Consider the following 68,598-nt stretch of genomic DNA (forward strand, 5'->3'; position numbering starts at 1 on the left):
TCTCCCTGCCCACCGGGGCAGGTTTTGGTTTTCTTCCTGGGAGACTTTCCCTTGCTTCTCCTTCCTTTCATGCCGGTGGAAGAGCTCAGCTCTGCACCACCTGCAGCAGCTGGGCCAGCCCGCTAGCAACATTCAGACCAGCCAAACAAGCTTTTGTTCACGATAAACAAACAGGAAACTGCCTGATTTCCTCTGTGTGTTCACCCTCTCTCTCTCGCGCGCGCGCCCGCGCTCTCTCCCTATTTAATAGATAACCAGCCTACCTGACTTGTGAAGAGGAGACCGACAGCAACCACATGGACAGGAGCTCCGGAGCAGCTGTAATTTGCAGCGGGGCTGTTGCACTGAAACGGGCATCTGCTCCCTGACGTTCGCTGATCCACCAGAGCCGAAGCCTCTCCAGGTAAGAGAGCTCCCCGAGTTTGTGATAATTTGTACCCTGCAGCAAGCTGGCAGCACGTCTGAAGTGGTTAGAGCAAGGGATAGGGAGGAGTTTCCTTATTGCTTCCTTTGTGCTGTTTATATCCAAGTGGATCTAGCAGAAAATGCCTCTGTCCTGAAACACAGAGGATGTGGCGGGGGCTGCGGGGGGGAGAAAGCACTTGTGAAAGTGGGTAGGAAATAACGTCCTAAGCCAGGCTGGAGCTCAGCTCGGCTGGGAGGTGAGGAGCAATTCTTAGGGCCAAATTTGGTTTAATTATTCCTTGCCTGGCACTAGCCAGTGCTGGGGGCTGAGACGTTCCTCGTATGCCTGTTTTCTATCAGTGGAACTGAGCTGACTTCAATCTAGCGAGTCCTGACTTACACCAGTGTAACTCTCAGGGGCAGGTCAGGTTTACTTAGGGATGACTCGACTTTTTGTGGTTTTCTACTTGGTGAAGCAGGAGAGGACTGTCACAGCTAGAAAGGTATCAGGGTGGGTGAGGGGGGACATAAAGTGTACTCTATCTAGGGGATGCAGAACAAACTTTCAGAGAGAGAAGCACCTGATGTCTTTAGAAAAATACGGCGGATACTTCTTTTAACCACATGCTCACCCATAGCCATGCTCGGTTTGCTTTGCCCACCCATAAAAAGCAAAAAAACCACCCCAAAAACAAATCTATGGGGAAAGGACCCGGTGGAGCAGGCATCCAGTTCTTGCTGAGCACATCCTCGGAAAGGAGAGGAACTAGAGAGGCTGGGAAGCTCCCATGGGAGGCTGAGCTCAACTGCTGCTGTAAAAACAGCATTTGGGGTTCCCCACACTGGATTGGCACACAACACTGATCTGGACCGAGTCAGAAACCTGCAGTGAGTTATCTTTGATCTCTGACAAACCAAAGCTGTGCATGAGCATGGGAGATTGTCCTAAACTGAGCTACAGGATGGCAGTGCAGAAGGTGGAGTCACTGGAAGATGCCAGTTGCAAGACACGTCCATGTCCCCTGTGCTGGTAGGGGCAGGAAGGGCAGGAGGAGGCTAGGGAAGAGCACGAGCAGGATGCCTCTGAAGTGGTAGGTTAAAAATATTCAAGAGAGGCAAGAACAGGAAGGAAGCAGGGGTTAAGTCTGAACAAGGTGAGTCTATCCCAGAGACATTAATTCAAACATGACTTTCACAGGGATAAGTCTTGCAGTGCCCCTTCTCCAAAGCTGGTAAATACATCTGTTTCCTCTGTCACTTACAGCATCTTCCTCCCAAGCACAGCCTTTCATGGGCGCTTTTCACACCCAGAGGGAAGTTTCTGCACAAAAAGCTAGGCTGGAAGATTGGGTGTGAATGGAAAGGACTCCAGTTAAACCAGTTTGTTCCTCACCAGCCAAGGTACACGGACCCTACTTGCACTGCTTTGGTAGGGGTTGATGCTGAGCTAAGCAGAGGTGCTCTTTAATGCAGGAACAGAAATGTCTCTTAACGGCCTGCTATGGTGACAGGAACAGAAATGTCTCTAAAGCCTGCTATGGTGACATTTCCATTTAACAATTACCCCAGCACAAACTTTAGAACTTCCCTTATGCAGGCAGTCTGCTGGGGAGACCGCCTGAGATTACAGCACAGCACCAAACCTGATCAAAGAGACCACAAAGAGTAAAAGCCCAGTTCTGTAAGTTGAGTTTCCCTCACTCCCACCCTGCTCTTGTCCAACTGCCGTATCTCAGAATCTGTTTTAATTTATTTAATTGGAAAAAAAAAAAAAAAAAAAGAAAGAAAAACAGCACAAAACCAAGGTTGCCCCCAAAGAGGTCTTTTTATTTTATTTTTTTAGCATGATTTTTACGCAGAGACTGATGGCTCTGATAATACAGTCATGTTACCACCCTGCCCCCCAGACCCCCAAAGAAACTTAATAACCCACACATGGATGTGCCAGGCTCTTCTGTATTATACAAGGCTGTTACTGCTGCCCTGCCCAGGCTGAGTTCAACCCCTTAAATGCACAAGGCCCTGCAAAACCATGCTGAAATCAGCTGGTTGTGCTGGGTCCCTGAAGAGCTGCCCCTCAGCACCCAGGTGCTTGCTGCATTAAAATCTTTGTCAGGGAGGACTGAGAGTGTCTTCTCAGAAGGGCAAAGTTAAAGCTACTGGTACCACCACTGCACGTACCAGTCTGGAGTTCCGCTTCTCAGGTGTTGATTGAATGTCAACTCTGCCTGTACCCTGCTGCTCCAAAGGTCTAATCTCAGGCACAAGGAGATGCTGGTGGGTGTTAGCTCTGCTATATCATTTGGAGGCAGTTAATCTTTAATTGTGGCCTTACACTGAACTAGTAAAGGAGAATGGGAACAGGAATTTCCTCTGCTTGAACTTCTACTTTGGTCTGATACAGTGTCAAACCCCAGAGCCTCTGCACTCAATGGTGGTGGTTCCCTCAGACAGTGCAGGGCTTCCTGTGACAAGAACCAGCAGGAAAAACCTTTTGTTTTCCTTTTGCTTCCTTTCCTATTGCTTGAGAGGATCCTGAATCTTGCAGGACATAGCAAGATACCTAAAAGATAAAGCACTAATCTGAGAGTCTGAGACCCATCTTGGGTCAGCAAGGCGTTAGCGCCCTGTCCATGCCTCAGTTTCTCTTCTCCCCGTTGGCTTGTTTTCCTAGTGTGGCAGGGCCTGTCCTTTGCAGGGTCCTTGAGGGGCATCTACCTCCAAGGGCCCTTCTCCCTGGGGAAGGACAAAGTCCCAATTGTAATTGCACTCTTACAAGTCTCAAGTAGTGCCCAGTTCATGCTGTTCTCAAAACAGAGCTGTTATGATGTGGAGGCCTCAGCAAAGCACGTGGAGAAGGGCTAGTGCTGTTGCACATGGCTGTGCTTAGTGCCAGCCCTGTCACTAGCACCAACAAGCCACCAAGAGTCACCTCTTGCCACAGAAGGAGACAGGTAGGACAGCAGGAAGGCAGCCCACCTCCCTGTTGGCTGTGGGAAGAAAGAGGGCTAGAAGGGGCTGGTTTGCTGGCTGCTGAGTTTCCCAAGAAAATCATCAAAGCAGGGATCCAGATGAAGCAGAGTGCCATGGCTACCTGGGTAAATCCAAGAACTCTTGTAAACTGGGCCCCATCCCACAGCAGCACAGCTTGTGTGGGTCCGTGGGCAGACATCTCCCTTACTAGAGGATTTCAGCCCTAGTTTGCTGCCTGAAAGCCATATAAAATAACCAGAGCAGATGGCTTGGGGCTTGTCCAGGAACACCCAACTTTGCAAACCCAAGAAGCCTACCCATGCCACAGGAAAATTAATCGCTTATGAAAGTAGGAGTTCACCTCTGTTTGATTTTTCTCCTTCCCACACTATTCTGCAGCTGGTGCTCGTGGTTATCCCCACCACAAAGCTCGCTGCATCTCAACAATACTCTTAACTCGTTAAGTTTGCTTTCTCAGCAAGTCTAAAACATCTAGTCCTCTAGAAAAAACACAGGTGGGTAACACTGTTCTGCTGTGTCCGAGGCCCCTGGCCCAGAAAATTCTCATACTTTTTTTTTGTACTTTTCACCCTAAAGGTCCAAATCTGGTTTCCAGAAAGGCACAATGTCACCTACTGCTGCATTGCTGCTGCTTCTGGAGAGAGCTGCAGACAGCTGCTTGCTGATACAGGGCAGCAGTTTAGGGAGGAAATGGAGATCTGTATCACCTGTCCCTGGCACCACATGCAATGAGGAGGACATGGGAGGGTTATACCATGTTATAACCCCACTGGTTATACTCTAGAAAGAAGGGAAATGCCAGGGAGAGCGGGCACAGGAGCCCCAGCATCTTACCACACAGCGAACAAGATGCAGAAAAGTTGCCTCTAGAAGTTATACAGGGGTGCGAAGGGAAAGCAGAGATGACAGCAAGGAAATCAGAGGGCTGATAAGGATCTGTGGCTGCGAGGCAGGTGTGTGCTAGGGAGCGGATCATGCGCAAGCAGAGATGTGGGGCTGTTGCTGCATTTTGTTTGTTTCCCTTTACCTGGCTGACATGTCTTTTCATGTCAAAAGCTAGATCAAAGAGAGAGATGTAAATAGCTGAAACAGGCTTCCTTGTGGGAACAGGGCTGAGTGCCACAGCCAGCCTCTCAGCTGGATCCCTCCCTGGGAGCAGCATGAGGAGCTGTCACAATACATTAGCCAAACACCCAGGGAAGAAAGTGTGCGACTGCAGGGTGCCCTGGGCATTCAGAAGCCAAACAGTGAGGCTAGGAAGAGGCACTCTCCTCTGCAACCATCTCTTCCCTAGGCCACTGCTGATGGGACACAGCAGGGCCATGAGGACAAGTGCTTTGGTTTCATCATGTCAGAAGCCCTTCAGAGTCCAAGGATATTTGCATTTGGTCCCTGATTTTTTTATATTTTTTTTTTTAAACTGTAGAGTCATGGTGTCCACTGAGAAAGTGGGATTTAACACTTCATTTTAATCTCTGCATAACTCTTATTTGGGAAGAGTGAAATCACCCTTGCTGACATCATTTGAAGCTGAGGATGCAGAGCATCTTTGTCAGGAAAGGCCCCTGCAACCCTCCAGTAACCGTCTCAACACGAGGGGACCTGATGCTGCAGGCTCAGGGTAAGGAAGCCAGGTTAGAAAACCACAGACTGCATCAGAGAAGAGGGCATAGCAACACAGCCTGGGAAACCAAATGCTCTCCTCACAGGCTGGAGAGAGATCGATCATCAAGGCCCTGGCCCACTCTTGTCCCACGGACAGACACCAGCAGTGGCTTTGCCTTTGTGGGCGTTGAAATAGTTGATGGCTTTACTCCTCGTGTGTGCTCCTTCGGACAGGAGCACCCACTGTTTTTTCCCATATCCCTCTGCTGAAATCATGTATAATATCACAGGCAGAGAGGCTCCGTCACTCATTGTCATCTTGTTCATTCACCTTCCAAGAAAGAGGTCCCCAGCATTTTATTTCCTGCCCTTTCCAAGGCAGGAAATTCTACTACACGGCATCTTTTCACATGCATACAGTTAACCAACAGCAGCACCACATCCCCTGACATCCTCTCTCTATTTTTCTCAAGAAGCTGCGTTGCATCAGGGCATTAGGCTAAGATGGAGGAATGACCATGCTCTCAAAGCCCGGGGTCTCCCCTGGCTACCCCTTCCTTCTCCAGCTATACACAGGTCCCAGCAGAGATCAGAACAGCCAGAGGCCTGCTTTGAACTGGGCCAGCTAGTTAACAGCTCCCATGGGAGCTGGTCAGAGCAAAGCACACCACCCTGCTCTGCTCCTTTCCCATGCCCCCGCAGCAGGGGTTGCTGGGGCAAGGAAGAAAACTGGCAACGCTGTTCCCATCCCACCATGGGGCTTCCCCAGCCTACCCTGCCCCTTTTATTTGACTGTGAACTGACTCTGAAAGCCCCAATCCCCGCTCTGCACAGGCAGCTCAAATCTGGGTTGTATGTTCAATAATCAAGAGCAGGTCAAATACACTGACACATACTACATTTCAGGGGAGTGAGGGTGTACAGATTTTTTGCAGAACCTCAAATCAAGTGGCCTGCACTGTTCAAGGGGGGGCATTTGCAGCAAGCAAAGCAGATGAAGAAACAAACCACAGGTAGAGAAGGGATTGCAGACTAAAGGATTTAAAAAAAGGGGACTACAGCAGGAACACAAGTCTGAGAGCGGGCAAGAGGGTTACAGGGCACAAGAGATTCCTAAGTCCCTGGGAAGCAGCTAACACTACCGAAAGGGCTGGTGCCCTTCCCCCTTTTCCTGCTACTCTCGCCAATTCTTTTACCGCCGCCAAACCTAAACCACAGCAGTGCTCTTCCCTCCTACACAGCACTCAGCAGTGGTTTTCAGGGCTACGGACTAGGCTTCGCAGCTTCCTGGGAGAGGTGGTACCACTGCGAAATGCTGTGCCAGCCTGGAATGCAGCAGCCCCGACCCTCCCCGCATCCTTTTGTGGGCCCCGTACCTGCCACCAACGGGGAGCTCTACCAGCAAAAAATATTTACTTCTTGTCACATCTCCCTCATACATCAGGCCTAGGCCTGGCAGGTGGGTGTAATCAAGAAACCACAGGCCAGAGTTAAGTAGTTATTAGTATTTTAAGGGGAGAGGAAAGTTTGAACAAGTGAGAGCTGGGGTTTGGCAAAATAACAGAAGCAACCGACTCCTCTGGCTACTGTAAATCAGATGGGGCCTCACTGATGAGGCCTTTTTAAGCTCTTACCTGACTCCTGAGGGGCAGCTCTGTCACCCTACACGACACAGGGCCCTTTCAAGGCGCCTCCCATCCCGAGGCCGCAGCTGCTGTGTGAAGTGTTATCCCCATTTATCTGTGAGAAGGGGGGCCCCGAGGCCTGACGCCGACCCGGCTCCTCGTTCACGGCCATCGTTCCCCCAGTGCCGGGCTGCGACCAGGGGCCTTCACCGGAGCGTCGGCGGTACCCGCGGAGCGAGGCGAGGCGTGGGCCGAGGTTAGCCGCAGCCCGGTGGAGCGCTCGCCGCAGCATGCCCAGCTCAGCTGACTGCAATTAGGGCGGCCTCTCTAATTACCTCAGCGGAGTAACGGTCGGCCCCGCCGAGGGGAGCCGGCGCCCTCCTCCTCCCCCCCCCGCCTTCCCGCCGCTCCGCGCGCGCCGCCTCACCTGAGCCCCGCGGGGCGCAGGCGCATGCGCGGTCCCGTCCCCCCCTCCGCGCGCCTCACCTGCGCTCCGCGCGCCCCTCCGCAGCCTGAGGTGAAGGGCGGGGGGGGGGGGAAAGGAGAGCCAGGCGATCGCCCGACTGCGCATGCGCCGCGCGCCGGGCTCCCCTCAGCCTATGGGTGTCCCCCCCTCTTCTTCCCCCCCCCCCCGCTCCCCGCGCGCGCGCTCCCTCCTCCCCCCCCCCACCTCAGCGCGGCAACCACCTCCTCGGCGCGCGCCCGCCGCACGCACGCGCGCCCGCGCGTGCGCGCGGCGGAGTCGCGAGACTGGCGGCGGCGGCCACGTAGCGCTGCGGCGGCGGCTGAGGGGGAGCGCGAGCCGCGTCCGCCGGTGGCGGCGGCGGGGCCTGGGCCTGAGCCTGAGCCCCGAGCCCGAGGCAGCGGCTACTCGAGCGCCGCGGCGGCGGCTGAGGGGGCCGAGCGGAGGGAGAGAGGGAGGGCCCCGGCCGCCCTGCCCTCCGCCCTCCCGCCTCGCCTCCTCCACCCGCCCTCCGCCGCCTCGCCTGGTGCCCCCCTCCCCTCGCCGACCGGCATGGAAGGCGGCGGGGGCGGCCCTGAGGGGATCGGCCTGGGTGAGTGCGGGCCGCCCGCTCGGCTGGGGGGATCCCCCCCCCCTTCCCTTCTCCTCGGGCCTGGCGGCAGCCGCCGAGCAGCGCTAGGCCCGGCCCGGGGGTGGGTGACGGAGGGAGCGGGGTAGAGCCGCCTCCCGGCCTGGAAGGGAGCGGGGCGGGGGGGGGTGGGGAGCGCCGTGCCAGGCCAGCAGCCCCCCGGGGGAACGGGGTGCTGGCCAGGCACCCCTCGGGGCGGAGGGGGTGCAGCCCGCGGAGCCCCTCGGCGGGAGGAGGGGAGCGGGCGGGGGAGGAATGCCGCCGGGGGCTCTGCTCGGCCGCTGCACCCCGCTGGGAGGGGGCTGTGCCACCTGCCTGGGGGAGGGGAGGGAAGGTGAGCCGCACGAAGCGAGTGGAGGGGGGGGGCGGGTGGGAAATAAATAAATTCTTGTTAGTTTGGTTGTGCTGGGCTGCATTTCCACAGCTCTCTCCGCTTTCTGCCTTTGCTTTCCGGCCCCCCTCCCGCGGAGTGGGGGCACGGAGGTGTGGGGGCCGCTGGCAGCCCCCTCCTTCCTCCTTGTCACTCGGTAATTGTGAAGCCACAACGGTGCGGGGTTCGCGATTGTTAGGAGGGAACGCGGTTCTTAAAACACACTCCCTTCTGGGACTGGAGTTGTCAGTGGGTAGGTGAGGAGATGGAAGTGTTACCTTCTCCAGTAGCTGGTTCTGGGTGTAGGTGTGCGAAGGGGAAAAAAAAAAAAAAAAAAAATCAGGTGTTTTCTCTCTTGCTTGGTCTTTTGCTTGGGTATGTTCCCCTTCCCTTTGCTCTCAGGACAGATGTTGCGGTATGTGTGCCCTAGGGTTTTTGGTTGTTTTGATTTTTAACTGCCTTCTGTGCAACTTTCAGTCGTGTGGATGTCTTGGTACAGGTATTGTTAGAATGAAAAGAGATGCTTCGAGATAGCGTATCTCTTTGGTCTTAACAGTATTATGTAAGGATCTTTAATCACAACTGAGTTTTGGCATCTTGTGCAGTAGAAGTGATTTAAGTCAAAGCAGAGGGGGAAGTACTGTAGACATAAAAGATGTGAGGAATGTGTATCTTTATCTTTTCAGGGGATGACCTGAGCTGTATTGTTCTGGGAATGGCAACTGGCACATGCTTTGTTGACAGTGGTGTATGCGCGGTGAATCAAGAGAGTGATGGTAGGGTATGTGTGTGTGTGTGTGTGTGTGCGCGCGCTGAATAAAGGCGGTGTGAGGCGTGAGCATTGATTTGTGATGGATGGTCTGGTGCACCTTGATTTGCCACCGTGCTGATTGACTGCGGCTTGATTGTTCGCCTCTGGAAGTTGGGTGCTCTTTCTCTTGAGGTGTCTGCTGTGTATTAACAAAATGTATATTATACATGCAGGACTGTGGACACTGGCGTGGGTAAAAAGGCTGTGGAGTAGGAAAACCTCATATAAAAAGGATGTAATACTTTATGGTGACAGAAAATTTACATCCTTTACATGGGTGTAGTGTTCTCCTTGGTACATATTTGAAACCCCTTTATCTCTCTTTCTACCCGCATGTAAAACGCGTTTTTTTTCTGGTTTATAGAGGTTAATCAAGTGCTTGCAATATGGTTCTTGTGCTGAGGGGATGAAGAGTCTCCATCCCTGCCCCAGGCAGCCAACATCTTAAATTCAGATGTTGATAATAAAGTTGAGAGATAGAGTAAACTCAGTGGGAATGTGTAGTTGAGGGCTAGACATTTTTGAAAGCTTTTTCAGAGAGAATATGTTTGAAAGAGAAGTGCAAAATCACGATGGCTTTTTTTTTTTCTAACTAAGCAACTGCATGTAATAGGATGTCAGAGACTTGAGATTTTATTTATAATTTTATCTAGTATTTGGTGACTAGTATTTATAGCTACTTCGGATTTAGTTGCAGTAATTGTGGTTTGGGAAGATCAGTACGTGTTTTGTAGCTTAGGATTTGTAATATTTGTCCAAAACTTTCCAAATGTTTACATGATCAAAAGAGACTTTGGCATTATAGGCTGTCGTTCACTTGTTTTAAAGGTCTTAATTGATAATATTAGTATTCTCATCTAATGCTGATACAGGAAGCCTTCAACTGATGTTTTGGAGGGTGAATTCCTCAGCAGTTTTATAAGAGCAGTTAGGTATCTATAGGGGTTAAATTAAAAAAGCAGTTTGTCAGGTTCTGTTGCAAGTGCAAGCTGCTGGGATGTTCTGGGATGGTTTTATTCTTATTGCCGGAATCACAGAATGTGGAAATTTCAGACTGAGAGGTGCAATTTCATCTAAAGATGGAAAGTCTTTATATATACAAGAAATTGCTTGTAACTGAACAGACTTCATCTGGTGACATACCACCTACAGCAGGAGATGTCCACGTAAGAACAACTTGGGAAGAGTCCTTTGAGTTCGCACAACTGCACTAAATAGGTATTTTCAGTAAACAAGATGCCATCTTCCAGTCTTGATATCCCGTACCGTATCGGTGCCTGATGGAAGAGTGGTGAACCAATAGCATATTTGAGGTAGGCACAGGTATGTTTAATGTGATTACAAAACTACATGTCATCAGTGACCTATTTCTCTGTGGCACACTATAATATGCCTTATCAAAGCATAAATTTCTTTCTGGCCCCGCAAAAAAGAGAGACGTAATTGGAAGGAAGTACCAGCCAATTGAGATACGTTCTCTAACAACCTGATTCTGTGGATTATTATTGTATTAAAATATTTTATAACCATTCTCTTGGTTAAATTCCTACAGCACAGAACAGCTGATCTCTTAATGTGTTCTGCTGTGAAACAGCTCTCTCCCTGCAAGATCCCCATCTTGGCTTCTAAATGGAAGATGAAGTAAATTTCAAAGAATGTAATCTTGTTTTTTAAAACAATATTAGTTTAAATTTTGCTAAATATGTGCTGTTTGTCTTTTCAGAATCTTAGGATACCAAAGTTTGGGTTTTTTCCCCCCACAATAGTTAGAAAAAAAAAAAAAAGTGGATTTTTACGTGGAGGTCATTTTATTATCACGAAGTTATACACTTTAAATATTAATGCAGTTGGTGAGCAGATCCTGTCTACAGTTGACATCACCCTATAATGTCTCGTGCTTCCTCAAGCTGAGGGAGCATGGTTGAATTATTTCAGAATGTGTAGTTTTTTAACCTGTTCTTTCTGTGGATCCTAAATATCTAACTTCCAACCGTTTCCACTCTAAATACTGGGCTTATATGCTTTAAAAACTTTGCAATAACTCCTTTATTGTATCAAAAGTCTAAATAAATAATCTCTGTTAACATAAAAGGTTGTTTCGTCTGGAAGTGACAAAATTGATGCCTTTAAGAGCATTTTAATAATAAGGTTTGTCCTTGAAGTTGCAAATTCTGTTTAAACACCCTTATAAGTGTAAGTCAAATTATACCAACTCTAACCATTCTATGATTCTATATACCACCTTGGGTCTTCGCAGGGTCTTAATTTTCAGTATTTTGGAAAGTGGGTGGGGTTTGCTCGTAACTCATCAGTAGAATTCATGTAGTGCTCATAACAGACTGACTTTTCCTAGTTTAGTTGAAACATTCCTTATAACTTAAACTTGTAGTATCTCATTTCCAAATCACCTTCGCAAATGCTGAATTTTCCGAGTGATCTTAAGTCGGTGATTTTTAGCTTGCTCCTTCCTCCTGAAAAACAATTGCATGGGGAGTGAAACTCCGGCGGTAGCTCCGGTGCCAGCAGCTTAAACTCATTAACACAAGCAGCTTGCATTAGTTTCCTTGACACTTTCAGACACCCTTCCCTGAGGAGGTTTCAGACTAGTAGTTTTCACTAAAGAGAAACATTTAGCTATGCTAAGCAATTACCTGCGCTTTATGCTGTGTTGCGCTCCCGTTTGTGTATTTTTAAGGTTGGAAACTTGATTCTTTCCGTGGCAAAGTGATTTTTAGGAATGTAATATGAAACACAAGTCTAATAGAGAGTGGGCCTGCTCAAAGATAAGTTATTGGAATTAGGATCCGTATGAACGTTTGAGATAAAACCTGTTAAGCCAATTTCATTCTGTCCCAGGTACTAAACACAAGTGGACAGAAAGTTTTTCAGCTGGAATTTTGGAGGAATATTTGTGGTACCGCTGTGAAGACAGATCGCCTGGTAGGATAAGGTAGTAGAGCCTTTCTTGGGTTTTTTTTTTACAAGCAGAAAGTTTTATAGTTGAAAATTTACAGACAAGCATCCATTGAGCCACATACCTTCTTTTATGGGAATGTCGTACACAAAAAGTTGCAAATATTTGAGTTGGAGCGTAGCTGAGTCTTGCAGGTGCAGAAAGCTTACTAGGGCTTCGCTTTTCCTATGGCTGACTAGTCTCCTGGAAGACAGTAAAAATCTGTTCTGAACTCCGCAGTTGCTTGCAGGTCATGCTTATTTAAGCCTTTTTAGCGCTTATGTGATGAAAAGGGAATTATGGAATGTGTCTTAATAGTGCTGTCTGAAGACAAATCACATACAGTGACAACTGTGAATTTTAATGGTAGAAGGCAGATTATTTCTAAGGAAAAGCCTGGTTGCTGTTAGTGTCCCATATCCTAACGTGTAGCAAGTTCTGTCAACTAGCTGTGTCACTGTAATATTTTCGGACATTTGCTGAACAGGCCTATTTATGTTTTCTGATTGATGCAGATATTTTTTGCTACATATGTTTTAAAGAAGAAGCTCTCCTTCCTGCTCGTACTTCTGTAGATTTTCTCGTTTTGTCCTTCCTAACAAATTGCTCAGTTTGGTACAATGGTGGGAGCTCCATCCTTAATTCCAGTAACTTGCCCTGTTTTTCAGGCTAGAAAATTTGAGGTGTTGCTCACATAAATGATGGGGTCAGATGCGTTGCCGTTCCTCAGTGTATTTTCTGTGCTTTCTCCAAGTCCCCTGTCAAGTGACGTGCACCGTGCTTAGATTTCCCATGTTTTAACTGCATGTCACTTTATGAGGGACTCATGTTGAGATAGGTGTTTAATGCACTGCCGACAGTAGGCTTGACATTATGAAAATACGAGTTGTGGTGTACAGATGTGACTTCAGAAGTCTTTTAGCAGGAACAGAAACATTTCCTAATAAATCCTCATCGCCCGTGTCACGTAATGGTAAAAATGGCTGCTGAGAATCTCGAGCTTGCTTTATTGTAAAGTGCATGTCTTGAATCATTCATTTCACACTTACTAGCTGCAGGACAAAATCTATTAGTCAGAGTGAAATGCCATGCTGACTGCAGTGTAAAGGTCTGAGAAAAATTATGTCCTGAATTTAATTGCAACTTTTTGCCAGGCAGTTCTGTTTTAACACATACCTTGTTGCGCTTTTCTTCTTCCATTTGGACCTTTCTAAACTCATTCCAATTCTTGTGTTTTCTTCTGTTCGCTGTCCCCTGACCTTGCTCTTTATTACACTGTTTTCTACTGCCTTTTTGAACTTGTTTCCTAAACCAGTCTCTTTTCACTCTTAGATTTTCATCGCTTTTTCTCTAACCTGCAGATTTCTTGATGAAGGTTCCCACCTTCTACTTATCTTTGATAAATTATCTAGCCCACTTACGGTGCTATAAAAATCATTTAACATAATCTCTCCTGTGCACAACTGACTTCTATTATCCCACACTCCAAGCACTTCAAATTCAGACAATAAGATGAAAGTTAATTATCCCTGCTGTCAGTGGACACTCTTCTTCCCTTCTCACCCCAATCTTACTGAGATGCTGTTCCCCGCCTTGCTTAGGGAGCTAAATAAGTGTTATTTCTTTTTGCCAAGGGGGAAAAGAAAAGTTTTTGGGTTTTTTTTCAAGTGTTCTCTCTCTCCCTGAAACTCTGCTGCTGTATAGACAGCATCTCATTGCTGCGATTTGGAATTCATGCGTCACTGAGTAGGTCCTGAGGTGGTTTCTTTGATAGTTCATTCAGACCTTTGCCAAGATGTGAATTTGACTTGAAGCCTCTAACTCCTACCGTTCTTAAAGATAAATCTGTGGGTTTAGATTATAACATGTCAGGAAGGAGAGAGAGCTCATACCTGAGAATATTTTCATAATCATTAGGAACTTGTTTTTTAAATGAAAGTATGAGCTACACAAAGGCTGAACTCACTTGAGAAAAATTCCTGTTTGCTACAGATTCTTAAAAATACATTTTTTTTTCAACCTCAATTCTTAAGCATAATCCTTAGATGTTTTCCAGAAATTTGTTATTGTGCTTTTATTTTCTTACCTTGCTACTTTATGGGTGGTGAAAGTCAGATTGCACCTGTAGAACAAATTGATTATTTCAGGAAGCAAAATCTTATAATGGATGGTAGTATTCGTGAAGTTGCACAGTGAGCTGATTCAGAGAACTGATCCAGCTGGATGTTTATCCCAAGGAATGGTTATTTTCCAGGCAGACTGATTTCCCAAGGCATCTCGCCTTGCAACCATAAGAATGCCAGCGTTGGCATATAAATAGGGAGAGCGTCCTGCCTCCTTTGGCAGCCACACAGACTTAGATCAGATTAAAATGAACAAGTAACTTTGGCCTTAGCTGATAATTGTCCTCACTTTGCCCAGAAGGAAATTTAAATACAAAGCAGAGATAAGATGTCCGTGGCTGCATAATGAATTAGAGGAAAAACTGGGAATAAAACCCACTGTGTGAATGGGAAGAGTATTTATGCTTGAGAACTGCACCTGTAAAACACGGGAAGGTTGAGGTGAACCGCTGCCGTGATAACAGGGGCTGTTTTGATCACGCATGGATTTACTGAACAGCTTTATATCTCCGTCTCTAACCCTGCAGGGAGAGCGCTGAAGGTACTTTCTACTTCCAGAGGTAAAATATGTGCAAACAGGAGTTCTGCTCAAGTATTGTTACTCGGTTAGCATTTCTTGGAAGCCGATAAATTTGTGTGTTGTTAAACGTGCTTTGTTAAATTATGTGAATATTATAAAAGCAAGAAGGTCTGCTTTTCCAAAAGTTTACATTGTGCATCTAAAACAAACTCTGTGTGTAATGGTTCAGAAGATTCAGTAGCTCAAAACAAGACAGTAATTGGTAGTGGAAGATAACCACACACCACATGGCTGTTCAGGGTTTACAGGAGCGTTGTGACATTGTGCAAGAAGAAACACTTACAATGGTATCGTTTTGGTATTGGCACATTTAGACTTTGTCAACACAAGATTTCTTCAACTTCTGCTGGCGATTTGTGCTTGTGTGAACGCACATTATCGTCTTTGTATTAACCTCACGGTGAGCTGGGCTTGATCTGAGCGCTCTTCGGCGATTCGGTAGTTAAAATGCTGCTTGAAGTTATAAAACTGAAACTCTACAGGTGAATGCAGGTGTGTTTTTGTGGGCAGGTTGAGGGGAGGAGGTACTGAGAGAAGACCAGGTGAGGAAAAGAAGGGGGAGAGCTCCTTGTGCTAATTCTCCAGCAGCACAGCATTTACCAGGACGAGAGCGTGGCGAGTCCTACCCCTGCCACCGCGCAGGGGACAGTTGTGCGGCTGCTGCAAGCTTTTTTTGTTGCTGGTTTCAAAGTCAAAATTATCTAGTGTGTAAATAGAGCTCTAAATGAGAAATGGAGAGGATTTTGAACCTATCCGTAAGCACATTCCAATGATGTGAGGAGAACAAACTTTATTTTAGAGAGATCAAATTCACACTTCCATGAAGCCAAAGAAGATTTTGCTATTGAAACCTGATTTTTTTTCCACTACATATCACTCTCAGCAAAGTTCAAAAATATTTAGCAGGTTTTTTTGAGATAAGCTGGTAGACTGAAAATGAATCAAAATGGTTTTTAAAAACTTCATTAAGCTGTGACTGAGGGACTCTGTAAAGTGTGTGTGTGTGTGTAACATCAGGCTCTCAGCGCAGATGAGATTATTTTAAATGTTCCATTATTACAGCGTAAATGATCCAGAAGCACGTTACAAGCTGTGATGTGTAGTACGGGCTGATCAGCGAAAAGCTGTAAGGAAGTAACTGAAGTAAGAAAAAGTGAGCTTTCTTAAACTCAACCCTTCTGTAAAATACGCAAAACTTTTACCTCCATTCTACATATTGCAAAAGTCTCCTTTACTGTATGTTAGCAGAGGAGGTAAGTCTATTCTGGGTATAAAAGTTTATTATTTCTTGCAAAAGAACCCAAAGCCACAATGAAAAACACCTTTCCTCCAGAATAAATGTCCAGGTGGAGGTTGTACCTCTCGGCTTCACCTTGTGAACAGACCATTTACATCTTTTTTGAGCTCTCTCAACTGATCTCCATCTGCATATTCAAAGACACAGATACACATCTAGTGCCTCTTTCTCCACTCCTCCTTTATGGGCGGAAAAATGCTAACTTTGGGCAACAGAAGTAGGGATCTTGATGATAGATTTCCTTTTTGTTTTCCTATGGCTTTGTGTGTAGCCCATCTTGTTAGTGCAATCATTTGCAGTCTCACAATAAGTTAGTGGTGTTTTATAAGAAGTGTCATCCCTGGCATCTGAATAGAGATGGATGCTTTAAAATCTTAGTGTTGTTTTTACTGGTCTTCAAGATATGTGAGCAGATAATGATGAAAGCAAGAGTTTTTAAAGCAAAAAGGAATCTTGCCACTGAACAAGAGGAAAACGAGGCAATAAGAAGTGATTTGGAACAAAGAACAAGCTGACGGGTGAAACAATTGCCCTTCAGTATCGCAGCAGTGGGTCGTTTTGAACTTCTGGCACATATTTTGATGAGCATACAAATTTTAAGGGATGGATAATCTGCTAATGTGGTCATACCAAACTTTTCTCCTTCATCTATGTGTCTTCAAGTTACCAAACAATTACAGAAAAGTAATAAATCTGAAAGATGGGTGTATACGTGTGATTGAGTACTGTTAAGTGGCAACTACCTGGTTTTGTTTTAATCTTGCTTTCTATTTTTTGCACTGAAAGATACAGATGAGACACAACGATGGATTTGAATACAAGGAGGTTCCTAATTCAGTCACAGGTGTTTAATTTTTACATATTTAAGGTAGTAGGAAAGGCTTAGACTGTTAATTTGAGGGTATATCGTGGTGTACGAGCACTTCTTTCAAGGTGGTTTTGCCTAGTAAAAGAAAAATGTTGAGGTTTATGGCTGTTGTATCTAAAACTAGTTCATAGCCAATAGAAACCCTTCATCTTATTGCAAAAGCTGAGGGATTATAATGCTGCTGAATTCTGAAATGGCAACCTCTTGAACTATTTTCTGTGGAGATAATGCTTGAAAAAATTCCAGCTTCACAGTTCTGGAAATCACTGGTTTTGAAAGCCTTTGTCCCTCAAACCAGATTTCTAGATACAGCCAAATAATTCATCTTAAGAAATGGAAAAAGCCTGAAGATTTTTCTTTTTTATCGTAGTTTTTATGTTTTAGCTGCAGGATATTATATAAGGCCTTTTTCTGGAATTGGAAATATGGTCTGCTTCATTTTCCATTAGACTGTTAAATACTTACAGGCGAATAGCCAGGTTCCATACAGTGAAAATATGTTGCCTGCTGAGTTAGCAAGATACCTCTCATAGATTATTTCAGGAATGGTCGGGAAAAAAAAAAAACAAAAACAAAAACCTAGCTGGAAGATGGGACAGTCTGGATGCTGTAGAGCATCTTCAGGCTTCCGTATACCACTCTGCCATATATCCTTCTGCCCGGACCTTTACTTGAAGAATTGGACAGTATTTGTTCACTCTCCAGTCTTTTGTTTCCCTGCCAAGGCTGCCTGCAATACTCTCCCTCGCTGCCAGCGTTGTTGGGTTTTTTTATGATGTGCGTGTCGGTTTGCTTAGTTGTACCAAGACTAATCCATTTGAGACAGAGATGCCCAAATATGTTGCATAGCTTTTAATTTCCCCAAAATGCAAGCCACAGTGCCACGAACCATTTAATGTCTGATCTTTTACATGAGTTGATGGGGAAATCTCTTTCAAGTGAATTTAGAGCTTGAAAAGAAGAGAGTTATGATTTTTTTTCTGGTTTTCACAGGAGAGTCCCAGGAATTGTGAGTGTTGTTTCCGAATATCCTCTTGCCGTGTTACACCATATTCCCAAAGTCAGTGTCAGCTGCAGAGAATTGTCCCTCTGATACACTCGATAGGATTATCCTTCCCTCCTGGCCTTTGTAGCTCTTGGAAGGGTGAACCTATTCCAGATACCATCTCTGAGGTGGGTGTTACAAGGTGGCAGATGACAGGATGGATCGTTAGTAGCAGTCACTCTTTTTATTTTGCATTTACATGGGCAAAGGCAGGCTTGAGTGCTTACCCATAGAAATGCAAAACCTCTGAGGATGTGCTGACTGTGGCTCTGTCTCGAGATAAAACTTCGCACTTAAGAACATATTTTCAGTGCTTTTGCATATAAAGCAGCTGAGATGCACAAGAAAGGAGTGATTGTACCATGATATAAATAATTCCCTCTTGTGTTATAGCCCTGATTGCTATCCGCTGACATGATGTAACTTGTACCAGATGTGTTTTCCCACTAACTGGGAATCGCTGTGCCCGTGCACTATTCTGTTTCATGCACCTGTTCTTCAAACTGTGTGAGGATATTGAAACTTCTTTTTTTTTTTTTTTGTTCCCCCATGTGCTCTGAAATATTGCTAATGTATTGAACTGGAGGTGACTGGACCGTTTTAATCAAACACTCTGTATTTTCACATTGCAATCTCTAGTTACTTCTTGCTAATACGGTTTTCAGAATTCACATTACCTAAAGTATTAATGCTTACAACTCTGCTCCTAGCTATTTTTAGGAAAAATGCAGCAGAATTTTGTGTTGGGCAGTATACTTAAAGCTAAGGTGTATCTGTGCAATGAAAATTATATTTTTCTGATTAATTTTCTTGTATTTCTGTCCTGTCTGCTGATTAAATTGACAACTGGAAAGTGATTAATGGATAACACTGATTAGTCCTTAGTGCCTTAGCCCTGTTCTGAGTGTAGTTTCTTCAACCACTACTTAACTAGTTTGAAATTGGCACGTTATCTTAAATAACGTACATTATTTATTTATGCACACGGTTGTTTCATCACCTGTAAACTCTGTGCAAATCTGGTCACCCCGGCTGTAGCTTCCAACCAAAAGACTTCAGGATCCTTAAAATCTTCAGATTGTTAATGCATATGCAAAATGGCATTGCCTTTAACACAGTTATTTTATTTTTCTAACTGTAGTCTGAGAGAAGTCTTGTTTTATGGAAAACTTCAAATTTCAAGATGCTCAGGCTTTCTCGTTGAGCTTGGGTTTGTGTATAGTGGTTTATATCCATAAATGGCAGAGTGGAAAACTTATTCATTCCCTGCAATGCCCCTTGGTTGGATCCATTAAAAAGCTGCTGAGATCTGGCTGCTCTTGAACTGAAGAGGGAAAGAAGTTTTGGGGGTTTTCTCGTGTGAAGTTATAGGTCTTGTGCTGTAAAGGAAGTGTGCAAATTACCTGTGCTGCTTGTGTAAGGTGTGTGGTATGTCGGTGCTGTGGCGCAGGTTCTCCCACGTGTTTGGTGCCATATGCTTTTGGAAAAATAATTTTGTCTTGGTGTCTCGTGAGCTGTATTAAGGTTGTGAGCGCTTCTTACTGTACCAAGTCGGAAGTGAAATCTAGTACAAGTGACTCATAAAACCAAAAAATTTATCTTCTGTGCCTGTCTTGAAAAAGGCTGTGTTATAACGAGGAGAGAAAAAACTGGATGGCTAAGAAGTTAATGCATTTTTCATGTTGTACATTGACTATTGCGATCTTTTTTTTGTAGTATTGGCTTTTCATGCAAGAAGTAGGTGAGCTGCAGGAAAGCCCCAAGCTCTTACCCTTCTTCCTCTTTTTCCTTCTGGTGTGTGTAAAACACAAGCAAACGCCACTGATTTGTGAAATGAGGCACGGGTATGTTTTTTAAAGGCATTTTCTGGTCCTTATGGCTATCTGGGAAGAGTGGGGGAACTTCCAGATGTTGACTAAGTAATAAATCGATACAGTGCCCTCTTTGTGTCTGTGGACAAATCACCCTTGTGCTTGCAATACCCCTGGACTTGCCAACCTCCAGCAAAGCAAATTAGACCAGCGTCTGTCAATTCTCAGAGCTAATATTGATAACTTTCAGTGGGCGGCAATTAAACTGGTTAAAAATAAATAAAAGGGGAAAAAAAATAAATTAGGCCACATCGATGAGGAGTGGCAGGATCATCGCTGGTTGAGTAGTGCCCCAAAGTGCCTCTAGTGTCTTTTTTTTTTTTTTTTTTCATGGGAACCACCAGAAACACAGGAGCAGAAAGAATGAGCGGTGAAGTGTGTCCATCTGCGGAGCTGGCAACCAGCTGTGGGCCAGGCAGGGTCAGCCGCTCGCAGGGAGCCTTGATAAGGCAGAAATGACTGTGCAAACCACTTCATTTATGACAAAAGCTGGAAGCAGCAGTGTGGTTTGTTGGTTTTTTTTTTGTTTTTTTTTTTTTTTTTTTTCTTGGGTTTTTTTTTTTTTTTTCTTTACATCAGTGTCTGCTGCTGGTGGCCGCTTGCCAGAAGTCAAATCGTATGTCCTTGGCACAGGTTAGACGAAAATACGAGATAGCCAGACTGTCAAGCTGGTCCTTCTCCGAGGGCAAGCTAAGGACACGTAATTTAAAGTCATTAACCTCTGAGTGTATTGCGCTCAGAATCCGGGCCGTGCCGATCTCGAGGCATCTCTTGAGCCCGAGCTGGGGCAGGTAATTGCGCTAGCGCTCTCTGCTATAAATTGTTCTATTTTTAGTACAGATAATGTGAAGAAATGTGGTTTTTCTTTAGAAGTAGCGAAAGCATTGTATGAAGTGTTGCTCCCACATACACATGCTTCCTCCACCTACACGTTTGTCTGCAAGTTGTTTGTGCTTTTTTTCTGGGTTTGAACCTTGGATATTCGTAGACTTGCAAACCTTTTTTGGATGATCTTTGATTACTAAGTGTTGGGTGCAGCTCGTGTTCATTCTGTGCTCCTAATACAGTTATTCCTCAGGTTTATGTCTGGATAAGCTGCTTCAAAAATTGCTTTGAGATTCTGTATCTTTTGTTACGTTTTAATCGGAACCCGTATTGCTCCCCTCTCTAATATGGCTGAAATTCATTCTGGTGAAATTCATTCTGGTGAACCCGAGCTGTTCGACAGCTTTGACAAAAGTGGATTCACCTTTTTTTTTTTTCTTTAAAAAAAAAAAGGCAAAAATAAAATCACCCAAAATGCCACTTTCTTACCTTCGGGATTAGAAACTTCAAGAAAAAAAAAAAAAAAATCTTCTATTTAAATATTTTGGGGCAGTATTTAAACTCCTGTCTCTCAGAACCGTCAGTGGTCTAGTGGTGTGTTGATGACATTAAACGTATAAGGAGGGCTGTTTGACTGTTAAATAATGTTGTTCGAAAGTTGTGGGTCCCTCGAGGGTAGCGGGCGGTGTATTCAAAGTGAAAGTAGGTTACTGAGTCTGCAGAGTGAAGTGGTTTTGAGACCAAATAGCTTTGATAACTCAGAAGAAGCCCCTTTGTTGTTTTTGGTTGGTTTTTTCTTTTTTTTTTTTTTTTTTTTTTATTTGAAGTGGTACTGTGTTCATACAAAGTGGTTTATTATACAGAATATTCCTTAAACGAGCAGAGGTGAAATGAAGGCAGGATATGGGAAAGAGAATATTTTGACATTCAGTATATAGCGGGGGGAGGGGAGGCGTGGAGGTAAAGCTTCCTTTTCATGACAAGTTTTTTTTTTTTTGCTTTTTCTGGCTCTCTAGCAGCAGCATTCTGATAGCCTTCCAGATTTACTCGTGCAACTTGAGAGTAGCTTAATATGCCGAGGAAATAATCGGGCATCATTTTCTACATGACATAGTGATTTTCTGAGCTTCTGAATAATTCATTAAATTTTGTTGAAGGAAAAGCTAAACGTTGGATTTCATCGTGCTCGCTGCTTTCTAAGGGCCTTCCTGGGTATAGGGGTTGTTAATTTTGGCTTGCAATCACAACCGGTTTATTTTATTATTTACCAGCTTTTCCAGCTGAATATTACTTGTGATCACAAGCCAATGTTAACAGCCCATCTCCACGTATTTCCCAGCCCAGCTGGATCTTGGCGTTGGTCTTCCTGCCTCTGGAGCTGGGAAGCTGGGACCCGAGACCCTGCTGAGAATGGAGCGAGGAATAGACCCCGCTGTCGCCGTGCTGCGAGTCTGGCTGCAGGTCACTCCGTTGGGCATCTTCAGGGTGCTTTTTGAGGGCATTGGGAAATACCGGAGAACCGATCAACAATCTCTTTTAATTAACTTTAAGCTGGTAATCAGACAACTGGTTATTGGGCCATCACTTTCCCCAGCATGTCACTTCGCAAGGATTGTAGGGCACAGTTCAGTCATCTTAATTATTCAAACCACTGGGACCATCAGTAGGTTCATCTCCTGTTCAATTAAATTCACTTCAAAGATAGAAATTTCTGGTGGAAGAGTAAAATAGAAACTATAATATATAAATTGCATTAAAACTTGTTTGGATGGAAGTTACTGCATTTGTAGTGTGGAGAGTATTTTAACTTGGTACGATGTGGAAGGAAATTATCATTAAAATCCACATCTGTAATACTTCTTTAGGTTAGTTCATTTTTTATTGTTGCTCCAAGAATATTCCTAATAAAAATGGCCATATGATTCTGCGAAATCCAAGTGTTTTATACCTGTCTGCTGGACTTGGCCCAAGCTTGTAGCCTCAAGGAAATTTTCCGATTCCAATAGTGGGGATCTGCTTTTCTTCATGTTTAGCTGCTCGATCCATCCGTTTTCTGTGAGGGCCCTTCTCCGTCCTCTAGTCACGGGATGTCTTTTCGGCTCTGTCCTTAATTCTCCTCTTCTGCACCCTCTAGTCACAGGTTTAGCTCCGAGTATGCTGTTTGGTCAGGAGTTCCAATGTATTTCGGGATTCGATCTGCACAGCCAAAAATCTTGGCTTGATGTTGCAATGCTCTGCTACCAAAACGTAATTGTCCTGGTGAAGAATAGATGCGAGAGCGTGATTACTTGTATTCATTAGGAATCACGTGGCCTTTTTTTGCAAGAGGAAGTAACAGTGTCCTGGTCAAATTCCAACTTGGATAACTGCAAGTGAAATTTAGATGGGCGAATGTAATATTGTTTGGCTACTGTATTGAGGAAGAAGTAGCTGGGGGAAGGGAGAACGAGACAAAAGAATAAGTGCCTTAAATCAAGAGGCTGTACGAGCGATCTCTGAGGTGGAAACAAGCAGGGGACACAGTGTTCTTAATCTGATTTAATGCTGCGAGTTGAAAAAGTCTCCATTGAAATTCTTCATGCATATCTACGTTAATGGAATGTTGTTCACTATAATATGTCCTTTTTCTGGGTAAGGATGGGCTCCCTTTGGGAGATACAGAAGGACAAGAGGTATTTCTGTGTAGGTATGCACTGTGATGGAGAGGCATATTGGAGTAGAGCAGAGTTTTGGGGCCATCGGTGCTCCTGAGAGTCCAGGAGAGACACAGATCAGCAGTTTGGCCCAGCGCTGGGGCAGGCAACGGTGATCTTTGGTGGGTGGAGAATATTCATTGCCTCGATTTCCAGATCTCAGGAGTCTAGTACCAGTTCTGATCCCAACAAAAGGTGCGCGTATTTGTACCTAACTGCCAGTTTTCCTTGAGACAGCGCTATAGGACAGTCCACCCCAGCAGATACAGCTCACAGATAATATACCCTGTGCTTTACTCCAGCTGTATAAACTCAAAACAAAAGAATTCGCTGATGATCTTACTGTGTTTTTTGTTTGTTTGTTTGTTTTTTAATTGACTTTGTTTTCTCTATTGTCTTTTATAGATAAAATGTTCAACGGTTCATTGGCAACTTTCTCCAGAAGAATAATTCCTACTGCTCTGCTCTTGCCATAATACCAGAATTCTGTGACCTACACGTCAGTGCTAAACACCAGCAGAGAATCATATTTTATTCATTCTGTGTAGATGGAACAGGCGTCGGCCTTGAGAGTCCATCCTGATTTAAAGCTGCTTACTTGGTTTTCTGGGATTAAAGGTGCTCAATGAATCAGGGCCCCCCAAATGAGTCAAACGGCCAATTCTTGCCAACAGTTGGTTGAAAACTGTGCCGCGCATGTAGCAGGGATGGCGCAAGAGGACAGTCGCCGTGGTCAAGTGCCACCCACGTTCTATCATGGTGCCAGCCAGGAACTTGATCTGTCCACCAAAGTGTACAAGAGAGAGTCAGGAAGTCCTTACTCCGTGTTGGTGGACAGTAAAATGAGTAAACCACATCTCCATGAAAGAGAGGAGCAGCCATATTTCAGGGAGAACAGATCGGTAGGAGAGGTCCGGGCTGTGAAAGAAGATAGAGAAAACTCTGACGACTCTGAGGAGGAAGAAGAGGAGGAAGATGAAGTGACTTACAAAAGGGAGCAGATTATAGTAGAGGTAAACCTTAACAACCAAACATTAAATGTATCAAAAGGGGAGAAGGGTGTCCCCTCCCAGTCCAAAGAGACTGCTGTTCTTAAGACCAGCAGTGAGGAAGAGGAGGGTGACAGTGGGGAAGAGGCCACTGAAGACAGTAATGATTATGAGGAAAATGAGAGGCAGAAGAAAAAGGAGAAAAGAGTGGAAAAAGTTAGTGTTGCACAAAGGAGAACAAGGAGAGCTGCATCTGCTGCAGCAGCCACAACTTCCCCATCACCCAGAACTACAAGGGGTCGTAGAAAGAGTGTGGAGCCCCCCAAGCGTAAGAAGAAAGCTGCAAAGGAGCCCAAGGCACCTGTGCAGAAATCAAAGTGTGAAGAGAAGGAGACTTTAACCTGTGAGAAGTGCCCCAGGGTGTTTAACACACGCTGGTACCTGGAGAAGCACATGAACGTCACTCACAGGCGCATGCAGATCTGCGACAAATGTGGGAAGAAATTTGTTCTAGAAAGTGAGCTGTCCCTTCACCAGCAAACAGACTGTGAAAAAAATATCCAGGTAGGTTTGCTCACCTGCTTGCCAGATTTCCATACCTTCTGTCGTGCCCTGGATACGGCTAGTGGACACTTCAGAGGGGGAAATCTTTTGCGCAGACCAGGTCCTGACCCAGACCTTGTCTCTACGTATCAACACTTTGGTGTCTTCCAAAAGAAGTAAATTGCAGGGAACAGTGTGTCCAACTGACATCTGCTTTAGCAGAGTTACTCTAGTATTTAACCTCGAGCTGGGAAAAACGCAAAGCTACTTTAACAAATGTCAGACTCAAGAGTAACTGGCCTGAAAACAAGCGCATTTGACAGGATAAACCCTCCCTCCTCAGGTGCTGAGCACCTGCAGCTATCGCTAGCTTTAAAGTTCAAAGTGTCTCAGTGTCCTGAAACTCAGTCACAGAGTGTGTCCAGGTAAGGTTTCAAGGGAGACCGGAATGATGGCGCTTTGCTGGTATTGGAATCAGAAATTTGTAAAATACAGCGGAGAGGCAAGCAGGTGAGAAAGAAACTAGTGAAGTCAGGATTTGAACTTGTGTTAAAATGTAACTTTTTTTTAAATCCTACTGAGATAATTACATACAAGTAATTTACAGTAGTGTTCATGGATGCATATGGAAGTGCATGAATTCCAGTAAATCTGTTCATGAGCCTGCCCTTTTCCCAGTGCAAAAAGCAGCTCAGTAAATCTCACTGATAGTATAACGATCTCTGGTCTTTCTCACCAGAAGATTTGCAGCTTTTAATTTTATACAACAATGGAAGCCTGTGTTGTAATAAAACCATTTTAAAGTTTTAAGTTGTGGAAAGAGTTTCGGAGTTCCTGATTCATCTGTGGTTTGTACTTTGCTCATAGGCATCTGTGTTCTCATGTAACTGGGGGCACTGTTGTTTTATCTGGCGATTCGAACGTGCTTTTTTTGCCTTGTTAAACCCGGCACAGCGTTGCCACCTACTTCTGAAATAATCCCCCTGCCAGCGTGAAGCAGCTGGAGTTCAACTTCTGCCGAGCCGAAATGCTGAGAGTTTGTAGGGCAACGAGTTTTTTTGCCTTGCCCAATGAGTTATACCAGAAAGATTTAAGATATTTTTTTTCTTGCTTTGTTTGTTTGCTTAAATGCTAAACTGAACTGGTATTCAATTCCCGCTGTGTGAGAGACAGTTGAAATATTTATTGCAATTTCTCTTCACTGTAAGACTCGAATGCAGCTCTGTATAACGCTATGCTGTTTTTCCTTATGTTTCAGCTCATAGGAGGAAGACTGAAGGAAGGAGTATAATATAAGATAATGAGCTTTGAGCATAGTTAGTAAAATGCATAAACATTGCAGCTTTTGAAATAAATACTTCACCAGTTTAGTGTGGCAGAGAACATTTAAATGTAAATTTAAGGAATGCCCCATCATCCAGGTGGCTCATTCACAGGGTAAAATCTTTGGACTTTAAACAGGAATTCATGAATAGTTTGTGTGTGGTATAGAATGGAAAAGCATCCTGTAATCCCTTCACCCGTTTACTTCTGAGGGGTTACGTCCCTGTGTCCAAAAGCGATAGGAAGAGAAGAAATTGTAGAAATGGTGTCCTATATCTAGTACCAGAAGAATCAGGTCCAGAAACTTTCCCAGATATTTCTAGTGCCAGAAGCTCTGCTAGTCGTCTTCAAGTTCTCAGTATAAACATATATTCAACAATAATTTTTGTCTGTCCTGACATTTGGAATGTGTTTCACAGCTGCCTGCTAATTTGTTTTTATTACACTTGGCAAAAGGAGTGAGGGGATCTGAAAGTTTTACATTAATATAGGGTTTAATATGTCAAGAGGGATATGGAGCTTTGTCTAGGAAAAAAAATGGTTTCATTATGTAAGTGGTAATTGAGCTGATAAACATGGCTGGCTCCTCTCTATATTTTTCATCTAAGTGATGGAATATATCTATTTTTCCAGGTAATTTCTGGTTTTCATCCTTTCAAAATTAGCACTTTCACAGAATTGCTGTTGTCACCTCAGACTCCCTGTAGTAGCTCTCGGTGATTTAAATAACTTGCTGCCGATTGTCAGTTAAATTGTAGACTGACTGCTTCAAGCGCTTGCTTAACCCTAAATCAAAGGAATTTTGATCATTTCTTAGCATTGCTTTATTCTCTAGGTTGTGTTTTTTTCACCCCAAAGACCGCAGTTTGTTCCTGACGTGCCTCCAAGTAGGTGCTTTTAGAGGCAGAGGCCCTCCATGGAGCCAGCGTGGTGAGCGTGTACCAGTTCCCAAGCCTGCAGAGATTCAAGCGCTGTGGAAGCAGCGTAACTTTGCCTGTCCAGAGAAGAAACGACTTAAGTTGACAGAAGGCGTAGTGTTGGCTAGTTCTGCGGTGAAGAGCAGAAGTCCTTCTTCCTGTGAGAGAAGGATTGGCAGAATTGACAGGCAGAAAAATGGAGATGCACCAAAAACCCCAACAGCTAACAAAAAATAACAAGCTGCGATTCCTCCTTCTTCACTTCAGAGATGAAGATGACTTGGTTTCGTCACATCTATGTCTGCTGTCAAGTTGTGCAACTAAGATTATTCTGGAATTTTCAAAAATCATACAAGGATTTTTTTTTATCAAGCCTTTAGCAAGAATTAACTATTGGGGGAAAAGAGACGTGTGAGAGCCTGTGGATCCAGCTCATCCCTGACTTTCTGAACGTTTCACAGTAGTTGTGGGAAGAGAGTAAAATACTGTCTGCCATACAGTCATTTTAGACCTACAGTGCTACTGATATGTATAAATGAAGAGTCAGAACACAAAAGACGGAGGTGACAACTTGCTTTGCTGTATGAGCTGTGTCCCAGACTCTCCACATGGTCAAGAGCTGCAAGATGGAAGCAGTCTTCTGTGTCCACCTAAAAGGATGAGGGCACTTTGTCTAGTCCTTGGGCTGTCAGACCTGGAGTATGAGGGGTCGCAGTGCTCCTGGAAAGCCAGGGCTGGGCGTGCAGATGGGTTGAAGGCAACTTGGTGGTGTTGGCCTCCTCCACCTCTGTTGGCATCTTCCCACACCAGGGGTTTGGATTCTTCTTGCACCACCAGCATCAGAGCCTGTGAATTGTCTTCTCTGTGTTAGCTCCTTGAGGGCTGCATCCAGCTAGAAATGCTGTTGTGGTTTGGAAATCTATTAGTGCAGTGGCTGTGGTGCATTTTGGGTGGCACCAAAATGCAGTACGTTAACATCCTCTCTAATCCTGCTTGATCTGGCTTTTCTTAGTGTAATTGTTTCATCTGTGAAACAGTAAATGTAAGCTGAAGTGCAGGCTGAGACAATATACGGCATTTTGACTTACTTTGGGCTTCTTTTTGTCATGCAAGAGGAAGATACGTGGCTTAACACCGCAAACTTGAATCACTGAATCTTTCTAATTTAAACTTCCTTCTATTTATCCCATTCATTCAGTGCGTTTCCTGTAATAAATCGTTCAAGAAGCTCTGGTCCCTCCATGAACATATCAAGATTGTCCACGGATATGCAGAAAAGAAATTCTCTTGTGAGATTTGCGAAAAAAAGTTCTACACCATGGCCCACGTGCGGAAACATATGGTTGGTGAGTTATTGATCGGTGCTTCTGTTGGTTCTGCCTCACAATGTGTCTTTGTGGTTCTTAAATAGAATCATAGAATTGTCTAGGTTGGAAGGGACCTTTAAGATCATTGAGTCCAACCACCAACTAACCCTGATAAAAACCATCACTGAACCACGTCTCTAATATGTCAACCCATCTTTTAAATATCTCCAGGGATGGTGCCTCAACCACTTCCCTGGGCAGCCCATTCCAACGCTTAATAACCCTTTCAGTGTCAAAATTTTTCCTAATATCCAATCTGAACCTCCCCTGGGGCAACTTGAGGCCATTTCCTCTTGTCCCATCACCTGCTCCTTGGGAGAAGAGTCCGACCCCCCCTGGCTACACCCTCCTTTCAGGGAGTTGTAGAGAGCGAGAAGGTCTCCCCTCAGCCTCCTTTTCTCCAGCCTGAACACCCCCAGCTCCCTCAGCTGCTCCTTATAAGACTTACTCTCCAGACCCCTCACCAGCTCCGTTGCCCTTCTCTGGACCCACTCCAGCACCTCAAGGTCTTTTTTGTGGTGAGGGGCCCAAACCTGGACACAGCACTCGAGGTGGGGCCTCACCGGTGCCCAGTACAGGGTGATGGTCACCTTCCGAGTCCTACTCCCCATGCTGTTCCTGACACAGGTCAGGATGCTGTTGGCCTTCTTGGCCATGTGGACACACTGCTGACTCGTGTTCAGCCGACAGTCGACCCAACGCCCCCAGGTCCTTTTCCACCAGGCAGCTCCAGCCACTCTTCCCCAAGCCTGTAGCGCTGCGTGGGGTTGGTGTGACCCAAGTGCAGGACCTGGCACTTGGCCTTCTTGAACCTCATCCCATTGGCCTTGCCCCGTCGATCCAGCCTGTCCAGATCCTTCTGCAAAGCCTTTCTACCCTCCGGCAGATCAACACTCTCTCCTAACTTGGTGTTTTGAGGAGAAAGACAACTGAATTTGCCTTATTATTTGAGCTTTACCCTTAGCAAAAAGTCCAAGCCTGTAGTATTGGGCAGTAAGCAAAATATGTGTCTCTGTACATATGTATATATACTTAAAAGCTGTTCAGTAGTAATAATTTTCCTGCTCAGAATTGGAGGAAAAAATTGGTTAAAGAACTGTTTGCATTTGAATGACCCCCTCTAATGTACTGTTGTGTTGCAGCACACACAAAGGACATGCCATTTACATGTGAAACCTGTGGAAAATCATTCAAGCGCAGTATGTCTCTCAAAGTACATTCCCTACAGCATTCTGGAGAGAAACCTTTCAGATGCGAGGTGAGGCAGCAGCTGTTAATATGGTTAGATACGGGAGCATAAAGTATAAAATCAATCACACTTGGCAGTAGGGGGATGTAGGTGGAAACTGAATTGACTGACTTGTAAATGAGGTGCAATTTTATAAAGATTTGGGGGGAAATTCTTCTCTGTGTGAGAGCACAGCAGGAATGCATCAAGCAGGGGTTCAAACTGAGATGGACTTGTTTGCTTTTGGTGCTGGCTGTCAGTTCTTTCTCTGAGTACACGCTACAGCAGGATTTGAATCCTAGTTTCCCTCCGTGTTCATAGCAAAACCTGATGCAAATTATGTTAATCCTCCCTGTCCTGCCTCGTAACTCAAAACAGATAGAAGCGGCAAGAGTGAAAATGAACAAATTACTGCTTGATTTTCACTTGTGGGGAAAACTTGTCCTCACTGAGATCTAAGGTAGTGCTCTGAATTTGTGTTTCTTAAACCGTGTGTGTGTTGGGATGGGGTTGGGCATCTCACTGATGCGTTCACGTGCGTTTGTGATTGCAATTTCATGCCTGCCCTCGGGAAGGAGACCGCATGGGCCAGACTTACCCGGTCATATGTCTGGGGCAGATAATGTCTCGTCATCTGATGGGGACGCTGGTGGGTATCACATGGTGGAGGCAGAGGGGGTGCAGAGCTCTGGTTCCAGGGCTAGTGGCTCACCCTGTCCACAGAGTGGGGCACAACTCCATCTGGATACGTAGTAGTCATGGCAGTGGTGCAGCCAGAGCAATCTTGGGGATAAAACTCCTAGGGAAAGAAATTACCTCATACCAATAAATAATAGCTGGAAAACAGACTGGCTCGCTGAAAACCAAGCCTGTGGTACAGAGCTGCCGTGGGTTTTGCTGTGTGAGCAGAGTCCTCTAGTGGAGACTCGCCATAGTCCAGCAGAGATCGCTGGCAAAGCTGCAAACCCTCCCAATGATACCTTCAGCCAACAGAAGCACTTTTCTGTTGGCGTAACCGTGTCTCTGCCGGGTTTTTGCCAACGGCTGTGTCAGCTAAAGGTTGTGACTGTTCCACGCTCCTTGCCAAGGCTCCTGTGCCAACAGATCTTTTAGTACAGACCAAATTCTACTCTTGCTAAATAATTTAAATTCTGCATCTCGGTGAGGGTCAGTGTGTGTGTACTAACTCGGGTACTCTTTACTCCTTCCCGTAGTACCATTTGAGTGCTGTCCCAGGACTTGCTTCTTGATGTGCCATGCCTGAATATGATGGGTTGCTGGTTTTTCTCTTACAGAACTGCGATGAGAGGTTTCAGTACAAGTACCAGCTGCGGTCCCACATGAGCATCCACATCGGACACAAACAGTTCATGTGCCAGTGGTGCGGCAAAGACTTCAACATGAAACAGTACTTTGATGAGCACATGAAAACACACACTGGTAAGAACTTAGCAAAGAAAAGTACCTCCGGGACAAAAACTTTCATACGCTTCTAGCTGTATTCCCTTCCTTGGAATTTGGGATCAAAATCATTATCCAGTCTAGGAAATCAGACGGGAAAAGTTAATACATTACTGTTAAATCTAATTGTCTGTAGCCCTGTGATTCACTGTGGGGGAAAATGAGAGGTTAGGCTTACCTCCTTGTTACTTTGGTCTGAAGTAACCCCTTGCCAAAGCTTTATAAAAGATCACCTCGTGCATCCAAATCCAGAGGTGAGAGAGGATTTCATAGAGACTGAGGACTTCTGTGGAGCAGCTGTGTCTCTGCTGAAGGTAGCAGTGACAGTAGCTTGGGTAGGATGCGGGCTGTTCGCATAAGTATGCTGGAGTAAGTATTAGCAGATGTTCTGTGCCTGACTGATTGCCGTATCTGTGTTCGGCAGGAGAGAAGCCCTTTATCTGTGAAATCTGTGGGAAAAGCTTCACCAGCCGCCCAAACATGAAGAGGCATCGCAGAACTCACACAGGGGAGAAGCCCTACCCATGTGACGTGTGTGGCCAGCGATTTCGCTTCTCCAACATGCTCAAGGCACACAAGGAGAAGTGCTTCCGCGTTACCAGCCCCGCCAACGTGTCAACTGCTGTCCAGATCCCACTCTCCACGACTTCTCCTGCCACCACGGTCCCTGCTGTAGTGAACACACCCACCACCCCAACTCCACCTATCAACCTGAACCCCGTGAGCACGCTTCCTCCGCGCCCCATTCCCCACCCATATTCACACCTTCACCTACACCCTCATCCTCACCATCCGCACCATCTCCCCATCCCCCCGGTTCCCCATTTACCCCCTCCTCCAGCTCTTTTTAAGAGCGAGCCTTTAAATCACAGAGGCCAGAGTGAGGACAACTTTCTGCGACACCTGGCAGAAAAAAACAGTTCAGCACAGCACCACTAACATCTTTGCTTCCTGCCAGCTATTTTCCCCTTTTATGCACATGGAAACAAGCCCTCGTGGAAGTATGGAGGGTTAGTTGGTGAGGATCTTTGTCTTTCTCATAGCCCCAGCAGACGGTCCTAATTTTTTTTCCCATGAATCAGTTAACAAACAAGGAAATCCTGTTTTTGGATCAGCAGTGCTCATTTGAACCTGGGAACCAACAGGACTTAAACCCAATTTGCTTGCGTTTTACTGGTGACTTTTATAAATTTCAGATACTGAGACTTGTGGAATTTTATAATTTCATATCAGCTGATGAGGTATGCTTGCTTTTATATCCTGGACTTCTCCTCAAAGAGGAGATAGGCCTGGTTTTCTTTGTACTAATCGGAAAGGCTGTGAGATTAATACAGAGCATTAATTGTATCACTGTGTATCGTAATGGATTCTTTTCAGCTTTTTGGTGCCGGCTATGGAGTGAGCCAGCCACGTATCACAGTATATTTGAGCATTATAAAGAAAGACAAAAAAATTTCTTGTTTGTGTAGCTCTCCTAACACACTCTTTATTTTACTACAGAAATTATTTTAGAGTTTTTTGTATAGACCTATTTAGTAGTCTGTTTCTAAAATGAAATGTATTTCAATAAGCGGTGTAATTTTTTCAGTGTAGCTGGACCTATGTTGTATAATAGATAAATTTTTATAATCATCAAAATGTGATTCTTAAAAGATGCATATAGCTTCTATAGTTAAAGTTATTCTTACAACCATACAACTTAAAAGGTGCTTCAGAGAAGAAAGGAACCCAAGAGGTCTCTGGAAAGGTTGCCTCAAAAGTGATGTTGATTTCAGAACTTTACGTAATTTATTTTAGTAGGGCTATTTGTTTTCTTTTCTCTCTCTTTTTTTTATTTTTTTTTTTAAATTTTAAAACCTTACGTTTCTTTTAAGCTTTTTGGACAAGGCCGGTGGGATACTGTGTTCCTGCTCCACAGGTTTGCTTTAGTTGAGTTGGAGTGAGGTATGAGATGGGTTGGAAGGGGAGCCCCTTAACACGTAGGGACCTGCTAGTTTTGGGAAAATAAAGTATCTCGAGTCAGCCAAGCATCTTTTTCTGGAGGAGAGCCGGGTTTAATGGCTTTTCATGGTATGATTTAAGTTGGGGATCATATCGAATGCTGCTCTTCAGATTGCTTTTTGGAATTCCTGGAGTTGTTAGGAGAGGGGGGGGGAATCAAGTGAGCTCATAAATGTGGTGGTTCTGACTGGTTGATTGTAAGAGTGAGAAGAGGAGTTTGAATGAGACAATGGTGTTTCAGTTGCATTGTTAAGAAAATGCTGATAGCACTGTATGTACCATGGGAAGCTCTATCCCATAAACGTAATGTGCATAAAATTATGGGATGATTTCTAGGGGTCGTAGTCATACTTTTGGCAAATCAAAGTTTTACAGTTGTAGGATAGGAAACTTTGAATTTGTAGGCATGTCACTGTTTCATAATCCTGGGAGGCAGTGAGGGGGAAACGACACGTTAGTGCAGGGACGGTGGGCTGGAATGCCAAACGTATCTGTTTTAACGAGTGAGTAGCTGTTATTTTTTCAGGTTTGTATTTCTCTTCAACTAAAACTAAATATAGCAGCATTATGCAATCTAGGATCTTGTTGCCACCTTCAATGAAGACAGAGGCCCAAGGCAATGTACTGTAAGTCCTCTTTTCCTTAAAATTCCTCCTCTTCTGTGCTGCTCTTTAAATTCAGTCCCACCAAACGATACATCCAGAGATCCTCATAGGCAGATGTCGGACTTAACCATTCTGCTTGGTAATGAACTGGGGGTTTGTGGCTAATGGGATTACATTTTTTTTCTCAAGATAGCAGAAATGGTGGAAATTCTTCTTAGCATTACTTCCTCAAGGTTAATGCTGTTAAGCACTGTGTTTTGAAAACACCATGTCCTCTGTCTGTTGAGAATTAGCTCCTTTAGTTGACGTTTTTCACCGTTTTCTACCACCTAATCATTAATGTTGGGTTTGTTTTGTTTTGTTTTGTTTTTTTCATAACAAGCATAGGAAACTTTAGGAACCAGAAAGGGCAATTTTGGCCCAACCAACCTACTCATTTTTGACTGAGCTGAAACCCCTTCCAGCATTTCTGAAAAATAAACCAATGGGTTTTTTTAAATGTTTTCTCTATAATATTTATATACACCCTCTTACCTTCTAGAAGAGAAAGCCAGTTCTGAAAGTGAATTTACACTCATGATGATGACTGTTATATTTACTGTGGCTGGTCCGCCCTGGAGGTTCTATGCATTCCACGTCACATTTGCAACCTACATTTCTGTTGTGCCACTATTTTACGGTCAGGCCTGTTATTAAATGATTTTTAAATGCTACAAAAAAAAAAAAAAAAAAAAAACAACCACTTGGTAAATCAATTGTATTCCAGTTTTGCAAAATGATTTTTCTTCTCAATAAATTTACAGTATTAGGCTGCTATTCAGAATTCTAAAATCTGGGACAGTTTTTTTCTATTATTTAGCTCGTAGCAATGATGCACCTTGTATTTTTTCCTTCCGAGGCTTATGAACTTCCTTTCTGTGGGAGAAGATTTAAACTATTTAACCCGCTTCGCAGTCTGTCGTAACGTGACGCGGTGTCACCGGGTTCTCCTCGTTATCTGGGACAAACATATCGAAAGCTGACATACTGGTCTAAAAGCGTGGCAACGCGATGCCTTACGAAGTAGGGTATTTCAGCAAGAAAAGGAAAAAGGGTGTTAAAAAAGGCAGGAAATTCAAAGTTGAGATTTGCTGTGGCTTCTCGCTTCTGCTTAACCCAATTTGCATTGGCGTGCGCACCTTCGGCAGGGTTTGCGCAACGCTAAGGAACGTGTTGGAGTGTGTTTACTGCTCCTCGCTGATGTTGACAAACTGAGCGTAAAGTTTGGTATCGGTTTTACTGTATTTTAGTAAGTTAAGGGGTTTGTTTGTGTTGCTAAAATGCTGCCTTCAAGAAGAGCAAAGAGAAATGAATACCGACTTTGGGTTTGGTTTGAATGTTTGTGGAAAGTGGGACTAAATTTTATTTATTGGTTTTTTTCCCCAAAACATCCTAAAGCAAAGTTTTACTGAATTTTTATCATTGAATTTCCCTCCTTAAGAATGCAACAGAATTAACACGCAATGGGGAGGTCGGTGTTTGAAGACGTGCAGTTTAAAGGACAGCATCTTTTCCAGAGAAATTCAAATTTCTGGTCCACTGGACAGTGCCTTATCCTTACTAAAGGCATGAGCTGCGTGAGCTTGTTTGTTCAGTGGATTATCTCAGACTGACTTATCTTTCTGGATAAAGGTGTGGTGATTATTTGTTTTGTATTGTCACGCCTGACTGAATTATGGACTCTCCTATTTACACAGCTCGGATACTTTGTACGTGGCCTAATTTATATTGCCGCGCGCATCAAAAGTTCCTGTCACCCACCTTGTATTCCCAACCAAATCTTAAACTACCAAGATAGGAAAGAGTCTTTCAGCTGAATTTAGGCTTTTAACACTGTGAAATTAGCGTATATCCAACAGTGCAGCCCATCTGGATGGTTTTGTCTTTGCCCTCTTGTGTCTTTGGAGGATGTAGTCGCTATTTTCAATTTATTGAGGAGGAGGAGGTGGAGCTCAGGGGATGCAGTTTAAAAGATAGCGCTTCCCTTTGACAGGTTTAGTCTGTTTTAGCCAAGTGACAGACAGAGTTTACCTCTGAGCTGGAAAGATTAGTATTTTTATGATACATCTAATTTGTTGCCTATTCCTTTGCATTATAATGACCAACGGTGGGCTCGGTCAGTGAGGTCAATGACCATCAGTGGGGTCGAGTACCATTTTTTTTAGGAGCTTGAGGGAGGCGCTGTTGTGCCGGGCTGGTGCAGAGACAGCGCCGTGTTGTGTGGACACTCTTTGGGTTGATTATTACTTGCAGAGTTCGTAGGTAACGTGCCTTTGATAAGAATATGATAAACCAATATGCAATGTCCAGCCAGGCACCCAACACTACTAATAATGTCAAACTTTTTTCCCTCTTGGGACTTCAGCTCAGGGTCGTAAAACGTTTAAATGACTATTTTATGGTTTCATATTTCTATTGACTGACAGTATTTAAAAAAACAAACAAACATGATGTATAGCTCAATAAGACTTTTTTTACCCACTACTAAGGAACATCTCACTTGTAAATAGGAGATGGATCAAGTTTCTGAGCTTAGTGTTGGTTTTGGTCTTTAAACCTGGGAGATGTGGCTACTTGAGAGATGATGGAGGTGAATTAAATAAACACTTGCCCATTTTGGTGACAAAATGAACTGACAGTTTTTCCAGCCTGTTATGTACTACCCTGTGATTAAGTTATGAGTGATTCTTAATGGAAAACATGACTTTACTCCTATATCTTATCTGCCTCTGAACTTTGAGCTCTACTGTTTTTCAGGAGTGACTATAAAAGTTCGTTGGATCTCTGTCCTTACAGTCTGATGATGTTATTTGTTTAATGAGCGTCTAATTTTTTTTATTACTTTTTTTTTTTTTTTTACTATTTTGGGGGGGCATAGTATGTGATGCTGAGTGTGTACCGTAGAGTTGAAGCCTGGATGTGATCTGCACCCAGGTTAGAACAGCATAGAACGGAGGTATGTGTACTTGTTAGAGCCAATAGCCACACGTCTTTGAAGGATGATATTTTTATGTTAAAGGCAGCAAGTCTGGCACTCTGCGTTCTCCCGAGTAATTGTAGATAACCATATCATGCACTGCTTTTAACAATTTGAAATTGCCATTTGACTTTTCAGAAATCAACGTCGTTATAACCTCTTCAGTTTGGAACTAATAAATAACGTCTCTAGACTATATGGTAAATCTTCAAGTACTTCAGAAGGAGAAGAAAAGTGCATTGAAAATGAAAGACTATCAGATGGGTTCACTCTTTTATCGTTTAAATTTAAAAGCAGAAGTGTCACTGTGCAAGTTTTGACGTGAGCATTAAGATTTAAAGTCTTTCATAGCACATCACTTGCCAACTTCCATCAAATGAATCTGCCTTGCACCATAATGGTTATTTTACTCCTACTTTGAAAACGTTTTTGTACTATTTCACCATTTGGTTTCTTTTGTAGAATTCTCATTCCTAGCGATTCACAGGGAGTGCCCTCTTCAAAGGGTGCGGGTGGGGAAGAAGGAACGCTCGTTTTCCCAGGGCTCGTGTGCATGTGAATGAAGCCTGATGACTTTTTGTGGAGATTTAAGGGTGATCAAAACTGGAATTAAACTCAGATTAGGAACTTTCACTGTTTTAGCAGACAGAAGGCAGTTTTTGAAGTAATCTGGCAGTACTAAGTGGTATTGTCTTGCTGGCCTTGGGACGTATAAGTTAATTCTGTATTTTGATTTTAGCACATTGATTGTGCTAAAAATAAAAATAAATGAAGTAATATGTTGTAAATATATTGGAGACATGGCAGAAGAATTAAAATCCATCCTTAAGGATAAAGAAGTTCAAAAGAAAGGCAATCATTTGCATTTCCTATAGATGCTAGAAAAAAGTCTACCTTAGGGTTCACAGATGCCCTTAATAAAGACTCTTATCCTGGCAGCAATAAGATAAATTTGCTGGTTTTAAGCTTCTAATATAATTCTTAATAAGAAATGAGAATTACATTCATTTCATTACTGCTTTCTGACCCACCAAGGTAATTTCTGCCTGAGTTGACCCGCCTGAATTCATGCTGGTGCCTAAGAACAAGTTTGTCATGGCTCAAAGGGGGCACCCTCTGCTCCTGGAAATAATTAGGGCTTTTTTTGGACAACGCCGCCGCCTTCTATCTTGTTTGCTGTGCCTTTTTAAATAAGGATAAAGATATGAAAGGGATTTGGTGGTTTGGGGTGGGTTTTTTTTATTCTCCATTTTTGAAATCGGCCTGTCCCTGTAAATTTTTTTTTTTTTAAATAAATCCTCTTGCTTTCTTGACCTGTTGCTGCTTTTACAGGTTGCAATTAGCAGATGTCTTCTGATGAAATGCCTTTGAATATTGGGAATAGCTGCCTTTGCACTGAGTCATGGCCTACATATACGGACGGAGTGGATGTATTTTGCAATGTAGGCCATCTCTCTGTGTACTGAGAACTTCTGTACACAAGCACCGTAGTCAAAGGAGGCTCCCCGAGAACAGCGGTTGGTCTAGATGTTTGCAGTCTGTCCTCTTATTTCATCATATTCCTAAATATTTCTTTCGCTCGTGTCGTACTGATCCCTCTAATTTAGCATGAAAATGGGGATGTGTGATATGTGCTTGCGTTTATAATTCTTGCGCTGTTTTCCGTGGTCTGAGGCTCTTCACCGTGTACTGCAGTGTAAGAGCCTTATCGTGCACAGTTTAAACACATTTGAAAGTGAGAAATCCTATAAAATTTTCCACCAAAAAGGAAACGCAGCTTTTGTTTGAATTCCCTTTCCTGAAAAACCTCCTGAACTCCTGGGCAGAGCGCGGAAGCGGACTAACAGTCCCTTGTTGAAGTTGTCTATTAATTATTATCTTTCACTCGGAGAACTCTGAACGGGGTCATTACTGTTTATTTTAATCAACCTGTACAGCAGTAGCATAGTTCCCTTAGATATTTTTAATCTTGTTTCTGCACAAAGGAGAAATGTGTAATAACACCGACGCCGATCAGTTGGGGATGTCTTTCCAAGAAACGACACGTCTAACTTTTCCTCAGCTCGGTGTCTGGTTTCCCAAAGGGTCGCTGGAGCCTTTTAAGCTGAATTTCCTAGTTTTTGGCTTAAAAGATTTGTAGGGAAACACCCTGACCCTTTCAGGGATGGATTGATTTTTCTGATAATCTGCTGAAATAATGATTTTCGAGGATAAGAAGAGGCACTGAGGGCAAGAATGAAAATCTAATGAACAGTTTAAAGATATGCACGCACGTGGTTTGTTCAGAATTAATGCTGTTAAAATGATTAACCCTCCAGAGAAGGCAGTTACTGATCCTGCTGGGTAGGTATTCCGAGGGCGTTAGGAACACAGGAATAAATCGTGGTATGTCCTGGAATAATACAGAAGGTTGCTGCTTTGGGGGGGTTTTTTCGTTCATGTATCACTTATAAACGCACAGAAGAAACACAAAGATTGGATGGAAGTTCTTGTATGTAGGAAAGGAGGAGATTCTTCAGGGGAGCTGCAAAACAATTACATTTTTCACTGAATTTCACTGAATTTTTTTTTAGAGTTGGAAGGGGCCATATAGATCATCTAGTCCAACTCCCCCGCTGAAGCAGGATTGCTTAGAGAATGCTACTCAGGACGGCATCCAGGCGGGTCTTGAAAATCTCCAAAGAAGGGGACTCCACACCCTCCCTGGGCAGCCTGTTCCAGGGCTCTGGCACCCTCACCGTGAAGAAATTCTTTCTCATATTCGAGTGGAACCTCCTATGTTCCAACTTGTGCCCGTTGCCCCTCGTCCTGTCACTGGGAACCACTGAAAAGAGTCTGGCTCCCTCCTCCTTCAACCCACCCTTGAGATACTTATAGGCATTAATAAGGTCTCCCCTCAGCCTTCTCTTCTCCAGGCTAAAGAGTCCCAGCTCTCTCAGCCTTTCCTCATAAGGGAGATGCTCCAATCCCTTAATCATCTTTGTTGCCCTTCGCTGGACTCTTTCCAGTAGTTCCCTGTCCCTCTTGAATTGGGGAGCCCAGAACTGGATGCAGTATTCCAGTTGTGGCCTCACCAGTGCAGAGTAGAGGGGGAGAATGACTTCCCTCGACCTACTGGCCACACTCTTCCCTATGCAGCCCAGGATTCCGTTGGCCTTCCTGGCCACAAGAGCACACTGCTTGCTCATTGTCATTTTGCTGTCTACCAGGACTCCCAGATCTTTCTCTTCGGAGCTTGGCTCCAGCAGGTCCACACCTAACCTGTATTGGTGCCTGACATTCTTCTTGCCCAGGTGTAGCACCTTACACTTTTCCTTGTTGAACCTCATGAGGTTCTTCCTTGCCCAGCTCTCCAGCCTGTCCAGGTCTCTCTGGATGGCAGCACGGCCCTCCGGGGTGTCAGCCACCCCTCCCAGTTTGGTATCATCAGCAAACTTGCTGAGGATACACTCTGTCCCCTCATCCAGGTCACTGATGAATATGTTGAACATTTTTGGCCTGGTTTAGCACAGAAGGTAAAGTGAAACCATGGCAAGAGCAGAGATGTTATTTCTCCTTGCTGTTTGCTGTGGTCCAGCTGGAAAAAAAAAGGCTATATGCAGCGTTCAGGAAGCCTAGGGGGTGTTCCCAGGCACAGGCAGGATGTTTTGGGGGGGTGGGTCTTCCCCTGACACAACTGCAATTTGGAAACCGAACTTCATTTGTTCAAATAGAAGCTTTAAGGAATGCTGTTTCTCTCTGCCTGACTTACTGCTACAGCCCTCGTGCCGAGGGGTTTGGTGACATTGCACCTTTCATTCTTCAACCTGCAATTCCAAAACCAGGCATGGAAAAATTTTGGAGATCTGTTGTGTGTATGGTCTGGGAGTTTTTTTGTTTGGGTTTGGTTCGGTTTAGTTTTTTTAATGCCGCAATAACTAATTAGTAAAATTTCTCGAGTAGCACGGGAAGGTTATGAAAATGAGTTGTTGCTCCATTCGAAAGTCATAACGTAGCGTCTTTCTCAGAAATGCAGAGTAATGATTTTTCCCTACATGAGAAGTTGCATAATGTGAAAAGAAGGGGGAAGGAAGGGCATGTAGGGAGCAAAAACTTCCCCACTTTCTGCTTTCTTCTGAACCCCCATTGGGGTTAATGCGTTGACATTTCTGATGAGAGCCGACGGTAGCAAGAAGTAAAAAGAATTAACGAAGTGAAGTCAGGAGAAAGCTGCAGGATAGACCCCAAGTAGCCCAACTGGTGACAGCCCCACGCCACCAGTAACGTCGAACTGAAAAAAAAAAAAACTAGGGAGGCTCTATAATTACTGCTTATATCTGCCTTTATTTTTTTTTTTCTTATTTGACCTGAACAAAAGCGAGTGTGTTATGGCTAAGTGCTGTTTCTGTTTACGGTCCTACTTGTGCAATCGTGTTGCCTCAGCTCTCTTTCACCCCTAGTCTGAGAATAATAACCAAGGGGCAACTGATAGTGGAACCTCGCTTCGTCTCTCTCGCCCCGTCGTGTGTGCTGCCGTCCCAGGGGGATCCGGGAGTTAAAACCGCGGGATGTTGTGTTCTTGTCCGTGAATTGGGAGCTTGCAAAATGGTTCTGCACGTCTGAGAGCTTGCAAAATGAAAGCCTCAGACACAGGCTTTATTACTGAAAAAGAGTTTCCAGTTTTGCTTTTCAAACAGGAATTCAGCCTTCCTTCTTCCCGGAGTAACTCAATGCCAAGGGGGCAGCGAATTGAAGTGTTGTTTGGGGGCTTTCCCTATAAAATATTGCTACGCTTTCATCTCCGTGATTAAAACTCTCGGCCTCCTTCCTGCACCCTGCGAGAATTGCTTCAGACCTTTACCAGGAAGACAACTTGCTCAATAAGCTTTGATTAAAACCAGGAAGTTTCTCCGAAAAGAACTGGTGTCAAAGAGAACTTGGTATTTAAAGGGTTTCCAGCGGTGTGTGTGCACGAGCAGCCCGTGTTGATTCGGTTTGGCGTGCTGTAGTCAGAGGAGCAAATAATCCCTGGTGTGCAAAAGGGACGTGGAACTGAGACCTGCCTGGCTTTAGGTCAGCGAGGGACGGCTGGGGACAGAGCTCGGGGTGATTCCTGATCCCGACTCCTGCCCCAACCGCAGCATCACCGTTGCCCTTTTCGCTTCTTTTTAGATTATCCTACGTGATTTCCGCTGTCTGAAGGACCTTAGAGAGGGTAGCCTGTGTTAGAATAAAGGAGGTGAGAATCGGTCCCCCTCTGGGGTTATATTGAAGCTACTACGTACAGGCCAAAAGCCGAGAATGCCAAAAAAAAAAAAAAAAAAAAAAAAGTAGCGATTGGGAAATGTTACTCATCTCGGGATGTGTTTGTGATGGCTTCGGCTGAGCAGGGAACAGAACGGAGCCGGCCTTTCGGCTGGAGATGTCTCCGAAGAATGATACGTAAAATTAGTTCAGACTGAAAAGTGATTCCTACCGAGAGGGCTCAGGCATGAAGGGATCAGCTTTCCCTTAAGCCTTCGATATCATTAAATAGTCCAAAGGTCTTACGACGCTTCAAATTAACGCCTGGGTCCCGTCCAGGCTCTGGTTTGGTAACTGTGATCAGATTCTTATGTAAACCCGGTCGTTTCAGCTGGTTATGGAATCCTGCACCTCCCTTTTTCCGAGCGGCGCTAAAAGAAAAGGCGGCGTGTGCGGAGAGAGGGGTTGGATTTGATGCTGGCGGGGGCTGACCCAGATCCCGGGGGGGGGGGAGCCCGGGAGGAGAAACCGGTCCCTCGGGAAAGGAGGGCAGGGAGGAAGCACCTTATCTAACTGCCCCTTCGGGATGCAGAACATCATCCATCGCCAAGGAAACCAGGGAGCGTGTCAGAATACACCCAGAGTTAAGAGTTTGTGCCCCTTTCTTTTAGAAACCCTGTATTTAGTAATTTTGGGGGTTTTAACTCATAGGAAAATTCCTGCTCGGCCTGAAATGTTGTTCTGGTGTTCCGTGAAAATGTACGGGTTTTGATACTACCAGAAAAAACCCTGGATTTTATTATACAGCGCCTCTTAGGTTTTAATTTACTCATTTTAGGCATATATGTTCATCAATTACAGTAATCCGTCCGTTCTGCCTCCTGTTTAAAAAAAAATAAATAAATAAAAATACAGGAATAATGTTAGATTATTATATAGACAGACCGTAACTTCAGTGGGTTAAATTAATTTCAGCTGATGGAACTTGCCGTGCGTTGTGTTGCTGTCCGAGCTCTCGGCTTTTCCCACCCCACGGAGAAACCATTCCCCGGAGGGCTGCGATTTAATCTTGGGCCCTTTCCGATGAGGAGGAGACGGATCTGCGGGAGGAGAAAGGGGGTTTGTGGAGGATCAGCCAGGAGATGGCAGCGGAGCGGGATCGCCGCTGCTCCTCCGAGGAGCCGGCGGAGGGGATGAAGGCAGGCAGTTTGCTCCTCTGGCGGGGGTCAGTGTTGGAATCTGTGTGAATTACTGAATTAAAAAACATCTCCCATTTGGCAGCTGCTTTCTAATTAAATTGCTAATGTCCCTAATGCCTTAAATTTTCCCATCACTTAAGTTGTATTTCCCTGGCCGGAGGCACCGAACGCCGTTAAGTCCATGCTGCGGTTACAGCGACTCTTCATTGTTCCTCTCGCTGGCAGAATTCCCTGAGCTCGTTTCGGAATTGCCCCGAGACAGAGCCCGGAGAGGTTTTTTTCTCTTTTTTTTTTTTTTTTTTTCTCTAAATATCCTCAGGAGCTTGAGGCCGCGGTGAGAGATTTGTCACCTCGTGTCAGTCTCTTCGGAAGCCCTTGTGATGGTGGGTGTCAGTTGTTGGACGGGATGACTGGCAGGGAGTAGGAGGATTTTTAGGCTTGGTTCATGACAAAGTAGATGGAGACTGATCAGTGAGTCCGAGTAGATGGAGATTCTGATCGATGGAGTAGATGGAGATTCTAATCAATGCCTATAAATACTCAAAGGGTGGGTGTCAGGAGGACGGGGCCAGTCTTTTTTCAGTGGTGCCCAGTGACAGGACAAGAGGGAACGGGCACAAACTTGAACGTAAGAAGTTCCATCTCAACATGAGGAGGAACTTCTTCACCTTGAGGGTGGCAGAGCCCTGGAAGAGGCTGCCCAGAGAGGTGGTGGAGTCTCCTTCTCTGGAGACACTCAAACCTCACCTGGACACGTTCCTGTGGGACCTGCTCTGGGTGGACCTGCTTTGGCAGAGGGGTTGGACTGGATGATCTCCAGAGGTCCCTTCCAACCCCACGTGGTTCTGTGATTCTGTGAGATGGAACTCGCTTCCCTGGGAAAGAGTGGGATTTCCAGCTGGATGAGTGCGAGGTGCTTTACAAAGTGGGCTGCGGTGACTGAGAGCATCGTCTCGCCCCGCTCCCCAGCGTCATGGCGGTGGGGGAGCAGCCGGAGCGGCCGATGCCGCTGACCTGGAGTGCATGGAGATAGTTGGAATTATCTTGTTCTCTTGTGCCACCTCAGCAGAAGCTTATCCCACCTGATAAAAAGCCCTGTATTTCCTGATTTCTGCATGAAACGTAAGACGTTACCTACAGAACGTTTCAAACACTTGGACTCCTGACGGCTGGTGATGACTCGGGTGACTCCAACTTTCTTCCACGGTGGCTTTTAGCATTAAATACAAAACTGATGGGAGGAACTCGGGGACCCCTCGGCCTGGACCGGTGGTGGCCCACCCTGAGCAGATTTGGGCCACTTTCTGCGTGGAGTGTCCCCACTGCTGCGAGTAGAGGGGGGGGACACGACTCGCAGAAGGAGATGCGTGGGGAGGTCACCCCATTTGGTGAAATGAAACGAACGGAGTTTGCTGTCTTCTTGCTTGTTGGTTCTGGAGGCTTTTCCTAAAATTCCTAAAATTTTCCTAAAATATTATTCCGCCACCAAAAATTCACTGCTGTAAAAGAAATGCTGTTTGTTAAGAGAGCACCCTGGTGAGGCGAGGGGCTCTAATTGAAGTTTCCTTCCCCAGGTGCCGCAGGGATTCGCTCCGCTCCCCTTGTGGGCGAAGGAGAACTTCGGTTTTACTCCCGTCTTCCCCAAAATACGTCTTTCAGACCGCGGGTGCCAGCTTGAGGAGGTCTGATGGGGGCTACCCAGCTAGTCTCAACCCACCTTCATTTGTGTGGATGGAAATAAAGCAAAGGGGGGGAGTGGGACAGGACGGACAGACGGCTACGTGGCCATTGCGGGTTTGGGCTTGCAATCGGCTTTTTTTGGTGAAAAACCAGGAGAAACTCGGAGAGGAGCGTGCGGCAGTGTCGTTTCTTGCAGCGCAGGGGGATGTTAACACCCACGGTGAGGAATCCGTGTGTTCACAAGAGGGTTGTCTCCTCTGTTCGGGGGTTGCCCGGGAGCCAGGTCAGCCCAGCGTGGAAGGCGCCTGTCCTCACTTGCTCTCCCGGGGTTCCTCTCGGTGGAAAATCACTGGGATACGGGATCACCCTTGCCAAACTCCTCCGGCTGCGATGTTTCTGGAAGCATCTTTGCCCCCACCGCCTTTCAGCGGGAAGGAGACAAGAGGAAGAAAAAAAAAAAAAAAAAAAAGGCAGCCCAGAATTTGCCCTTTTGAGTTTTTCCCACTCGCCAAATGCCTGGAACGCCGTCTCCTGCGTTGAGGGGAGCCGGGGTCACCCCAAAATCGGGGGGCGGGGGGGAGAAACAGCAAAACCCACGCCACAGGTTGGCTCGAAAAACACCAACGTGTCTCAGGCTAAATAGATGATAAAAAAAGTATTTTCTTGATTAAACCAGGGCTGGTTTTTTGGGGAGAGCTATGGGCACCTAATGGCCCCTCTCCTTTAACCGGGGGGGGGGGCAGCCAGGGCTGGGAGGAAAGGTCTCAAAATAGCAACACCCCTCCACCACCCCCCCTGCAGAAATGCTCCTGGTTCTGAAATTTTGCCCAAACCGGAGAAATTTTTAGAGTGGGGGGGGCGGGGGGCTCTGAGCTCTCGGCCGACGTGGCGTCTGTCCCCCCCGTGTTCCCCCCCCCCCAGGGGAGCGCCCGGGCGGTTTTCGCAGCCCGGATGGATTTTTCGTTTGCCTCCTTCCATTCTTAGCCCTTTTTTAATTAAAAAGCAAGACAAAACCCCAACCTCTGGTGGTCTCTTTAACTACGTGTTTTTAAGGCCGCGCTGCTCCGTCCCCTCCCTGCCCACACCCTCTGCCTCCAGCCTTTGAACAAGCTGCCCTTATTCTAGTTTATTTTTATTTATTTTTATATTTTTATTTTTTTTTTATCACAGGCGACTCCAGTACAAATTAAGAGGTCCTGCAAAACCAAAGATACCACTTAAACACCGCCCAGGAGGGTATTTTTGGGGTGTGGACACGCTTGGGTACCCTGTAATTCCCTGGGCAGGGGCAGAGCCAGCCCTAAAATTACACCCCCCCCCCCAATTACCCCCCCCCAGAGTGCCCAGGGGCCGGTGGGTGCCCACAAGCAGGGAATTAACACCACCCCACACACACACCCCCCCCGGGGCTACGTTTTGGGGACCATTTCTGTAATTTTGGGGTCCCTCAGCCTTGGGGGCTGCCCCTTTGGGATTTTGCGGCCCCCCCCCCCCCCCCCCAAAAAAAAGGCTAAATTACAAAATTGGCTATTTTTAGGAGGGTTTGTGGTGTTTATTGCCGGTTTTCCAACTTTCTGGGAGCAAAGCCCGGCCGCGGTACCGGTAGGGGGAGGGAGCGGCGCCTTTATCCGCGCCCCCCCCCCCCCCCCCCCCCCCGAGCTGCGTTTTGGGGAGCGTTTGTGCATTTTGGGGGTCCCTCGGCCTCGGGAGGGGGGGAAATCCCCCCAAAATAACTAAACTACAAAATTGGCTATTTTTAGGAGGGGGTTGTGCTGTTTACTGCCGGGTTTCCAACTTTTAGGAGCAAACCGGGCCGCCGCGCTACCGCGGTATTAGCGCGGGGGGGGGGGGGGGGGGCGCGGAGGGCACCGCTCTCCCCCCTCCCCGCGGGGGTGGGGGCGTGGCTCCGATTGGCCCCGCCCCCTTCTGTGCGCCCCGGCGCGGCTGCCATTGGCTGGGCGGGCGGTGACGTGCGGGGACTGCGGTTGTTCCGCGGGGCCGCCCCGCGGCTCCGTTTGCGTCGCCTTAAAGGGGCCGCGCTGGCGGCAGCCCCGGCAGCGGCGCCGGCCCCGCCGCACCGCACCGCGACTCTACTCCCCCCCCCCCCCCCGCCTCTTCCCCCGTCCCGGCTGCCTGCGCACCCACCGGCACCGGGGCGAACCGGCCGCTCCCGGGAGGTTCCCACCCGGTAAGGAGGCTCCGGGGGTCGATCAAGCGTGAGTCTGTACCGGGGCGGCCGGTACCGGGAGGTGCCCAACCGGTGGGGGTCTCCGCTGGTCGGTAACGAGAGGTGCCCAGCCGGTAGGAGGCTCCGAGGACCCGTGTACCGGGTGTCGGTACCGGGAGGCGCCGATCCGCTACGGCTGGTGGGGGTACCGGGAGGTGCCCACCCGGTGAGGGTCTCCGGTACCGGGAGGTGCCGATCCGGTAGGACCCCGCGGGGAGCGCGGCGGCTGGTGCTGGTACCGGGAGTGTCCCCACCCGGTTGGACTCTCGGGGGACCGGTGCGGACCGGTCCGAAGCCTCCAAGCACCGACGGTGCATGAGTCAGCCCCGTTGCGGCTGTCGCCGGTACCGGAGGGACGCGAGGAGCGGCCGTGCGTGAGTCGGCACCGCTCCCGCTCCCCGGGGCAGCGGTCTGGAGGCTTGCCGGTACCGGAGCCGGAGCAGCAGCCACCGTCAGCCCCGGCATCACCGACCGCACCGGGCTGGCACCGGCGCCGGTGCCCCGGGGAGGAGGGAAGGGTGGGGGGGAACGGGGGGGACGAGAGGCCGCGGGATGCGTGTGCCCAGCGGCGGGTCCGGCACCGCGGCGGGGGCGATTCGGGATCCGCTTTTGGATTCCTACAAACCGAGCGCGGAGCCGGCACCCACCGCCTGCCAACCGCAGCGTTTTGGGGCCAAAACCACCTGTTTTAGGGCTTTTCTTGCCGTTGCGGAGCCGAGAGGCTCCGGGCGCAGCGGGAGCCCGTGGCTGCGGTAAGGCTGCGGCTCCCCGGCAGGAAAAATAAACATTAAAAAAATAAGAATAACGGAATGGCCCCAATAACCCGAGATGACCGGCCGCGGCGTCGCAGCCGTCCGGCGGGAGAGGCCGTTCCCGCTCCCCCTCAGCCCTTCCCGGGGGATCCGGGGGGAAGCGGGAGCCGGGGAGGGGGGGGGGGGGGGGGGGGGGGGCAGAAGAAGGGGTGAGGTGGCACCTCGGGGACCCCTCCCGGGCTCTGCTTTCTGCTGGTTTATTATGAATTTGCTCATTTGCTTCAGCTTCGGGAGCTGTCGCTGACCGGGGACGGGAGCGGGTCGGGTTTTATTCCAGGAACGGGGAAATCGCCCCCTGATCCCGATGACGTTCCCGGGAGAGAGGTTTTCCCTCCTTCGCTTTTGGGGCAGCCAGGAGGACTCTGTCCTCTTCTTTTGCCCTTAACACTGTCCTAAGGGCTGGGTAAACACCTTTGCTGAAGGTTAGGGGTTGGGTTTTGAGTTAAAATTAAAAAAAAAAAAAACAAACCCTAAACGTCGTACACACCAAAACCAGCAATTTTTTATTTTTTTTTTTTTAAGGTTAAAAATATTATAAACAGGCAAGAGCAGAGTACGCCGGGGGGGGTTAAAACCAGTGGAGGGTTTGTGCCCACAATGGGGAAATGCCCCCGTGCCCCATCGATTTGGAGGCTCCGTGGGTCCTGGCTCCGAAATCGGGTGCTGGTCCCCATCCGGGCTCGCTCAGGTGGGGTGGGGGCTCATGGAGGGCCCGATCCTGCGGGGCTCCACGCTCATCCCGAGCTGAACCCGCTACGGGATTAAGCCCGAAGCTGATCCGCGGAGATAACGAGGGCGGCGAATATTGCCGGGCTCCAGCCTTTCCTCCCTGGGCCTCTTTGGGGCAGAAAAATCCCAGGGGTGGCTGGAGGTATTGACCCAGGGAAAAAAAAAAAAACAAACAAAAAACCAAAAAAATCGAGATTTTGGGGATAAACTACCCTGAGAAATTATTCTCGCGGTGAGCCCGGCACCTCCCCGCTTTTATCGGGCGCGTTTTGACCCTCATCCCAAATCCAGTTTGTTTAAGCCTTTGCGTTTGACCCGATTCATCAGCAAATACCTCCTTCTATTTTCTGTTTCGGCATTCGGGCTTTGCGTAATGTCAGGAGGCGCTTCCGCTTTGCTTTTGCTTTTGGAGGGAGCCCCCCCTTTTTTTTTTTTTTTTTTTTCCAGAAGGTGGACGGACGCCCTCCCGGGAAGCGGCTCGCCGGGTGAGTCATCTTCTGGGCGCAGAAATAGCTCTGCCGGGAGCGGTGACACGGGTCCTGCAGGGGATTTCGCTCCTCCTGCCCGGATTTAACGGTGTAATTTAGGGGCTGGGAGATTTCCAAAGTCTATTTTTTTTTTTATTTTTTTTTATTTTTTTCCCTCCCCTCCCGCGCAGGGCTGGAGGTGGCTGCTGCCAGAGCCCAAACCTCAATTTTTAGCCAGAAAGGATGAGCCCTGGTTTATTAAGTCGCTCTTAACGCTGGGATCTCCCTTTTTCTCTCTCGTAAGGGGAAAACAGCGCATGGGGGAAGGATGGAATTTGCCCAACAGCCCCCGGAGGCCGGTAGTGAGAAGTCCCACCCCAGACCTTTATTCACTAAATAACGCTGGCGTCGATTTTAATTTTTCCTTTGAGTAACTATTTTGATAACAATTTTGATACCGATTAATAGCAGCGCTGGGGATGGCTGCTCTTACAGGAGCCCGGCAGGGATGCTCCGATCTCCTACCGGTAGATGGGGGCAACGATTGTCCAAACGGAATTCCCAGATGATCATTTGACGTTAGAAATCCTTTAAAAAAAATGGTCCGGTGGCCTCTCTTCTCCCCCCCCCCCCACCCCCGACAGGGAAGGAGCCATCGGGACGCTTGGCTCGGAGCCCGGGGCTGGGGGAGGCTCTGGGCAGCCAGGAGCCTGGTAGAGGAACTGGTGGCGTTTTCCAGCTCTTGGGAGAGGCTGGATTTATCCCCACGGGGGCTACTGGTGGCCACGGTGCTTCAGGGCGAGCGCAAGGATGGGGGGAGGTGGGAAGGGGAGGCGAGAGCTGGTGGGGAGCTCTAGAGGGGGGGTGAGTTTGGGGTGACTGGTGCTGCTTCCGTCCTCCTGCCGGTCGGCTCTCGGTGGAGGCCGAGCTAAAATAAGGCAAAAGAGACCAAATTGGCTTTTCCCCAGCTCGTCGCTCAGTTTTTTATGTACATAACGAATCGATAATTGAGGGGAGGTGGCAGAATGGACGGTGTTTGGGGAACCTTGATGATCTTTATGGTCCCTTCCAACTCTAAAAATTCAGTGAAATTCAGTGAAAAACCTCAGCTGAAAAGCACTAAAGGGACTAGAGATTTCGTGGAGGGTGCTCTTCGGGTCTGTGTTTGACCCGATCTGCCCGAAATCCAAGCTGTGTGCTGTTAGCTTTTCCTGTCCTGCAAAATGCAAAACCCAGGAGGGTTTGTTTTTTTTTGGGGGGGGTGGTGGATTCGCTCCCCGTGCCCACCTTGTCCCTTACAGCTGCCCCTAATGGTGTCCATGGGGATCACCAGCCCTTCCAGGGCTCCTTCCCTGTGCCCCCGCAACGGCTCCTTAAGGCTCAGACCCAATTTATGTCCTCACCGCTGGCAGCTCTTCAGCATATAATGACAAAAATTCCATGTTCCAAAACTCTTTCACGTTTAACTTTTTTTTTTTTTTTTTTTCTTTTCCATTTCTCTTGGTTTGGACCCGAAAATCCTAGTGGCTCATCCCCGCTCCCAGGCTGGCTCTAGCGTTATTTGGCGTCAAAGGACGTCCGTAAAATAAACATCAGCTTTTGGTGGCTGCTTCTCTAAAGAAATAACTAGTGTTTGGTTTGAAGGTTTCACCAAAAAAGAAAAAAAAAAAAAAAAAAAGCCTCTTTTACCAGGTTTCAGGCCGGGGTTTGCTGGTGAGTGCCCGCTTCCTCTCGCCGTGTGCCACCCTCGAGTCGCGGTTGTGGTTTATTATTTTAGCGGAGTCATGAAATGGCATTTGTGCCCCAAAATAGCTTGATGCTGGGCTTCAAACCAGGCAAATCCTCCTCCCCCTCCCTCCCCCACAAATCACCTTCAGCCGCAAAACTCTTCCTGTTGTCCCGCTGATGACAAAACAGTCGTCGTAATCCTCCTAGCTCCAGCTAAGCCGGGCAACTGGTGCCCGGTTAAAACATTCCCGTGTCCCAGTGTGTCATTCCTCCCGCTAACCCGAGTTTCCAGCCGGGTTTGGCCGCAGGGTTGGGTTTTTTGAGGTTTCCCATCCCTCTGCTTTCATCGCTGTGGACCACAAGAGGTCGGCAAAAATCCGGAGACGTAACCCAGGCTCTACCTTCGCTCCGGGGCAGGAGCCTGGCGCATCCTCACCGGAGCTGCCTTGGGCGCCCGCTTTCATTCCGGGATAATTACTCCATTAAAAGGAACACCCCAAACTAATTAGACTGGAAGAAAATCAGGGCAGTTTTGGAACAGGGCATGTTTATTGCCGAGCCCTTCCTCGTCGGCTGCTTTCACGTGCGGCAAAGCCCGGGCACTCGGGGGAATTAAGAGGGATCAGAAGCATTAAACGGGCTCTGCCCGCTCTCCGGAGACTCCTTTAATTCCTCCGTTCCTGGTACAGAAGGTCCTGAGCTTGGGACTTGGCTGCAGGACGTAGATCCCGGCCGTGCCGCGGTGTTTGGTGCCGTGCCCAAAGGTGGCAACCGGGGAAAACCCAAGCCATTAACCAAAATCCCCCCTTTTTTTATTTGTTTCCACGATTTCCAGCCCCGCGAGCCCTAAGCGCTGCCTTCAGCGACGCGCTGCCTGCAGAGGGATGGTCTTAAAATGAAAAGGTGCTGTGAGGGCGTCGGGCTGCCATGCCTGTTTAAGGTCAGTGCCCTTCTCACCCCCCCCGAACGGGGCTGTCCCCTCTTGTCTCAGGGGTGGGGAACGGGAATCGGGTCCCCATCCTGCAAACGGCTGGCCGGGAGGGGAGCGGGTGCTGCTGGGGACGTGGTGGCTTTAGCCGGGGGGAGCGGGTGGGCACCAGGAGGGATGGGATGGGGCTCCCCAGCTTTGGCAAAGTGGGTTTGCTTCGGTTTTAGAGCAGGGCAGGAGGCGGCTCCGAGTTATCCCGGGCTTCTGGGGAGCCCACGGTGCCTGCAGAGCCCGACCCAGGGGAAAACGATTGAGATGAGATCTCAGGAAGACATGTTTCACTCTGAGGGTGGTGAGATCCTGGCCCAGGTTGCCCAGAGAAGCTGTGGCTGCCCCATCCCTGGAGGGGTTCAAGGCCAGGTTGGAGGAGGCTTGGAGCAACCCGGTCTGGTGGGAGGTGTCCCTGCCCAGGGCAGGGGGTGGCACTGGATGGGCTTTGAGGTCCCTTCCCACCCAAACCACTCTGTGACTCTATGAAACTTCACCCAGGTGATGGAGCAAAAATCAACCTGCAAAATGTTTTTCTCTTGGAAAAGCCTTCCAGGCTTGTCCTGGCAGCAAGAGGGGTCTGCGGGGACACAAACCCCTTTCCAGAGGTGGGACAGGAGCAGGCTGGGGACTTAATCCAGTTCTTCCAAGGACCCTCCTTGCACAAAGCACCCCGAGGTGCTGTCCCCGCGTCCCTGGGGAGGACGTGTGCGGTGGCAGCCCGGCACAGTGACCGCCTTGATCGCGGAAACGGGATTAGCGGTGACAAAATGATCTCTTTATAGGCAGGATAAACGCCTTAGGGCCGGGGCTGCGGTATGTCAGGAGGGATTAAACCCCCCCCCCCAAGCCCAGCTGGGCTAATAAGCTGCCAGGGGGTAAGGTGGCCAAGGAGCATCGCTCTGCGGGGCTGGCAACCTCTTGCTGCTGTGGTTGCCACCGTCGCTGTGCTGGGGCCGAAGCCAAGTGCCTTGAGCTAACGGCTGGGCGTTACCCTTCCGCCTCGCAGGGTGTTGGTATGGCCAGCCCCCGGCCTCCCAGATACCTCCTCATCTTCGATTTCGACGAGACCATCATCAACGAGAACAGCGATGACTCCATCGTCCGGGCGGCGCCGGGGCAGGTCCTCCCGGAGCACATCCGCCAGACCTTCCGCGAGGGCTTCTACAACGAGTACATGCAGCGCGTCCTGGCGTACATGGGGGACCAGGGTGTCAAGATGGGGGACTTCAAGACTGTCTACGAGAACATCCCCCTGTCCCCTGGCATGCCCGAGCTCTTCCAATTCCTCTCCAAGAACCACGAGCTCTTTGAGATCATCCTCATCTCCGATGCCAACATGTTCGGCATCGAGTGCAGTCTGAGGGCAGCCGGTTTCTACTCCCTCTTCCGCAAGATCTTCAGCAACCCGTCCAGCTTTGACAAGAGGGGGTACTTCACCTTGGGGCCCTACCACAGCCACAAGTGCCTTGACTGCCCGGCCAACATGTGCAAACGCAAAATCCTGACGGAATACCTGGCGGAGAGAGCCCAGGAGGAGGTGGAGTTCGAGAGGGTCTTCTACGTGGGAGATGGTGCCAATGACTTCTGCCCTTCCGTGACTTTGACTTCCGCTGACGTGGCTTTCCCACGGAAGGGCTACCCCATGCACCGCATGACCCAAGAGATGGAGAAGAAGCAGCCGGGAGCCTTCCAGGCCGCTGTGGTCCCCTGGGAGTCGGCCACAGAAGTCGCCCGCTATCTCCAGGAGGTCCTCAAGAAGAAGTGTTGAGGATGGCTCAGAAGAGACTTGCGCACTATAAGCGGTTGGGAAAGGAGAAGCCTGGGGTGTGGGGGGGTCACACCCCACGTCATCGGTCCCTGCTCCTGGGTTCCTTCCCTGCCTTTCCTCGCCGAGCTCCTTTCTCCCCGGTGATTAAAGCACTTTCTCTGGGTCCCCCCGTCTCCTTCCCCTGCCGTGTTGAGGTGAAGCCTTCTCTATGCAGCTCGGACACCTACTCCAGCGGGGGTCTTGGCCAACACTAATGGTGATTTTTTTTTTTTGTTGTTGGGGGCTTTTTCTTCTTTCCCTTTTGACTTCACAAGAGCAATTCCCACAAGACCCGAAGCCGGCTCCCGGCGGGCTGGGCTTCCTGCACATGCTTCCTCCTGCCTTCATCCTCCTCACCTGCCCGACCGCCGCCGGCCGCGCCGGGAGCTTCGTGCTGTTGCCTTCAACCTGATGCTCGAGGGCTCCCTTGCCTCTTCGTGAGGCCACTGGAAATTTAATCTGGGAAGTTCGGGCTGCCCGGCTTGTCCTCCGCACCCCAGCCTGGGCAGGGCAGCCCCTGGCTCAGCTGCTGAGCCTTGCGAGGGAGTCAATTGTCCCTTGAGACTTTATTCTCTGAAAAAAAAAATAAACCAAAACCGTGACGCGAGGAACAGGAAACCTTTTGGAAAGGTGGTACCTTGGAAAAAAAAAACCCTCCTCTAGCCCATCCCCACTCGCTTGCCCAGGGCATGGGAATGTTGACCGTGTCCCACTGCGGGGAGGAGGACCTGCCCTTGCCTCTTGCCTTCCACTTCCATCCTCTGCTTCTGCTTCCAGGGCAAAATGTCCCCGTGTCCCCTGGGGCGGACAGGTTCCTTCTCACCCCAAGCCATTACCGGTTGTCTCCTCCTGTTTGCTGGATTGTATGGACTCCCCTTTTACCCTGGGGGGGTGGGGAGGGGGTGTAATTTCCCTCCCGACCTGGTTAAGAGGTGCCGAACCTCCCCCCGGGAGGTGTGGTGCCGCAGCACTTCTCCTGGCATCCAGTCCCCAGAGGCCAAACCCCCCCCCTCCCCTCTCCCTGTTCCCCCTTGCCCTCGCTGCAGTATTAATTGCCCCTTCTAATTGCACTCTGCGGGGGCTGGGGGGGGGACACACCTACAGTATTCGCTGCTCTCTGGTGTTGGCTTCTCCCGGATTTATCCACAGCCTTACCGGCCCCTGAGGGTGGCTCCTTAACTCCTCCAAAGCGTAGAAACCCTGACAGCAAACCTGAGCAGTAAGGAAATAACCAAAGCAGCCCTGAGTTGTTCCTCCTCTATTTCATTTCCCTTCTCTCTGTTCTTCCTCCTCCGGACCCCGTTCAACTGTGTGGAACTTAAAGCCATGGAATTTAAAATAAATAAATAAATAAATAAATAAAGAATGATACGTATATAGGGACATAGATATATATCTATATATTGCAGATACACAAGTTGTTTGTATCCAGGACATAAACCTGGGTGTGAAACGGCGCTCTCAGTTGCACAAACGTGTTGTTTCTCTTCCTTGGGCTGGTGCGAGGAGGGGGGGGGGCAGCGTCGGAGGGGGAGCAGCAGAGCGGGGCCAGGCTACAAGCGATGCTCTGCAGGGGACCCTGTGGGGACCCCTCCGGTGCAGGACTGGGCCCTGTCTCATCCCCTCTCTGTGTCTCGAGCTGATGGGGACAGCAGGCAGAGGGACCTGGAGACATGGCCGGGAGCTGCGCTTCTTGTCCCTGTGGGTGTTTGGCTCCATCTCCTCTTCCTGCGCTGTGATCCTGCGCTGTCATTGCCCCTCCCGTGGGGACAGGAGCATCGCCAGGCTCAGACCCCTGCGTTTCCATCGGATGCGATGGCTGCGGTGCCCCGGTGCTAAACCTTCCCGGCACCAACAGCAGCCAGTGCTGTTGTCGTTAAAAGCATATAGAAAAGGGAGAGGGGAGGGAGGGCGGGCAGGGGGATGCTCTGGGTGCTGGAGGCTGCCGGGATGCAGGGCTTCCAGCAGCGGTACCCAGCAGTGGTACCCAGTCCGGCTGTCCCTGGCAGTGCAAAGCCAAGGTTGAAAGGCAAAGCACAGCCCTTCCCGAGGAGGAGCAGGATGCGGCCGAGCCAGGGGGATGCCGGGGGGGGGGGGGGGGGGGGGGGGTGGCTGCCAGCCCCGGGCTCTCAGCAGGGCTCCACGTAATTGCCGGGGAAGAAACCCGCTTCCTCGCCCATCACGCCCTCGCACCAGCCGTCCGAGTACCTCCGCGTGACGAAGAGGAGGGCGCCGGGCTGGAAGGAGAGCTCGTTGTCCTTCTGCCGCGTGTAGGGGTAGAGGGTCACCACTGCGAGAGGAGGGAGAGACGGGGTCGTGGAGCCTGGCAAGGCCACCGCAGGGGACAGGCCACCGCTGGGAAGGGCACATGCCATCCCAGTCCTGACCAGTTGGGCCCTCGGTGCTGTGGTTGTGGGCAGGGTCTCAACCAAAAGCACCACGGGGAAGGTATCAGGGGGGAGCTGGGGATCCATCATACCTTTCTCCAGGTAACTCTCCGGGGCCCAGGGGGGGTCCTCTGCGGCAGGGGGTGGTGGCAGCGGGGCCAAATCCTCAAAGTCAGGCAAAGCTGCTGGTGGTGGCGGTGGCGGCTCAAAGTCATCAGGGGCTGCAAAACCCCCACAAAATCCATGGGATGAGGGGCTTTGTAGGGAGCAGAGGCCACTCTTAGCCCCCACCTCCCCACTGCCCCCCCCCCATGATGAGCATCCCCGGACACCAAGCACTCACCTGGGGGCAGGAGGTCCAGCGGGGGCACGGGCAGGTCCCCCGGCGGTGGCGGGGGCAGGTCCCCAGGGAGAGGAGGGGGCGGTGGGATGGCAAGCGCAGGCGGTGGGGGTGGCTCTGGCAGAGAGGGGGGCGGTGGGGGCGCAGGGATGCCTTCACCGGGGGCTGCCGGGGTTCCACTCGAGCTGGGGGTGGAGGAGCAGTGGTGTCAGGGTGGGGGGGCTGGCTCTGCCCCCCACTCTTTGAACACAGTCACTTGCCCCATGCCAGGATGGGGTGTCACCACGGGCAGGATACCCCAGTGTCTGTGTGTGTCCCGTACAAGTCCTTTCCCCACTCTGTGCCTCAGTTTCCCCATCGGGGACGTTCTCTATAACGAGATTTTGCTCTAGAAATAAGCACTGCCCAGGGCAGTGAATCATCTCCCACTCCCCAAACCCCTATTGTTCATCTTTGCAGCAGAATTTCCCCCAAGCAGTGGGGTGACAGTGGCTGCCCTGGGCTCTCCCGACCCCCCTTCCCCCCCCCAGGCCCTCTCACCCCCCCCGGGCAGTGCCGGTACCTGACGGATATCAGCGAGGAGGTGGAGGAGGCTGCCGAGAGTTTTCCCTCGGGAACCACGGGCGGCTGGATGGGCTCGGGAATGCGGGTGCTTCTCCTGTGGGGAGAGTGGCCACTGAGCCCCCAGCCCCCCAGCTCGGCACAGGGATGGGACCCCGATGGCTGCAGCACTGGGCGAGCCTGTGGCGCACCTCGTGGCTCTGTCCCTGCCATCATCACCCACTTGGTGACACGGAAAGACAAAGCCCCCCCCGCTCCCCACTCCACCCCGTACCCATCCCCAGCCTCACCCCAGGGTGCCCGCAGCCTGTGCCGATGACTTGGTCCCCTTCCGTGCCAGGGTGCCCGTGCGGGACAGCTGGGTGCTGTGGTCCTGCGGGCACAGGGAGACAACGGAGACACCACGAGTGAGGGCAGCTGCAGCCGCCCGACAAACTCATTGCACCCCAGAGGGCTGTTTCCCCCCCCCCCCCCCCCGCCATGAGCAGGAGCACCCCGAGGTCTCTGCTGGGCCCCCCCGTGCTGAGCAGAAGGAGCCACCGGCGCTGCGGAGGCGGCAGAGAGGCGCCTGCCGCCGTGGGAACCTCAGCCCCAGTGTCACCACTTCCCCTCTGTCCCCGTGGTGGCTTCGCCGGGGGCCTGTGAGGCTGCTGAACCCCCCACCCCCCCACCCCGACCCGTGGGCGCCTTCCTGCACGGGCGGTTTCGGTGCCGGGAAAGGCACCGTGGGGGTGAGAGCGTCGCGGTTCAGCCCCATTCCCAGTGGCGCCGGTGGCTTTTGCTGAGCATCGTGTGCCTCAGTTTCCCTTTGCTGCATTGGACCGTGTCCCCCCTCCCCAAGCTGGGACCACTGAACCCCAGCGGGATGAGTCCCCGAGTGGGCTGTGGGGCATGGACAAGACCCCGCTTCTTCATCAAGGAGGGGGTCTGAGCCCACCTGTGAACCCATCAGTGCAACACTGGGGACATCAGGGACCGAGAAAGCCCATGCGAAGCCCCCTCACCCCTGTGGGACCCCCTCCGAGCCCCGGGCTCACCTTTATGCCGTGGCCAATGTCATCCAGGACGCTGAAGTTGAGGGGTTTCCTGTAGTAGGGCTCCAGGGAGGGTGGGTTGGGGGGGGACATGATCTTCTGGTAGGACGGGAACCTCTTGCTGACGGTCAACGAGCCAATCCCCCGGCGAGACACCTTCTCCTTGTGCATGTCAACCCTCTGCAGAGATGGCATTGTCCCCACTGTCCCATCCTGGGTTCTCCCCACCTCCTGCTGCCCCCTCCAAGTCCCACCACCCATCCCAGCCCCATCTCCCTGCCTCTAAGGGAAGGGGTTGCAGGGAAGGATCAGGATTGAGCCTGAACCGCCCCCCAACTCTGGCCAAAGTCACAGGGACAGATCCTGCTCTGCTCCATCACAGCAGGGCGGGTGATGCCCTTGATGCCACCGCAGTGAACTGGGGGGGGGACAGGGCGGTGGCGAGGGAATGCACAAGCCTCAGCCACCCGTAAATTGTTCTCCTGCTGCTTCCAGTGTGATCACAGGGTCCCATCTCCTCCCATGGCTGGAAAGGCTCCAGGCAGTTTCCAAGCGCCAGGAAGAGGGTGGGTGGCCATGGGACTCCGCATTGGTGTCCCTAAGCTCTGGGAGGATGAGGCCAGGCCCCAGCAAGGGGAAAAAGTGTGACAGCCAAGCCAACGCTCTGAGCCCCATCGCTCGATTCTGGCTCCTATGAGGTTTCCCGAGCAGTTCCTACAGTCCCCCTCCACTGGGATTTCCAAGTGCCCAGACTGGGAGAGCACCCCAAAGACTAGTTTGGTGGACTCATGATGTGTTGGGTGACCCCCACCACCACCCAAGCAGATGGTCTTGCATTTCCAAGGCGAGGTGATGCTATGGGGGGGGGGGTTGACAGGCTCTTGAAATTGGGGAGAAGGAGGGTCTTTGGCCCCCTTCCAGCTGCCCAAACCCCCTTTCCCAGAGCCCACCCCCTTCTCAGCACCCAAACTCCATCACTGGTCCAAGGATGGTCCCACCTGGGCCACGCAGCTGATGTCAGCCTCCACCTTCCGCAGCTCGGCCGCCTGCAGGTCCAGCAGCCGGAGGAAGGTGGTGGCCAGGCTGCTGACCTGGTACGTCACGCTGGCCAGGGACTGCGTGCTCAGCGCCATCGTCTCCTCCAGCGCCTTCCGCTTGTCGCTCGCCTGGAGAGGGGGAAAAACCCAGCCGGTGGGACGAGGCCACCGCCGCTGCCCTCCATCTTCACGCTGGAGTCACACGGTAGCAAAGATGCTTCCTTCTGCTTTCCAAATGCATCAGACTTCCTCCGGCCCCGCCGGCGGGACACACGGACACTCGGCAGGCAGCGGCGCTCGGCTTTTCCAGCAGTGGGGGGTTCAACGTGATTCCTACCTGGGATGCTGCCACTTCGGCCGGTGCCAGACCCAAAACAGGCTCAGCCTCCTGCCACTACTGGGGACAGCTGGCCATGCCACCAGCCGGCCACGTGTGGTGACATCCAACCGTATCACCAGCGAGCCACATGTGGGACAGCTGGTGATGCCACCAGCCACCCAGGCGTGGGGACAGCCAGCCGTGCCACCAACCATGGCTGGGGACAGTGTCTCATCTCTCTGAACAGTTCAACACGTTTCCCCTTCAGCTCCGCTCCAGTGAGTTGGCCACTGCCAGCCCCTTGGGAGCAGCATCGAGGGCTGGCTCGAGCCAGCGAGGCCACCAAAGCACACAGGGACCCTCTGGCCAAGACACCTTCCCCAGCAAATAGGGCCAGAAGAAGCCCTTTCCCTCTTATTTCATCCCCAAAGCTCCTGTCCCCCAGCTTCCCTGTGGGGGCCGGGGCAGGGAGGAGGAGGAGGGGGGAAGCTGACAGCAGCAGAGCTTCATGCTTGCTCTGGGTGTGCAGGCACCCAGCTCGCCTCTGCCCAGCCAGGAGGCACCTCCGAAACCCTGGGGACAGCCTGGGGACAGCCATGAGGGGGCTGGTGTACCTGGTCCCCTCCAAGGGCTTTCCTGGAGGCACCGAAGCCCCAGAGGACTCACTCTGCACCCTGAGAACTGAGCAGAAAAGCTGCTGTGGAGCAAAAAGGGAAACTGAGGCACAAGAAAAAGCAACAAGCAGTGGCCTGCAGCGCTCGGTAGGAAGATCACAGGGACACTTGGGCTCCCATCTCCGAGGACAGAGCCTTTGCTATCACCCACCAGCCACCCCTCCGGGACCACCACCTCCCCAGGGCTCACGGTTGCCCCCCCCCCTGCCTCCAGCATCACTCCCAGCCCCAAAGCCACGAGCTCGTCCCACGACGTCCCCTCCCGTCCCCCCCATCACCTGCAGGTAGTTGCTCTCGCAGTAGTCGGCCACCCTGAGGAGGTTGCAGTGGTGGTCGCGCAGGACCTGCCGTCCCGCCGGGATGTCGTGCTGCTGCAGCTGCTCCAGCTCCGACATGGTGCCGGGCTCTGCTCCCACTTCCTCCCCGGCCGCCTCGGCGCCGTGTTTTGAAGCTCGCGGCGCTGCTGACGCAGGGCCCGCGGGCGCCGCGGTGTCCCTGTCCCCCCCCAACCCCACCCCACCCCGAAGGACACCCCACAGCAGGCGTGAAGCCCACCCTGGACACCTTCACACGGTGGCCCTCAGGAGAGCAGCAAGGAAAGGTGGGGGGGCTAGTGGGGAGGAAGCCATCGTAGCCCCAGCCCCATGGGGGGACGTGTTGGGGCTGCGGCTGGTGGTCACCCTGGTGGGGCAGGGGATGAGAGCGGCCGCGACGGCGAAGGATGTGAGTCACGGAGGAACCGGCGGTGCAGGGTGGGGGTGAGCGACCAAAAAAGGTCCCCTGACCCCCCGTCTCTGCCACCCTCCACCAGCCGCTCGGGAGGTGGGGGGCTGAGCCGGGCTCGGGCGCATCCCAGGAGGGTAATTCCCTTCCCTTCGCCTTTATCAGCCGGGCGAGAGGTAGAGCCAAGGGCAGCGCTTCGGCTGCCACATCGCCCTCCCTGGAAAAGCCCCACGTTCCCCTCCCTGGAAAAGCCCCGGGCACCCCGCATGGCATCCCCCCGGTCACCGGGACCTCGCTCGGCTCAGGGCACTGAGGGATGTGACAAGTGACCCCGCGGAGGCGCCCGTCCTTCCCTCGCCCGGGGACAGCGTGTCCTTCTCCGTGCTTTGCCAACAACGTTTCACATCCCCACGGGTGAGGCTGTGCCGAGAGCAGGAAATTCCCACTTCCCCGGTGCTTGGAAATCCCCCCTCCGCCCTCTCTTCTTCCTCCTCTTCCTCCTCCTCCTCCTCCTCCTGCTTCCTCAGGGCCTCCCGGGCTCAGCCCCAGCGACTTTGCACCGTCTGGACAGGAGCAAAACCCACGTTAGGGCTTGGTCCTTCCTGAGCCCGCGGCCCCACCAGCACAAGGACGAGGGAAATGATGAATTTCCTCCAGCGCCGTCCCAGCTCCTCGCACCCTGAAGGACCAAGAGCCGCCCGAGCTGCCCCCGCTCCCCACCGAGGCTGCTCCAGCCCCTGGAGGTCCCCTCACCCCATCTCCCCTCCTCTCCATCCCCTCCCAAACTCCATGAAAGCTGCTCCAATTCCCACAGGGGTCAGTCCCTCTGCCCCAGCAGGTCCCAGACACCCACGGCCAGGGGGTCAAGCGCTTCCCGGCCACCCGCCCTTCCTCCCCCATCCTCACCCTCCCCGCAGCCCCAGCACCGATTACCCCAGGGCTTTGAGGCTAATGCCCAACACCTGACCAGCTTATTCTCCTGAGTCTATTATCAGCTTAAGGACCAAAGACATCTGCTCCCCGCTGCCCTCCCAGAGAGCTGGAGGAGTCTTCCAGCCTGGATCAGGAGATCGAGGGTCCATTTGACGGGTGTCTCCTCTTGGATGGGTCTCTGAACATCTCACCGCCGAGAGGGGCCGCCCCTCGTCCCCAGAGGTAAGTGGCTTCGCTCCCTCCAGGTACAAATGGCATCGTGGGGGTCCACCCGGTTTGGGGGTCACCTCCTCGGCGGGTTGGTGGCACGGCTGGGCTGTGGCTTTTGGCTCCTTGTGCTCTGCCACAAGCATCTCACGGGGCGTCGGTGGGGAGAACCAGCAGGGTCCAGGGAACACCACCTTGATGCCTTCCAAAGCAGGGCCAAGGCACGTTTCCCCTTAATCACGTTTATTTTTTATTTTATTTAAAAGGTTATGGCCAGGTTTTCAAACCCAAGTTGAACAGATCTCGGCAGGGCAGGCCAGCAGGGTAGGAATCTCACATAACCCTTGGGTGGGCTTTCAGGAAAACCAGAGTTGGGCTTTCCCAACCCACACGGCCCCAAAAACCTTCTGTAGCAACAAGCGATGCCTCTTGTTCACGGCAATGAAGGGGCCCCAGTCCATGTTGGCACTTACCCGGGGAGTGGGTATAAGGAGGGGATAGAAAGGAAAAAAAAAGAAAAAAAAAAAAAAAAAGATATTTCCTTAGAAAACCTGCAAAGATGCTCTTGCCCAGGCACAGGACACAGATTGGAAAGGTCCAGTTTGCAGACCTGGGCATCCCTGGTTCTCCCGCGACGGCGCTGCTCCGACGGCCCCGAGGCAGTGGCTTTTCTCCGGGCTCAGCCGGCCCCGCCGAACTGGCCACCTCGTGTCTTGGGGAAACAGCCCCTGCGGTAGCAAAAAAACCTCTTGAAAAACCAGGCTGGATCCTCCTCCGCTGCCCTCGAGCTGCATCTGTCGCTCGCTGTGCCTGCTGAGAACAAGCAAACGAAAATCTGGTTACAGCAGATGTTACAAGAAGTGTTTTGAAAGGTGCCTTCAGCCTCGGGTTATTTTTTTTAGCATCAGCCTGTGTCTCGCCGTGGGGGTGGCTGAGACATTAGCGGCGTTCGCAATACTCTTAGGGCCAAAGCAATAGTCCTAACGTGTCTTAGAAGCCCATCTATCTACTAATAATGTTCTTTTTCCCTGTGGTTACAGGGCAAAATGGCTCAGGACATGACAGAGAAGGAGCTGCTGAAGATGGAGCTGGACCAGCTGAAGAAGGAGGTGAAGAACGAGAGGCAAATGGTGAGTTTTTCACCCAAAGCACAACAACGGGGCCGCTCCCCGGGGTAACTTCCTGACCTGATCGTGAAGGCAAAAAAAAAACAACCCACAACCCCCGAAATGAAACCTCAAATACAGGCACAACTCTGTGTGTTCACACCTCTCCCCTCAAAGCAAACATGCACCTTGAGCTCAGCCCCAAATCCCCGAGCCTGGGAACTGCAGCCCCCCTCACGCAGTGAGGTACCCGTAGCACCCCAGGGACGCTCTCGGGGACACCCCACACTGGGTGGGATCCTCACGGCGCCGCGGTTCCCCCTCTCCAATGGGTTTGTGGGCAGCCGAGGAGCTCAGCTCCGCAGCCAGGGTTCCTTCCCGTCTCCCATGCAGAGCATCTCCTTCCTCGGCAGGTCTCCAAGACTGGCAAAGAGATCAAGGAGTACATCGAGTCCATGGCAGGCGAGGACCCGCTGCTGAAAGGTGTCCCCGAGGACAAGAACCCCTTTAAGGAGAAGGGCGGCTGTACGATAAGCTGACCCCCCCCACCCCTGCTGCTGTCGCCGCCGGGCACGGGGATGTTCCCTTGTGTAAACCAAGACTGTCAGAAACCTGCTTTCCCTGTAGTCTGACCTCAGCGCTGGGGAGTCCAGAACCAAAGCGTAGCGCATCTGAAGGATGGCAAAAGGAAAAAGACCAAAAAAAAAAAAAAAGACAAAAAAAAAAGATCCAAAAGAAGAATAAAAGATAATTACCCCACTGCCACCGGAGATGAGGTTCAGCAGCCAGCCCGGTCTGTGCTTTCGTGCTCTCACGGCTGATTTACATTTGGTTTCCTGCAAGCAAAACTTCTGCATTTTCAGCAGCCAGCAGCAAAGTGGGCTTTAACGAAACGGCAGAGCTGGGTCTAGTCTCCAAGCAGCCCAGCCCCGGCGCCGAGCCCCAGCTTGCTGCAGAAGAACCTCCCAGCACAACCTTCCTCAAGCTGTTTCCTCTCGGTGCCTCAGTTTCCCCACCTGGCACAGGAGGGCAATGCCCATCCTGCCGCTTGGAGGCTTCCAGGGGGTCTGAAAGCTTTAGTCTCTTTCTTCCTGCGCATCCCACCAGCTGGTGACCACCACTGTCCTCCACTCCTACAGCCCATGTCTTCACCCGCCAGGCACCTTACATTGAGAGCCAGGGGATGGGCATGGGAACGAAGGAGGGCTCCAACCAGCTTGTTCAAAACCCTCATCCCACCTCTCCATCTCGCTTCCTCCCCTGGAAACCCCCTGGCAGCTGTGGGAAAGCAAGCCCAGGGCTGTCAGGTCCTGGTTGTGACTGTGGTGGCCTCAAGCGCTGCCACCACTTCACCCTCAGCTCCTCTCCGCTGCCGCGAGCGGGCTCCAAAGCCTCGTCCCACCATATCCCATCGGTGACAGGGATGACTTGGAGCAGGCAGTTTGGGGTGGCAGCAGATCCTTGGAGCAAGACAGGACCCACCAAGCCCTAAGTGAGCAATGCCCAGGCCACGATCCTCCTGCTCCCAAGGGCAGCTTTTTTTTTCCAGGACAAATTTCATCCCCTGCTTGATAGAAAAAACCACAGCAGCCGGGGCACAACCTGCTTCCAAGTTCAGTAGGGCAATACTTTGGGGAAGATTTGTGGGGTTTGTTGTTTGGGGCTTTTTTTGGAGGTGTTTTGGGGGTTTTTTGTTTGCTTTTTTTGTTTTGTTGTGTTTTTTTGTTTGTTTTTTTTTAAATCACACATATTATCTTTAGGAAAACTCTCCAAAACATCCCCAGACAACCAACCCCCAAACAGAAGCAGCAGCTCTCCTTATTTCTCAGAGTCCCCCAGGTCCCGTCCCTGCCGCAGTCTGTCCCCATGCCGCTTCTGCTTCGTGCCAGCCCCCCCAGGACACGCTCCCCCCAGGCCCAGCCAGCCTCTGCTCAGGGGTGACACCTGTCCCACCGCAGATTTAGACACAGCGAAGCCACCGGCTGCGAACGGAGGGCAGGAACAAAATGTCCCCCAGCCCTTGGAGGTGGCTGTTGGGGAAGAAGCCATGGCGCAGCACGTCAGGAAGGCTGTGGGTCCACCATGACACTGGCGGCTGCTGGTGGGGCACCAGGATTGCATGGAGACAGGCCTGGGAACAGCTTAAATACAGGGAAATGGCTTTCAATCCCAATTGGAGTGGTGTTTTCCTGCCTTTCAGGCCACTGCTTGATCCCGTCGCCAGGCTGGCCCTGCTGGGCACCAGGTCTTGGGGGTAGAGGGGGCCCAGCCCCAGAGACACCCCATGGTGGCAGAGGGTGGACGCAAGTTCCTCAGCTCCCCACCGCTCCCCCGCAGCCAGCGCCTCCGCGCACCTTCCTAACCAAAAACAAAAATAAAGGTGGTTTTGTTCTTGCTCGCAGATGCTAAATAAACCCGCCAGCTCGACTGCGGCCTGTGTCTTTCTTGCGGCGGGGCGTGCGGCCCTGAGGAGAGCAGCTTCTCCCAGGCCCAAGCGGCGCTGGGGAGCCCGGCCTGCCCCTAATCCCGCCGGGTCTCCCGGGATTGACCCGTTAATCGACGTTAAACGGCTGGAAACCTGCGTCAGAGCCGGCTAAGCCGCTGCTGAAGGGATTCGGGACGATTCACGCCAAACCCCAGCTTAAAGCAGTGCCGTGCCGTTCCGTCCCAAAGCCCCTCAGGCCGCCCGCCCGCCCGCCCGCGTCCGCGAACCCACGACCCCAGGCTCCGCTGCGCTCTAACGCTATAAGGCCGTGGGAGGCGGGGCGGAACGCGTTTCCAGCCAATAGCAGCGCGGAGAGGCGAGAGTGTCAGCCCGCATGCCCAATCAGCGCCGGCATCTGGGAGAGGCGCCCCCCCGCTCTCTGCCCCGCCCCGCCGTTCCCACGCATGCGCCGTGAAGAAGCGGAGCCCACGCACAAAATGGAGCCCGATAGGGGCCCGGAGGGCGCCGGGGGAGGGACACCCGGTGTTGCCTCCCCCCCGGTTCCCCCCCCCCCCCCCGCACATACCGGTTGGCGACGCGTTACCGGAGGGCAAAGAAAAGAAAAATAAAAAATGAAAAGAACGAAAAGGAACGCGAGGTCCCACCGAGATTTGAACTCGGATCGCTGGATTCAAAGTCCAGAGTGCTAACCATTACACCATGGGACCGCTGCGTGCAGTGGCCGCCGCCGCCCCTTCAGTGTATCCTGCCGCCGCCCACGCGTGAATTCTCCCCCCCCTCCCCGATCCGGTTGACCCCCCCCCCCACACACACACACCCGTGATAACGGGGTTTTCCTGCCCATCTCTCCGGTCCGGTAGCGGCCCCCTCTCTGCTCCGCACCCGGCCTTGGTGGCGGGGGGTGTCCCGTGTTCCTCCCCTTGGGCAGCCTCCGGTCCCTCCGGGGCGGGGGGGGGGGCTCAAGGGCACCGAGAGCGACCGACCGGTCGCTCTCGGTGCCCTTGAGCCCCCCCCCCCCCCCGCCCCGGAGGGACCGGAGGCTGCCCACGGAATGGGGAGCAACTACGATGCTGCACGCCCGGGATTCAGCTGCATCCCCCGGGGCGGGGGGGGGTGTGTGTGTGTGTGTTGCAGAGCGTCCACCCCCCTCTCCCAGCACCCCCGGGCGAGATAATTATATTAATTATTCCTCCAATTCCCTATTAAATCCCCGGTACCGGCCCCGTTTGCCTGCTACCGGCACCGAGGACAGGCCGTAGCATCCTCCGGGACGGACCCGAACGTCACCGCTGCCCCCCCCACTCCTCGGCCCCAGCCCTCGACACCCATTTCCCCCCTTTATTTCTCTATTTTTTCCCCTCTATTTCCTTTATTTCCCAATTTTCCCCACTATTTCCCCTTTATTTCCCTATTTTTCCCCACTATTTCCCCTTTATTTCCCTATTTTTCCCCTCTTCCCCCTTCGTTTCCCTATTTTCTCCCACTATTTCCCCTTTATTTCCCTATTTTTCCCCTCTTTCCCCTTCGTTTCCCTATTTTTTCCCACTATTTCCCCTTTATTTCCATATTTTTTCCCTTTCTCCCTTTATTTCCTTGTATTTCCCTCTACTTCTCCTCTATTCCCCTCCTTTTCCCTCTATTCCCTCTATTCCCTTATTTTTCCCTCTATTCCCCCCTTTCTTTCTCTTTCCCCTCTATTCTCCTATTTCTCTTTTTCCTCTATTCCCCCCTGTATTTCTCTTTTCCCTGTTCGTCCCTTTATTTCCCTCTTTTTCCTCTATTTCTCCCTTTACTTCCCCCCTTTTCCCCGTCCCCCCTTTTATTTCCCCCTTTTTCTCTCTTCTCCCTTTATTTCCCTATTTCCCCTCTGTTCCCCCCTCTGTTCCCCCTTTATTTCCCTATTTCCCCTCTGCTCCCCCCTTTATTTCCCCATTTCCCTTCTGTTCCCCCTTTATTTCCCCTGTCCCCCCCTTTATTTCCCTATTTCCCCTCTGTCCCCCCCTTTACTTCCCTATTTTTTCCCTCCCCCCAACTCCATAAAAAACACACAAACACTTTGTAATTTTTTTTTTTTGCTTGTTTGTTTTTGTTTTTTTTTCTCTTTATTTTTAAAAATGAAACAGTGGAGTAAAGCGGTTTGTGGCAAAAAAAAAAAAAAAAAAAAAAAAGAAGAAAAAGAAGAAGAAACAACCTCGCTGGAAGAGAAATGGAGCCCACGTCCATCCTTAATCCCAACTCCACATCCAAACCAACAAACTGGGGAAGAACACGGATTAGAAGAGGCAAGGAGGAGGGGGGGAAGGGGGAGGGGAAAGGCGAAAAGAAAGACATCAGCTGAAAAGAGGAAAAACAATATGATTACAGGAAAGTACATATTTTATTTTTTACTGAATAGCCTGAAATTGTATTGGGGCGGCTGCCGGGAGCAGCAGCACCCTTGGGTGCTCCCGGTGTCGGGGTGCAGAGTGATACAACGCCCCGAATTGGGCTCGGTAACCCCCCCTCGTGCCGCCACCAACCCGCTGCCGCCGTCCTGCCCCCGAAAACCCGCTGGAAAAAAGAAAAAAAAAAAAAAAAAAAACCAACAAAACCAACCATCGACTGCCATTTCCCCCAGCAAAAAAACAGGGTTCAGCCCCGGGGGGCCGGGGGAGGGAGGAGGCTGGAGGTGTAACTGCTGACGGAAGAAGTAAATATCCAAGTTCAAAAGGCAAAAAAAAAATAAAAATAAAAAAAAAAATTGTAAAGAAATGGAAGATTGAGCATTAAAAAAAAAAAATAATAATAATCAGTCACAACCAAACATTTCGGACTGCTGAGGTCTGGAGCTTTTACAACTAATGACCACTTTCAAGTGAAAAAGAAAGCCCATAAATTCTATTTTTAAAGAACATTTTTCTTTGGAAAAAGAGAGTAATTTTTTTTTTCTTATTTTTTTTTTTTTTCCCCTAAACTACAGCATGTGGAGTTGCCACTACCTAGATTTTAATCTATTGTCGCTAAGAGGTAGATAAACAAAAATGAATTGGTTATATATAAGGTCGTGTTCCCCCCCCCCACCCCGGGTTTGACGTGCGGTGAAGCTGAGGGACTCCACAGGCACCGGCCGCTCGGGGCTCCCGGGAAAATCTCCAGCTTCCCGAGGGGGTTTCACCCCCTCTGGAGCCACCCGAAAATTTGCAGGGTTCAATTCGGCCGCAGGAGCCGCTGGAGGCGGCAGTGGCACCGTGGGGGGGGGGGTGGGTGTGACGCGGTTTAGGGCCAGATTTCCTCCTGAAGTCAAGGAATTTGATCCCGAGCTGAATCCAGATGCGCTTTGAACGAACCGACGCGATTAACTGCTGGGTAACGAACTCTCGCACCAATTATGGCCA

General features: G+C 49.7%; 4 protein-coding genes and 1 non-coding gene across 5 annotated transcripts; 3 read left to right on the forward strand and 2 right to left on the reverse strand.

Moving 5' to 3' along the window:
• Positions 1-7,502: 7,502 nt before the first annotated feature.
• ZNF652 (zinc finger protein 652) lies at positions 7,503-34,304 on the forward strand. Its single transcript, XM_074162791.1, has 6 exons — positions 7,503-7,684; positions 23,562-24,709; positions 28,127-28,274; positions 29,438-29,553; positions 30,819-30,963; positions 31,409-34,304. Exons 2-6 carry the CDS (start codon positions 23,801-23,803, stop codon positions 31,921-31,923), a joined length of 1,833 nt encoding a protein of 610 aa, XP_074018892.1. The 5' UTR covers positions 7,503-7,684; positions 23,562-23,800; the 3' UTR covers positions 31,924-34,304.
• A 17,262-nt stretch (positions 34,305-51,566) lies between these two features.
• On the forward strand, positions 51,567-53,418 carry PHOSPHO1 (phosphoethanolamine/phosphocholine phosphatase 1). The gene is made up of 2 exons (XM_074162968.1): positions 51,567-51,611; positions 52,657-53,418. Exons 1-2 carry the CDS (start codon positions 51,567-51,569, stop codon positions 53,416-53,418), a joined length of 807 nt encoding a protein of 268 aa, XP_074019069.1.
• Positions 53,419-55,586: 2,168 nt separating this feature from the next.
• Positions 55,587-60,204, reverse strand: ABI3 (ABI family member 3). Its single transcript, XM_074162835.1, has 8 exons — positions 60,088-60,204; positions 58,778-58,945; positions 57,783-57,959; positions 57,036-57,118; positions 56,747-56,842; positions 56,188-56,369; positions 55,937-56,065; positions 55,587-55,747 (listed from the first exon to the last, which is right to left on the reverse strand). Exons 1-8 carry the CDS (start codon positions 60,202-60,204, stop codon positions 55,587-55,589), a joined length of 1,113 nt encoding a protein of 370 aa, XP_074018936.1.
• An 845-nt stretch (positions 60,205-61,049) lies between these two features.
• On the forward strand, positions 61,050-63,461 carry GNGT2 (G protein subunit gamma transducin 2). The gene is made up of 3 exons (XM_074162875.1): positions 61,050-61,687; positions 62,713-62,802; positions 63,192-63,461. Exons 2-3 carry the CDS (start codon positions 62,719-62,721, stop codon positions 63,315-63,317), a joined length of 210 nt encoding a protein of 69 aa, XP_074018976.1. The 5' UTR covers positions 61,050-61,687; positions 62,713-62,718; the 3' UTR covers positions 63,318-63,461.
• A 2,398-nt stretch (positions 63,462-65,859) lies between these two features.
• Positions 65,860-65,931, reverse strand: TRNAQ-UUG (transfer RNA glutamine (anticodon UUG)). The gene has a single exon. It is a non-coding gene; the product is annotated as a tRNA-Gln (tRNA).
• Between the last annotated feature and the right edge of the window lie 2,667 nt (positions 65,932-68,598).

This window comes from Numenius arquata, chromosome 23 (assembly GCF_964106895.1).
Source record: "Numenius arquata chromosome 23, bNumArq3.hap1.1, whole genome shotgun sequence".
NCBI classification, from domain to species: Eukaryota; Metazoa; Chordata; class Aves; order Charadriiformes; family Scolopacidae; genus Numenius; species Numenius arquata.

What these genes read in the sequence shown, in the direction of transcription:
- PHOSPHO1 (XM_074162968.1), top strand. Translation starts at nt 51,567, where the DNA reads ATGAAAAGGTGCTGTGAGGGCGTCGGGCTGCCATGCCTGTTTAAG. An exon ending in GGCTGCCATGCCTGTTTAAG is followed by an intron (nt 51,612 to 52,656) that starts GTCAGTGCCCTT and finishes TCCGCCTCGCAG; the next exon opens with GGTGTTGGTATGGCCAGCCC.
- ABI3 (XM_074162835.1), bottom strand. Translation starts at nt 60,204, where the DNA reads ATGTCGGAGCTGGAGCAGCTGCAGCAGCACGACATCCCGGCGGGACGG. An exon ending in ACATCAGCTGCGTGGCCCAG is followed by an intron (nt 57,960 to 58,777) that starts GTGGGACCATCC and finishes CCATCTCTGCAG; the next exon opens with AGGGTTGACATGCACAAGGA. An exon ending in GCTGGACCTCCTGCCCCCAG is followed by an intron (nt 56,066 to 56,187) that starts GTGAGTGCTTGG and finishes GGGGTTTTGCAG; the next exon opens with CCCCTGATGACTTTGAGCCG.
- GNGT2 (XM_074162875.1), top strand. Translation starts at nt 62,719, where the DNA reads ATGGCTCAGGACATGACAGAGAAGGAGCTGCTGAAGATGGAGCTGGAC. An exon ending in TGAAGAACGAGAGGCAAATG is followed by an intron (nt 62,803 to 63,191) that starts GTGAGTTTTTCA and finishes CTTCCTCGGCAG; the next exon opens with GTCTCCAAGACTGGCAAAGA.
- ZNF652 (XM_074162791.1), top strand. Translation starts at nt 23,801, where the DNA reads ATGAGTCAAACGGCCAATTCTTGCCAACAGTTGGTTGAAAACTGTGCC. An exon ending in ACTGTGAAAAAAATATCCAG is followed by an intron (nt 24,710 to 28,126) that starts GTAGGTTTGCTC and finishes CCATTCATTCAG; the next exon opens with TGCGTTTCCTGTAATAAATC. An exon ending in CGTGCGGAAACATATGGTTG is followed by an intron (nt 28,275 to 29,437) that starts GTGAGTTATTGA and finishes GTTGTGTTGCAG; the next exon opens with CACACACAAAGGACATGCCA.